Here is a 72089-nt window from a genome sequence, read left to right as displayed (position 1 = left end):
ATCTTCAGGAGGGAATTCTAGAGCGCTTACAGGAACCCAGCCAATGGTTGGATGAAGCAAGGAGGGAAACATAAAAATTGAAAGCACAGAGTTCTTTGTGAGCTTTGTAAGCATAGCAGATTACAATGACAGGGAGAGGTTGAAACAACGGGATTTAAACCCCAGGATGCTGTAAATTAGAGGCTTGGAGGGATCCGGAGCCAGTATAAATAAACAGAGGGCTGATGGCTGAGTGGGCCTTTCAGCTGTTTAGGATATAGTAAAAACGTTTTGGACAGGTTGAGGTTTATAGGAGACTGAAGCTTGTCCACAGAATATAGGCAGTTTGACAACATGATATCGTGAAGGATTAGAGAGAGCTGAAAGTAATCAGCATACATATGGAAACTGGCCCCATACTTCTGCATAAATTAATGAATAAATAACATGTAGATGATGAAGGAAGGTTCAGATGGGTGCTCTGTCTTCATATTCTTATAATTGTTTGAGTTTTGAGTTGACAAAAATAGAAATGAAGATTTCAGCAAAAAGACGGGCTGAGTTGGGTGGATTGTTATGAAGAAGCTGGTAGGTCATGTTTGTAATGAAAAGGATATTGGCATGTGTTTTGTCATAATATAGACTGTAATCCCAAGATGCCATATCTACATTGTCAGGAGTGAGTTTTAATAAGTCCAACACCTTGATAACTAACAAGCACTAAGTATTCAGTACACAGGCAGTATACTCACAATTAACATCTGAAGTTGAAGAAATACATCTGAAAGTCAGATTATCTCAACTTTCAATTCTCTTTCTCTTTTCACTCCATTGGCAAAGTCTCAACTCTATGTCTTCCTAAGTGCATTCTTTCACGTGACTTTGATGCACTTTATCAATTCTTCAGTGTTTATAAAGATGTTCCAGACTCTTCAAATATCCTATCACCCAGAATTTGTTTTGATGTCATTGGTCTCATGGCAAAGCACCACATGTTATATTTCGGACCGGTGCAGTAACATGGTCTCTAGGCATTGGCTAAAAGCGATAAATGCAATCCTCTGTAGCTTGACCTAGAAAGGCTGTTTCGGAGCTCTGTGCAGTCTGTGAAGTTCTACGGGTGTTTAACTTTTAAGTAATACTGATACTTATTAAAAGATTTTGGTTCTTTTATTAACATCTGGCTTTAATCTTTCACAGGGATGTGGTTTGGAAACTCAGCTCAGCTTCATATGGCACATTTCAGAAATGGAATTATTGGTGAGGGACAGAACGTTTGGCTTTAAACTTAATGGGAAAGGATTACAGCATGTCCCTACAAGATAGGCAGTTTGACAACACAGAGATAGAGAAGGATTAGAGCGAGCGGAGTGTAATCAGCATACATACTCTCTTTCTGAAAAGTCATGCACACTTGAATATTTAGGTCCCAGCCTTTACTTATGAACTGCACAATAGCCATCAAGTTCAACATACTTTTATTTAGCTGGCAAATCATCCATTTTGTTATAAATGCTGGAGGAATTTGAATAGAGTCTTTATTTTTATCTTTTTTTGCAAACCTCTAGCCTCACCTGCTCGCCAGAGGCTGAAATGAACCAGCATGTAAATACCATGGCTACAGGAGCTGATCAGGGGCTTGATGTTCTGTGTAACAAGTCTGGACTGTAATGAAATACCCTCCACTTGCTTGGATTGGTTCAGTTTAGAAAACATTCAAAATGCTTGACATGATCCAGGACAAAGCAGCGTGCTTGATTGGTATCCCTTCCACTATCTTCAACATCCACTCTATTCACCATCAGCACATGTGTACCATCTACAAGATGCATGGCAGAAACTCACCAAGGCTCTTCCAGTAGCACCTTCCAAACTAATAACGACTAACACATGGAAGGACAAGGTCAGCAAACTATTGATGAAACCACCTGTGATTTCCCTTCCAAGTCACACACTATCCCAATTTGGAACTATGTTACCTTTTCTTCATTATTGTTAGGTTAAAACCCTATAACTCCCTTCTGAACAGTACTTTGGGTGTCCTTCCACTACAAGGACTACAGCAATCCAAGAGGGCAGTTCACCACCATATTCTCCAGGCCAGTTCGGGATGGGCAGTAAATACTTGCTTAGCCAGTGATGTCCATGTCAAATGATTGATTCTTTTCTAAGAAAACTCAAGTTTGTATATTCTGCCCTGTCCTGCCATGTTTTGACTATCGCCATTCTTATTGCTATCCTCTTCTCCTGCCTTGTTCTCTCAGAGTAATTCATCACATTTTCCCTCATTTGATGCCTTGCCCTTAATATATAGTCCAAAACCCTTCCCGCAACTCTCGTTGTGCAACTCACGAAAGCATACAGCTCAGGGGACTTTTGTCCCAGTGATAAGCTCCCAATTTCCCATTACTCTTGCCCGTGCCCTATGAGTCTAAATCCATTTCTCCCACACCAGCCTTTGGATCATACATTGAATCTTACCTACCCTATGCTAATTTGCTTGAGGTTTAGATAATAATCCAGACTCTCTTATTACCTTTTTAATGCTGATTATGTCCCAAATGCTGCCATCAGGTTAGCATAGAGAGCCTTCCAAATTCTCGTTCTTGCCTGGAGGGAACCCGATACCCTTAACTGTATTTGTTTTTGAATGAGGGTGTTACCAACTAGGCAAGCATTTATTGCTCATCCCTAATTGCCCAGAGTTAAGAATCTGGAATCACATGTAGGCCACACCAGGTAAGAATAGCAGTTTCTCCTCCCTAAAGGACATTAGTGAACCAAGTGGTCTTTTACAACAATCGAAAATGGATTCATGGTCATCATTAGACTCTTAATTCTAGATCTTTATTGAATTCCAATTCCACCATCTGCCATGGGTCCCCAGAACGTTACCTGGGTCTCTGGATTAACAGTCCAGTGATAATACCATGAGGCCATCACCTCCCTGGTCCCTTATGTCCTATACACTCCTATTATATCCCCAAGGTTGAAGGCTGTCTGTACCACATTGCCATGATCAGTATGTTCAGCCAGTTTGCAGTCCCTGCTTTCGTCCATCAAGCTGCATAGAACAATTGCAAACATTGGAACTCCATTTCCACTCTTCAATCCTCATGCCCACCTAACGCAATCACACCCTCTTGTCCCTAACTATAGACAATGTATAATGACACGTACCTAAAGTCTGTGACTGCTTCCAGGAATAACTATTTTCCCCCTCCCTGGCGTGTTGTACTGTCTGCACCTTGAACCTCCAGATCAGAGACTATGAACCAATGTTTCTCAATGCAAAAACACTGCAGACATGTTTGCCTTGGACCACACTGGCACCCATCAGCTTCTATTTCTTGCAGCCACCATACATCACCTCCCTTGTCATCTTTTGATTGATTATTTTACTGATTGCATTTTAATTGATGTCCCTCATTCTGCTGGTGCTTGTGTTCTTATTTTAAAAATATTCCACTTAAGGATGCATGCTATGTTTTGTTGCTTTCCCTCTCAAAGTCACTAGGAATATAATTAATGCCTTAGGCCATTGACCTGCATTAGAGCTGACAAATCAAAAGGGCAGAAGTAGATTAGAAGGCTAACAGATTTTAAGTGAAAAATCACACAACACCAGGTTATAGTCCAACAAGTTTAATTGGAAGCACTAGCTTTCAGAGCGACGCTCCTTCATCAGGTGATTGTGGTGGGCTTGATCGTAACACAGAATTTAACACAGATCGAGCCCTCCACTATCACCTGATGAAGGAGCGTCGCTCCGAAAGCTAGTGTGCTTCTAATTAAACCTGTTGGACTATAACCTGGTGTTGTGTGATTTTTAACTTTGGCCATCCCAGCCCAACACCGGCATCTCCAGATTTTAAGTGAGGTCAGGAAAAATCAAAGGCAAGTGGCAGAAAATGTCCAATAGGGAATATTTTGGAATGAAAGTGAGGGTAAGTGTGAGAAAAGTATGATGAAGCAATGCAAAAGGAGATAACAATGTAACATGTAAAAAAGTTAAAGACGATGCTAAAGGAGATATAAATGGCTACATTTATATAAGCATTAACAGTACCCACTACCCGAAAAGTTGGGAATGCTGGTTAAGATCTGAAATTATTGAACTCATTGTTGAGTCCAAGGATTTCAATGTTACAATATTGTTATCCCCAGATCATCTTCAGATCTATTTTAAAATTCTTGTTAAGTGAATCTGTATTGAAATATGTCACTTTGTTACATATAGGTGGAGCATAGGTGTTAAAATATACATTATAAATCAGAATGGGGAAATCTTAGACTGAAATTTCAAGACAGTAAATTAAATAACTCCATAGAGGCCAGTACCCCTTTACCAAGTCACCCTTCATTTACATGTGGAGAGTCCTTGACACTGATCCAGCTCCCTGAGCGCAAGTTATCAGAGTGAACAGTATGTCTAACACTGCCATTTTTATCTATCAGCCCAGGCTCCCTAATTGGACCAGATTAATATTCCTATTCTATGAGGTCCATCTGGCTGACCGCATTACAATTGCTGGATCCCTCCCTCTCTGAGTCCGAGAGCATAGACCGGTTCTGTTTTTGTAGTCCTCCTGGGTGGTCTAGCACTGGGTCAGGTTCTTCCAACTCTCCTCTGATACAGGCAGCATGTAACTCATAGCAGCTCACCTCTTGTGCTTGGAGCATCTCAGAAGAAATTCATTCTCATCTTCAGGCAGCAAAGGCATTGGGGCAGTGACATCTGCAGTGTCCATCTCATATTCCGAGGTATCTTTAACGCTTGACAGAGAGGGAGTGCCCTCAGGTTCTGGAGCAGTTGGAATGGCTGTTAAGGAGCTGGGCACATTTTGCTCCCAAGTTTGCAGCTTTCCTATGATCTACGCGCTTGGTCAGGACCACTTCACCTACTTTATATGCCAAACCACCTGACATTATGTTGTCCATGGCTCTTACTCATTGCAGGGCTATTGTCTTGGTTGTTACACCAAACTTTGTCCCTTGAGGAAAACTGTCTCTCTCACTTTGCACAGCCTTGTGTCCAGCATCCTAATGCCTTTCCACCCTCCACCCCAGGTCCGGGAAGATCAAATTTATCCTGTGTGCAGAGTCTTCTCCCCAATAGCAACCCTGATGTAGCAATCCCTTTTGCATGAGGGTTGGTCCTATAATCAGTTAGGAACCAGGACAATTTGGTATTCCCATGTAGCTGTTGGCTGTTTCTTTAATTTGCTTTCAAAGTTTGTATTGCTGTTTCTGCCAGACCACTGGATGGTGGATGGTATGAACCTATCCTTATAAGTTGAATACCGTGCGAATTTAAGATATACTTGAATTCCCTGCTGGTAAACAATGGCCCGTTATCTGATTCCTGATGAAGGGCTTATGCCCGAAATGTCGAATTTCCTGTTCCTTGGATGCTGCCTGACCTGCTGCGCTTTTCCAGCAACACATTTTCAGCTCTGATCTCCAGCATCTGCAGACCTCACTCTCGGCCCGTTATCTATGACCAACACTTCCAGGAGTCCGTGAATTGCGAAAGATGTACGCAGCTTTTTCTATCATTGTCCCATGTTTGATTAATGTACTCTATACACATCCAGCTACTTTGAATGGGTGTTCACAATGACTAAGAATTTGAACCACTGAAAGGACCTGCATTGTTGACGTGTAACCGAGTCCAGGGTTGACCTGGCCATTCCCAGAGCTATGGCCGACACTGCCTTGTTCTCTTTACATTGGCCTAGCAGGGGTTTGCAGCCTGATATTACAAGTTTACATCTGTAAAGGTATTGTGGAAACTCCCTGACTCCAAATATGTCCGCCAATCCTTCATAGAGTCATAGAGATGTACAGCATGGAAACAGACCCTTCGGTCCAACCCGTCCATGCCGACAAGATATCCCAACCCAATCTAGTCCCACCTGTCAGTGCCCGGCCCATATCCCTCTAAACCTTTCCTATTCACATACCCATCCAAATGCCTCTTAAACATTGCAATTGTACCAGCCTCCACCACATCCTCTGGCAGTTTCTGGTCATATTTACACTCTGCATTAGCAAAAGTCCTCAATGCGTATGTTATTGGGTGTTCCTCTCCATTGAGTTATCTTTGAGCTAATACTACCCTGATTCTGTATAAGGAGGCATCTCATGTCAATACCAGACCTCACTTGGGGATCATAGTGTGCCAACAACTTATAGGATGGTAGCTGTTTCTTCACTTCCTAAAAAAGCTATGGCCGACCCTTTTGCAGGCGTTGATGCAAAGGTGGCAGGATGGAGGCCAAACTCTGAATGAACTTGCTGTAATAATTCCCCAGCCCAAGTAAAGACCTAAGCTCCAGTACAGACGTGGGAGCTGGGACACATTGGATCCCCTCACTTTATCTTCCAATGGTCTTGTCTACTCTGTAGCCCAAGTAGGTCACTCGAGGGTGCCTGGAACACACACTTTTCCCTTCTAAGACATACACCCACCTGGGAAAAACATCTAAGAACTATGTTGAAGAGCTCTGTATTGGGCTTGCCTGTTGTTAGCATGTCATCTAGATAAATGTGACCTTGTAAAATCTTCTCCAACATCTGCTGAAAATTTGCACAGGCTGACACTATGCCAAATGACAGACTCCTATATTGGTACAAACCTTTAAGGGTATTAATTACAGCATACTTGTGGGAATCCTCATCTAACTGCAATTCAAGTATCCATGGCTATTGTCCAGCTTTGTGAAGGACAGCTCTCCCTTGCCAGCTTTGCATATAAATCCTCTAAGTGAGGGATTGGCTATTTATCCAGATGCGAAAAGAGGTTTATCTGTTGGTTTAAAATCCCCACAATAGCAAAACCGACTCGTTGGTCGTCACATTCAGTGCAACTGTTTATGCCATTCTGTATGTTGGATCGGTTGAATGATTCCTTTGCTTTCCAGCCTTCTGATTTCTGCCTCTACTTTTGCCCACAAGGTTGACGGCACATGGTGGGCCTTGCAGAATCATTGAGTTGCTTCATGGTCAACATACAAGTTGGCTTTGGCTCCTTTTACCTTCCTGAAAAACATCTGGGTATTTATTCGGGCATCCACTTTCTAATCGATTAATGTTCAGGAATGAAGAAGGGCTCATGCCCGAAACGTCGATTCTCCTGCTCCTTGGATGCTGCCTGACCTTCTGCACTTTTCCAGCAACACATTTTCAGCTCTGATCTCCAGCATCTGCAGTCCTCACTTTCTCCAATCCAAGTGAGCCTTTCTCGACCAATTTCACCACATCAAGCCTGGGCCTGAACGATAACTAAACCAGCTCATAAGAGACCAGAACCGGAGTTGTAATCTTGATCTGTAGAGGTACCCTGGACATAGGTCCATTTGGCTGACCTTGTTACAATCACTACTGTAAGTGAGCTAAAAAGTGGGTGTTTTTGATTGTGATTAATGAAATCATGTAAGAGATCAAAAGGATAAAGGCTTTTAGGAAATTTTGCCATGCATCATTTAATCCTCTTAGGTCCACAGATTTTGCAGTTCTTGGTAGTTTTTTTCGAAATGTATTTGTGGGTTGTTCTTGATTGTTGCTCACCATGTGGTATAGTTTACAATACTGTTGGGAGATTGCCAAGATTTTGATGATATAACAATAAAGCAACTTCAAAATATCTCCATGATGAATAACCTTCGACCTGAAAAGGGAATTCTATTTCTCCCCAGAGATGCTGCTGATGTGCTAAGTTTCTCCAGCTTTTTTCTTTGGCTTAATTTCAGATTTCTGGTGCCTGCAGAATTTTGCTCTGACGTAATCGTGGTTCCAAGTCGGGATGGGTGTGGCTTGGGGGTGAATGTTCTGGCTGGTGGTAGCTCTTACACATCTGTGGGTTTTCACATTTTAGGTTGGTTTGAGCTTGGAAAGTGCTGTTGAAGGAGGTTTGGCAAGTTGCCACACTGCATCTTGTAAGGGACTCACTGCTGCCAGTGATTGAAGGAGTGACTTGCTTTTCATCTTAACTTTTGAGTGCAGGTCTTTTGTCTTTGTTTGGGCCAAAGTTGGTTTGATATATGGAGCCATTAGGATGGTCGAACTCAAACTGAGCATCAGTACGGAGGTTTTTGCTGAGTAAATGCTGCTTATTAGTACTGTCAATGGCACCTTCCATTACCTTGCTGATGTTTGAGTGTAGACTGGCTGAGATGATGGGCTGTTGGGCAGAGCTGCATTGAGCCTGAGACCTTCTGTGCGTCACTGAGCAGAAACTGTGCCCTCTGCTGGTCTAATTAATGATACAGTCTCGAAATGGAATAATCTTTTCAATTTATTATGCCCCCCCATTGATGGTAAAATAAAATCGTAAATCTTTCACAACACAGCAAAAGATTATTGTAGAAAGAAAACATAAGAAAACAAACTCTACTATGTGCAACTGCTAGAATTATTTTTTAAAAACCCACAAAATAAAGATTCAAACTGTTTTGCGATACTGTTGGAGATTCAAGAAATGAGAAATAACATACTCCATTACTCGCTGATGTTTGATGTGGACTGTGAGGATGGTAATTGACCAGACTGCATTTGTCCCATTTTTGGGGACAGGATATAGTTGGGCAGTCTTTCACATTAAGGATAAAAACCAGTGTTGTACCTTCACTAGTGAAGCTTGGCAAGAGATGCAACTAATTCCGAAGCACAAGTCATAGGTACTAGAGAGAAGATATTGTTGCCGTCTGTAACTTTTGCTTTATCCAATGTCTTTGACCATTTCTGAGTATCACATGGCATGAATTGATTGAAGATTGGCTCTGTAATGTTACAGACCTCAGGAGGAGGCTAAGATTGATAATTCATTTGACATTAAGGCATGATATGATTGCAAGTTCTTCAGCGTTGTCTTTTGTACTGATGGCCGATGCTCCCATCATCGAGCATGGGAGCATTTGTAGAGCCTTTTTCCTCCTGTTCATTGTTTATTGTCTCCAACATTGATGACTGGGTGTGGCAGGATTGCAGATCTTCGGTCTGATCAATTGGTCATTGGAACACTTAGCTCTGTCTTTACATTCTGCTTACATTGTATGGCATTGCAAGTAGTCCTGTGTTCTAGCCCCACCAGATTCTAAAAAAGTTCACGCCTCTGTCTCATAGCTACAGGTAGGTGACTGAACTGAGGGCAGATGGAATTGACCATCACCATGGAGGTAATGGCTGAGCAAAGCTTGGTGTGGAATACAGAGGACTAAAAATTTGGAGTATATGGATGTCAAGTCTTTTGACATATATTGACTTTCTCCATTAAAATGTAACAGAAACCAAATGTGCAGTAATGAGTTGAATATGCAGAGATATTGTGTATATTTTTTCCTTTATAAAACATTAATACATTTTTGTTGACCTGATATCTTCCAGGTGAGGAATGAAACATTTATAAATTGATGGTCTGGGGTGAAATAAGTAATAATTTAATCACATGAGAAAATGACAGGAATTTTGTTTTTAAAACTGTCAATACTGTTTATAGAAACATTACATAATCTTTGCTGCAAGTGATGGATTAATCTTTTCTGAATAATGAGATGGATGCTACTTAACTCTAGTATGCTGCAAGCTCTGCTGCAAAGGCTGTTGAATGTGTTCGGTGTGTGATGATTTACCTTTCTAGGCATTCGCTATCTTTTCCACATGAACCCACTGACTTTGCAGGCTCAGTCTGAAGATGTTATTGCCCTGTCCTCATCAGTGCTTCATCTTCCTACCATCCCCCTCACCTGCCATCCTCATCTATCTGGAAATAACCTCCTCCTTTAATCTCTAAGAGTGGCATTGCTAAACCTGGGAACCCTCTCCTTCTCTTGGCCACTCTGTCAATGCTGAAAAGTAATTATCAAGCTACTTGAAACGCATTCACTACAACTGCATCTTTCAAAACAAGAGGCTGTGTGGAGCCTATGGTTTCTGCAGATTGCCACTCAAGCCCCTGGAGTGTGCAGAGAGCCTCTGCACTGAAACAAAGTGTGACCAGTCTGTGTTACAATCTAGAACAGTGTAAACCAGGTACAGTCACACTATAAATCAAGCCCAAATGTCAGAGTGATTGAAATGATTTTGCTCCATTTTCCACAATGGTATTGGACATTATTTAAAATTGCCCCATGTTCAATAAAAGTCGCCAAAAATTTAAGCTTTGTGTGGTTTCTTATTGTGACTGTTTAAGTAAAATTCTTGTGTTTTTATTAAATACATTGAATTTTCAACTTTATTCACTTTAAGGTTGTTACCTGCAGAAATAATTTTAGGGTTTCTCTGCTGTTGTAGCACATTGCACTTCAAGAGTGTTGACCTGATCTTACTCAACTTGGCATGTGAACTCATTTGGATTACTAATAAGCTTCGTGGCTTCCTTTTGGTCAAACATCATTTGCTTCCAATTTGTGATTTCTGTCTGATGTTCTCCATTCCCATAATCACTTTGTGTTTATTTACTAAATTCCTAGTGAACAGTGCCAATTTGCCAATTTGCTTGTGGTTCAGGTATTAATCCATCGAGTATTATCTTTTTGCTTCTGCTTTTTAATTTAGCCCCTAGCCATTCACATTCCTTCAACAGAACCACTTTCCTCTTTCTATCAATGTCATTGGTAAATATGTGCATCACGCCAATTGGATCTTTCTCCTCCCACTCCAGGTTCCTCTGCAGCCCAGATGAGAGACCTTAAATCTGGGCACCAGGCAGGCAACACCCCCGATGTGATTCGTGATCTTGGCCATACTATCCTCGATTACGATTACATTTGTTTTTTTCTTCCCCATTTTGAAAGGCTCCCTGTGTCAGGGTGCTATGGTCAGTTTGCTCATCCTCCCTCCAGCCACCCGCTATCATCCACATAGTGAGCAAGAATCTCAAACCTGTTAGACAAGCTCAAGGGCTGAGGCTCCTTCCGCATTACCTCCTGGATCGTTCTACCTGCCTTGCTCATAGTCCTATCTCCCTGTCCCTAACCACTGCCAAAGTTGAGGTAGGTAATCTAAGGGGTATTTCTTACTGGTCTTTTAGTTCATAATTTGTAAATATTTCTCCTATTTATGTTCAATCTGAAAGTAACCTGTAATAGATAGTTAAATTAGCAACTATCACCAGCCACTGTTTACCTGTGATGTCACTTTTTTATGTTAGGCCCCTGATCCTGGCTTCAATTTATCCTGTTCAAAAAAAAACCTTCTCAGCAAAGGGCAATGCTGCGTGATCAAAGAAATGAAGGGGAGGGCAGGGATCAGATCTAAATCGAGTTAATCCCTATCCTTTCCTGTGTTTTTTTAATATTATCAAATATTTTAATCACATCTGCAATATAAAACATTTACCAAAATATAACTTATGGTTTCAAGTATGAAATAAGTAGAGACTAGAGGATGTTTCATTTACATTATGCACAATGGACCCAGACCCGATTATACACAATTTGATCAGGACCACCATGTTCCATTGTAGCCCAGATTTGTTGCAATGAATATCCTAATTCAACACCCCTCTCTAGCTGTCTAAGTATTTTCAAATTAGAAACTTGTTCGTTATTTCAGTGGAAATTAAAGCAAATGCATTGATGTGTAATCTGTAAAATTCTCTCCCTTTCCCGATCCATGTTACACAGGTTGTGTTAAGGCTCATTACTGGAAGGAAGGAAAAAAGGAAATGGTTTAATTTGACCTCTTTGTTCACCCAATAAGTTAATGAAGGATGAACAGGCTAAAAGTGGATAACTGATTCCATCAGTTCTATGGATCTTTCATCGAGGAATTTGCATGATTAATTTTAATTCAGCTAAAATGAGCTCCTCTCCTGGTATCATTTTTTTATTTTAATAAACTATACATACTTACAAAACAATTAACATTAACAGCTGTATATAGAGAAACAACAATTTTACAAGGGAGAGGAGTGGCAAAGTCAGACCCCAAACCCCACCGTTCAACCAGTTTTCAGGGAAATGAGGACAAACCTCAAATCCCAGTTTCACTCACAAAACAGTAACAATGACAAGTACATAAGACAATTCAATTACATAAAAAACAGTGCATAAAATAAAGACCCCCAGCAAGCCACCCGTCCCCCTCTCCTGGTTACTTTGGTCACCCAAGACTTTCTTGATAAGCCCAGATTAACAACCCCAATCAACGATCTCGTAGTCAATGAAGTCAATGAGGTCAACCTATTTCGAATCACTACAGTCTCATGCTGGATGTTATTTCTCTTTCCTGACTGTGCTGATCTATATGTCTTCTCATCTGTTTCTCTGTTTCTGCTGCATACGCACACACACAAGACACACACACACACACACACACACACACACACACACACACACACACACACTGTTGTATTGAGCCACCGTGAGCCTGAATCTTCCTGTATGTCACAGAGCAGAAACTGTGTTCTCGTTCTGTTCTAATTAATGACATTGTCTCAAAATTGAATAATCTTTTCAATTTATTATGATCCCATTTGATGCTGCTACTGGACAAGTCAGATTGCAAAACTCCCCGTGTCTGCGTGGATTTCCTCCAGGTGCTCCGGTTTCCTCCCACAATCCAAAGATGTGCAGTTCAGATGAATTGGCCGTGCTAAATTGCCCATAATGTTAGGTGCATTAGTCAGGGGTAAATATTGGGTTGGGGAATGGGTTTGGGTGGGTTTCTCTTTGGAGGATCGGTGTGTTGGGCCGAAGAGCCTGTTTCCATATTGCAGGGAATCTAATCTAACCTAATCTAAAATCCAGCCTGATAAATCTTTAACAACACAGCAAAAGATTATTATACCAAGGAGACATTAATAAACAAACTCAGCTATACATAACAGTTAGAATTATTTCAAAAGCTATCACAAAATAGATTCAGGTTGTTTCATGACGCTGTTAGAGATGCAAGGCGTGAGAAATAATACAAGGGTATCATGGTAGGTTAGTGATTAGCAATGCTGCCTCATAGCACCTGGGACGTGGGCTCGATTCCAGCCTCGGGTAACTGGCTGTGTGGCATTTGCACATTCTCCTGGGTCTGCGTGGGTTTCCTCCCACAATCCAAAGATGTGCAGGTTAGGTGAATTGGTCATGCTAAATTGCCCATAGTGTTCAGGGATGTGTAGGTTAGATGCATTCGTTAGGGGTAAATGTAGAGTAATAGGGTAGGGGAATGGGTCTGGGTGAGTTACTCTTCGGAGGGTTGGTGTGGACTGTTGTGCCAAATGGCTATTTCCACACTGTAGTGATTCAGATTAACAACACAGGGACCAACAGTCATTGTTGGGGTTCTATGACCTATGAATTGTTTAGGGTTCTGCTTGACTTACTCCTGACAGTTTCCTTGCTGTGGATTGTGGTGACCATTTGATGAATCCTTTCCAAGTCTTGAACTTCTCACAAATCAGAGAGCCAAAACTTTCTCAGTTCTATTAACCTGCATGTTTCTCACCAAACTCTTTCCTGCTTTGGAAGTTTCCAAGGCTAACCCTTTCTACTGAGAGGACCTCTTCCCTGAATTGCATTGCCTTCTCCTTCTGGGAAGAAGCTAAACTTGCTGCTAAACTTAACAATAGTGAGTTCTGCATTGAAGTTTTAATAACTTAATGCTAATTTATTCTTGAGTGTAAACCATGCCAATGCCTTACATGTGTAACGATCTGTCATAAACACAACATGATGTGGAGGTGTCGGTGTTGGACTGAGGCGGACAAAGTTAAAATCACACAACACCAGGTTATAGTCCAACAGGTTTCTTTGTTAGTATAAGTTTTTGGAGTGCTGCTGCTTTGTCAGGTAGCACAACACTGTAAGCAACATTAACAACACAGGGATCCACAGTCACATAAACACTGACAAAATATTGTACTTGATCACTGTTTTTGGAAGGATTGTAGACCTTATCATCTTTTTGAAGAAAGCCCTTCACAGAAGTAACCAACATCTATCTATGCTCTACTTTCAATTCCAAAAATTGTATTAGTATTTAAAAATGATACTTCTTTAATCACACCTCTTAATTGTAATGTGGTTTTGATAGTCTCTGCCAAAGATGACTTGTTGCAGTGTATTTTGTGGATAGTAGTGTTTCAGCAATAATTGGTGTGAATGTTTATCAAGCATAACTATCAAGTGAATTGTTCTGTCCTGGGTGGTATTGCAGTTCTTGAGAATTGTTGCAACTGTACCCATCTATGTATTCCATCTCGGGCCTGACCTGTGGCTAGTATGTGTGGGCAACGTTTTCTGGAATAAGGAGGTGAGTCCTTCCTAGCAGAAGACACAATGTCCGAACTCATTCTATTTGTATGTCATTTATGTTTTGTGTTGCTGGTCTGAGTTTCTAGATAGTGATTTTGTCTATGTCACAGAGATAACTATGATTAATTTGTAATGACCGGTGACATGATCAAAATTGCTTGTAGCCAGGATTTGTAGTCAAGAGTTAATCTTTATATGTGTTTCATATGCAGAAATCTGTGATTACATATGCCTTAGACCTGTAGTGCGTAAAGCCCTGACTAATGCAATTGCCCCTTCAAGAGCCTTATATTATTCACAAATAAAGCCTCCATCCTCAGACAGAACAAAATGCTTATTCTGTCCAGTTTGAACGTGATGACAATCATTTTTCATTTATTTGGCCACTTGCAATTCAGAATGGAGAATAACACAAGTTATATATCACGTATTGCACCCTTACACTCACTGTCATCTGGGTGACTGAGTGACCACCCCCAAATCTACATGTTCCTTTCTTTTTTGCACTCTGCAGTGATCCAGTCTGTTCCTTGCTTCCCACGTTTCCACTCAGTTGTTTCATTTAAGTCTCCATCTGCTCACATTATCCCCTGTGCCGCAGACTTAGTGATGTGATGTCTCTCTGTCAAAGTTAGAGTTTGATGGTTATCACCAATAACCGTACTCCCTCAGTAAACCTTGTCCTCCAAAACACCATCATTGCCCAACTACATGTTGAATTGTTTTCTCCGCCATCCCCCCTTGTGGGCCCTGTTGTAACTCCCCTTTGATTGTCATAGACCTGTTGGACTCACCAAGCCCCATTCCCTAACCAACTTGGTTGGGTAACCCTGACTGATAGCTGACTAGATCCCTGTCCATTATCTGTGCGGCTCCCTGATTAACTTACTACTGTTCCTTAGACTAGTTGAAATGGACCAGCAGGACTGACTGTGACCCTTTCTCTGAACTGTAATTATATTGAACACATGACCCTGAATGTCACATACAGTAACTGATCATGTCCTGTCCTCAGGACTGGCATCGGACAATGCACTTGACCAACAGTGGTGGAAGTCTTTGACTGATGACAGCACCCCACCCCACCCCCACCCCCCACCCCCCCCCCCCCCACCTTGATAACTGATGTCTGTGCCCCCTGGACTTTGAGATATGGCCATTTGGTTGAAACACATTCAGTGCACTTGCTATGTACACTATTGGCATGGTGCAGGTGTGACAACGTTGTAGCACAGTGCCATACAGCTACAGGTCCACCTCTTAACTGACCACTGCTAGCAGCCATGAAATGTTGCTTAGCTTTACAACTGTGCTAAAAGACATATGAAGGCAAAAGTACAGAGAGGATGTGTGTTCTGTAAAAGGCAGAAATGCTTAAATAGGCAAGGAAAGGCAGACACACAGTGAGCATCTGGATTAGGTGCAAAATGAACATTTTGAAAGCTATCTAAAGGCAGAGATATATTTTGTTCCAATGCATGAAATGGGTGCCTGAATTTAAATGCAAAGTGGCCCAGCAGCAATATTACCAAGCAACTTATTGGTGCACTCCAGGGTACAGTACTGAGGTGGTGAACTGTATTATGAGTGAGTCAGAAACATGCCATGATGATGCGACGAGAGTGATGTGTGTTCGATGCCAAACTCTGTGGATAAGGGATTGTAGGCAGTTGCTGCCCATGGAGTGTGCCCGGAGGTGATGGAGAATGCTAGCCAAGGTGGGGTCCCATAGGAGAAAGCAGTTTTTATCTCCTAAATCGTCACCTTGCAGTTTCTCTCCCGCACCACCTGGGAAAAATCACACACTGAATTGCAAAATGAGTGAGTTTCAGTAATACCGTATATACTCGAGTAGTAGTCGGATTTTTTGACTACTTTTTAAGGTTAAAGTTTGGAGTCGACTATTGCACAGATGCGACTTTTGAGGGGCTGAAATTCATGTCTGTCAAAATTCATACCGTATCATTAGCAGCAGCCCAACTGATCTCGATACGAATCAAGAGGAGAAAATGAATTATGATAATTCTGAAAGCCCAGAGCGAAACACAACAGCCAGTGGACTGGAAGACCAGGAGCAGAATGGAACGACTGGCAAACTGGAAAGCTGGAGCGGGATGTGATGGGCGGCACACTGACTCATAAATGATGATCTGTTATCTATGAAGAACTAGGGTCAACTTTTACACGAGATATATGGAAAATTCCAGGGTTTTTTGGCCAAAGATAAGGGGTCACTTTTACATGAGATCGACTATTACTCGAGTTTTTTTTTGTGCAGTTGTGAGACACCGTAAAAGACACAAGGTGCACAAATCTTTGTTCAATTTCCACCACCAGGAAGAAAGGAAACATCTGAGTGGCCAGTGACAAGCAGAGCCCTTTACAAGGGACAATGCTATATGATCAAAAAGGTGAAGGAGTGGGCAGGGATTAAATCACAATAGAGTTGGAGGGGGAAATAAAACATTCCACTCCCTGTGGTGTCCACCTCTCCCTGAACAGCTCAAGGGAGTTGGTAAATACTGCGTGCTCCTTCCCCAGGGACCCGGGCTCTGACGAAACCACAGAAGAGGAACTAGCAATCGGCCTTAACGACCCCCTCCAGGGCCTGCTGCCTGGACCTGTTTATGACCAGTTTGGCCAGGCCCAGGAGCAGACCCACGAGGAGATCCTCTGACCTATCCTCCCCCCTCTGCACCAGGTGAATTACTTGAGTATATACGGTAATGAGATGTAAATGCATGCAAAAGGTGTTTCGTCATTCACTAGTGGGTGTCTTGATGTCCTGTTAAAACCTTGGGTGAAAAAAATCATTTATTCTCAACTCAAGGAGTTTGTTTTTTAGCTGATTTGCTATGGCTGCACTATTCAAGGACAGGAGAAAATTACACCCTCTGTTTTAGTGATTGACCATGTCAACTAAAATTTAAAAAGTGATCTGTCAATCCAGATTCCATTCTGGGATCTGGCCTGTACATTCGTCCCTTGATACTATCAGCTCATGCCTGAGTGTTGTTCAGATTTTGTTTTGTACACAGACCCAGTTTGCTTTGTGACAGAGGAGAAAAACATGGAAATAGTTCCAAACAGTTGAACTTACGACACTGCCCTGAGGAACCGCTGCAGTAATGTCTTGTGTTTAAGATAATTGGATTCGAATGAAGAAAGCATAATAGACACCAGCTGAACACCCTGCTGTTCTGATAAAACACAAAGAAAATCCAATGACTCCCATGTATTTGCCGACAGAGCATGGAACCACATACATGTATGTTCTTAACTAACACTGTGCTTTGAAATTAATAACTTGTATTGGGTATTCTAAGACAAACTTTGCCAGTGGAAAATTCTACAATAAACAAAAATAGACATGTTTCTACTTAATGTGACTGGAAGTCTGTTAAACACATGATCTGATGAACTTAGATCCGGTTTAATGCTTCAGTTAGAGTCATAGAGTCATAGAGATGTACAGCATGGAAACAGACCCTTCAGTCCAACTCGTCCATGTCGATCAGATAACCTAATCTAGTCCCATTTGCCAGCATTTGGACCATATCCCCCTCAACCCTTCCTATTCATGTACCCATCCAGATGCCTTTTAAATGCTGTAATTGTACAAGCCTCCGCCACTTCCTCTGGCAGTTCATTCCATACATGCACCACCCTCTGGATGAAACAGTTAGCCCTTACGTTCCTTTTATATCTTTCCCCTCTCACCCTAAACCTGTGGGCTCAAATCCTGGACACCCCCACCCCAAGGAAAAAACATTGTCTATTTACCCTATCCATGCCTGTCATGATTTTGTAAACTTCCGTAAGGTCACCCTTCAGCCTCTGATGCTCCAGCAAAAATACCCTCAGTCTATGCAGTCTCTCCCTATAGCTCAAACCCTCCACACCTGGCAAAATTCTTATTAGTCTTTTCTGAACATTTTCAAGTTTTACAAAATCCTTCCTAAAGCAGGGAGACCAGAATTACCCACAGTACTCCAAAAGTGGCCTAACCAAAGTCCAGTCCAGCCATGATATGACCTCCCAACTCCTTTATGCAATGCACTGACCAATAAAGACAAGCATATCAAATGCCTTCTTCACTATCCTATCTACCTGCAACTTCACTTTCAAGGAGCTATGAACCTGCACTCCAAAACCTCTTTGTTCATCAGTGATCCCCAGGACCTTACCATTAAGCGTATAAATCCTGCCCTCCAAATTGCCTTTCGAAAATACAGCACCTCATATTTATCTACATTAAATTTCATCTGCCACTCCTTGACCCATTGATCCATCTGATCAAGATCCCATTGTACTCTGAGGTAACCTTCTTCGCTGTCCACTACACCTCCAGTTCTGGTATCATCTGCAAATGTACTGACCATGCCTCCTATGTTTACATTGAAATCATTTATATAAATTACAAAAAGCAGTGGATCAAGCACTGATCCTTGTGGTACACCGCTGGTCACAGGTCTCCAGTCTGAAAAGCAATCCTCCATCACTACCCTCTGTATTCTACCTTTGAGCCAGTTCTGTATCCAAATAGCCAGTTCTCCCTGTATTCCATGTGATGTAACCTTGCTAACCAGTATACCATGAGGAACCTTAGCAAACACCTTACTGACCTCCATATAGATTACGTCCACCACTCTGCCCTTATCAATCCTCTTCATTACTTCTTCAAAAAACTCAATCGAGTTAGTGAGACATGATTTCCCACACGCAAAGCTATGTTGATTATCCCTAATCAGCCCTTGCCTTTCCAAATACATGTAAATCCTGTCCATCAGGATTCCCTCTAACAACTTGCCCACCACCGATGTCCGGCTCACCTGTGTACAGTTCTCTGGCTTTTCCTTACTATGGCACCACGTTAGCCATCCTCCAGTCTTTTGGTACCTCACCTGTGACTATTGATGATACAAAAATCTCAACAAGACAATCACTTCCCTAGCTTCCCAAAGAGTTCTAGGGTACACCTGATCAGGTCCTGGGGATATACCACCTTTAAGTGTTTTAAGTCATCCAGTACTTCCTCCTCTATAATATGGACATTTCTCAAGATGTACTGTACCTTCCATCTCCTTCTCCATAATAAGCACTGATGCAAAATGTTTAGTATCTCCCCCATCTCCTGCAGTTCCACACATAGGCAGCCTTGCTGATCTTTGAGGGGCCCTATCACTCCCTAGTTACCCTTTTGTCCTTAATGTATTTAGAAAATCTCATTTCATGTTGTTTGTAACAACACTGAAATTTAGATGTAATATTGGAAAATAAGTTCAATGTTTTGAGTTCTGTTTCCAAATGGCAAGATATGACCTGAATTCAGTAATATTGCTGAACTGTTTGCTGATTCAGTACAACTAACTAGCAATGAAGTAATCAAAGGCTTCTGCAGAACAGAAAGAACTGAAGAAATGAGAAAGGAGCTTCAAGTTAATATTTTTTCTATTGTTTCTCAGGAGTTAAGAAAGTGGCAGTGTATTAAAGTGAAGAATGGGGTTGGTTTTCAAAGTGTGGCAATCTTTCATGTTGTATTGTTGTGAGATAGAGGAAGATACATCCCAAAAGATCTCAAGCCATCAGACCAACTACATGCCCAACTCACTTTCTTGATGAATAAATGAATGATGAGTTGTTGTCATGTGTACTCTACAATGAACAACACAGTAAAATTCAGTGAAAAGCTTCAACTTGACAATCCCAACAAAAGAAAACCAATTCATCAAAGGCCTGGTCACTAATGTCAGGTGCAATTTCTGATATTTGGGGTGACATGGTGGCTCAGTGGTTAACACTGCTGACTCACAGTGCCAGGGACCCAGGTTCGATTCCAACCTTGGGTGACTGTCTGTGTGGAGTTTGCACATTCTCCCTGTGTCTGTGTGCGTTTCCTCCTCAAGTCCAAAGAGGTGGATTGGTCATGCTAAGTTGCCCATAGCACGCAGAATAGGCAGATTAGCCATGGGAAATGAAGGGGAATGGGAATGGGATGGTGGATCTGGGTGAGATGCTCTTTGCAGATTCAATATGCCAACTGGCCTGCTTGCAACTGTTGGGATTCTATAATTCTAATGATCTGCATTAGGAAAGACACTATACTCATCTTGTACCCTGGGAATGTCACTTATAGTGGCACGACGTCTCTTATTTGCCTCTCTTCTAGGCCACCAAAGGAGTCATTAATATAAACCAAAGTGAGAAACATGTAGGTCTTATAAAATCCCACATAATAGACTTGTCAGCAAAGGTGAAACTCCTAGAACAAAAGGTAAAGTGACAGCATGGATATGAAGTTGGCTGAGCGATTGGTGCAGGGGATAATGGTGAATGTTATTTATTGGTTTGGAAGGAATGGAGGGTCCCAGAACTTTGTAATATAGCCACTGCTTTTCCTTGTGTATTCATGACCTTGGGTGCTTGGGTATGCAAGGGCACTATTTCAAAACTTGTGAATGGCACAAAAACTGGAAATATTATAATTTGTGTGCACTTTTCAATGATAGGTATAGAGTATAAAGGAAATTATGGTGAGCTTTTATAAAATACTGATTCCTCAATGGGATTTATTGGGCTGGATTTTACCCGAAATCGGCTCAGTATTGATTTTAACAAGCTTCGTGGAGAGCTCCTCCACATGATCCCTCGTGAGATTGCTCACACTATTCTTTGAAACTTGCCTCATTACCTCTGCACCATCCATCTATAGCATCTAATGCATCTTACTTTCCCTCTCGCCAGAGGTGGGCGGTACTCACCACTGGGATCCTGGGATTCTCGACAGCTTATTTAAAACAAAGTTGTACAGCAGGTCAAACACTGTCAGTCTGGAGCTGCCCTTCACGGTTCCTTCATCTGAAGAATTGTCCCAAAGGTGGCATCCCAATTGGCAGAGAGGGATCCAGAGGTTCTGGTGGATTGGGTGATGCAGAGGTTGGCCGTCCTCTTTCCTCAAGACTGACAAAGGGCTCCATGCCTCAGATCTTTCCATCCCAATCCCAGATTTCCAATTGGGGCCACAGTCTGTATGAATGCCAGCAATGCCACTTGAAGATCAGTGAGCTTCTACACTGTGTCACAATAAATGCAACCCACTTCTCTCTACTACCTCACTCACTCTATCTCTGCAACTGCACCCATCTCCCCCCAAGGTTAATGTTACACCACTCTCACTACTGCATGCAGCATTTTCCCTCACTCGCTCTGACCCCTGAACTCACAGAGTATTAGCCTGCATGGCCTGTATGCTGCATGCTCACTGGTTTTGTGACACTTTAACACCCTTGGTCCACTTGCACCAGTGCTAACGGCCGTGCCGTCACTTACGTATCAATCAGTTTCACTCTCCCTTAGTCTCTTTCAAGCGGGAGCTGGTTGCCAAGAGAGCAGTAAGCATCAAGATGGTGAGGTGGATGTCAGACATTTTGTCTCCTCATCCCTTACAAGGGTGCAATGTTTTCACAGCACTGGGATTTGGAGACCTACTGGCTGCCAGGCATCTGCTGAACCGCAGTTAGGAGAAGACCCCCTCTGTCAGCAATTAACAACTTCAGACAAATGCATGACACAGAAGCAAGTAGGCAGGTTTGTTGAAGGCACTAGACAGACTGACATGACATTTGGTAGTGTCCACCAATGTAGTTTGTAAAAAGCTGCCTCTGAAGGATTTGGATAGAATGAAAAGAAACTGTTTCCAATGGCTGAATAATCAGAAAGTCAATGATTCCAGTTTGAATCAATTTAACCTGATCGACCAAAGAACCAACACAAGGTAAAACCTTTACTCAAAGACTGGCTCAGATTTGGAATAAAATGCCTCTCCACCCGAATCATCAACACTGGCCCCTAATATTGTCATGGACACAAATTTGTTTTTGAAAGGAAATTGAGTAGATAATTATAGAGAAATAAAAGACTAAAAAAAAACAGCTGGACATTAAATGGTAGTAATACTGACTGGACTTCTCTTCAAATTAATGGGTGTCCACTCATTGGGCTGAATCATCCCCTTTGGTGTTCCACTATTCCATTGGACCCAAAATCATCAGAAAGGTGAAGCTGTCAAGGGTTAAAATGGCACAGGGAGATCAGAAAATATGTTTAGAAATGGAGAAGCACTAAGGCACTGGTGTCTCTCCCTGGCCCTGGTACAGAGTAGGAGAAAGTGAGGACTGCAGATGCTGGAGATCAGAGCTGAAAAATGTGTTGCTGGAAAAGCGCAGCAGGTCAGGCAGCATCAAATGAGCAGGAGAATCGACGTTTCGGGCATAAGCCCCTCTTCAGGAATTCCTGAAGAAGGGATTATGCCCGAACCATCGATTCTCCTGCTTCTTTGATGCTGCTTGACTTGGTACAGAGTATAACTGTCATCTCCAGAGTGTCTCAAATTGTGCCCATAATCCTTTCTACAGCAAAATGGAAAGGTTTTCTCAGTCTTTTGCAAGGCATTTCTCTAAGGGTACTACAGTGCGCAATTTTGATTAATCCCGTGATCTATGTTCCAATGATATGCAAAGGCATAAACTATTACTCAGGGGACATAGCTGGAAAAAAAACAGATCTCGATACCCATTTGTTTCTTATGGATTTAGCAGCCTCCATTCAACACTTACAACAACCCCCATAGCAAGAAAGTTAGATCCTTCCTTCTAGCATCTGTTATAGTCAGTCTCATCAGCACTACGGTTAGAAATGGCAGGTTCCCAGTCTTCCAAACTTTATAAACCGGGCATTTTTACTGAAATTGTATGAGAATAATGGATCAAACCTCATTTACTTGACATGATTCACTTCACAAACTGTAAAATTAAACTTTTAAGGAGTGCAAATCATGTTGAGCAAACATTTTTATTCATGTGAAAGAAATCAGATAAATTATTTTAGGAAGTTATATTCATTAAAATATTGAATTAACCTTTGAATTCTAAAATATTTCATATTGACTTTGTGACAAGATTAATCTGATTTGTCTGAGAGATGCGCATTATGATGGTAATTCTGATAAACCTTGTTTAAAAAGCAATTTGCCTTATAGTAATGAAGGTCTGATAAACCTGGTTTATTAGGAGGAAAACAATGAAAATATTTATTAAATCTTTTAAAATATTTTTCAGGACTGTACTAACTAGTAATTGTGATTCTAATACCATTGCCTATTAATAATGACATTTTATTATGAGCAGTTATCATTACATCCTGAAATGTGTGTATCTCTCTCAGTTTACTCCTGTAATCACTTTCCCTTTCACCAGAAAATAAACAGAAATGGATCCAATACATGAATAGCTGGCTTCTTAACATAGCTGGAATTTGTCTTAAGTTTCCTTTACTATTTGATGTGCTTTAGGTTTTAATAAGATTAGCTGTAAGGTAAATTAATTAACTGGCATTAAATACTACTGAAGTGCTGAGCCAGAATTTTTTGTACTCTAATAGTAAGCAAATAATAATATACCCAAGCTAAAGTTCATAAATCTGAATGCAAGATCTTGCAATGGCTCAGACATCAGATATTAACTTCAATTTTTTTGGTCTGTGGCTGTTAGGTGAGGATAATAGTTGAGAAGATTTCTTCATGAACTGGTCCCATAGACAAGGTACCACAGGAAAATGTACTGAAGGAATACTACACTGTTGAATGACCCTTGGAAAAGACATGAACCAAAGGTCCTACCTGCCCATCTTCCTTCCCATCTATCCGCTCCACCCTCCCCTGCGACCTATCACCGTTACCCTCTACCTGTATCTAAATATTGCCTTCCCAGCTACCTCACCTTCAACCCTACCATCCCATTGATCTCTCAGATCCCTTCCCCTCCCACTCCACATTCCTGATGAAGGGCTTATGCCTGAAACATCGATTCTCTTGCTCCTTGGATTCTGCCTGACCTGCTGTACTTTTCCACCTCCAGACTTTTCAATAAAAGCCCTGTGTGTCAATGAAATGTCAGTGACTATTGGAGGGGGAATGGAATACAAGGATGTGTCCTCTGGTTGGACAAAGTAGAACGAGGGAACATAGTTTTAGAATAAGAGGTCTTCCTTTTAAGATGGAAAAGAGGAGAATTGATTTTCCTCTGAGGGTCATTAGTAGTGGAAGCAGCATCATTGAATTCATTCAAAGCTGAGTTGGATAGAATTTTGATAGGCCATTCTTACCTGGTCTGGCTTACATGTGACTCCAGACCCACAGCAATGTGGTTGCCAGTTAACTGCCCTCTGGCCAATTAGTGATGGGCAATAAGTGCTGGCCTAGCAAGTGACACTCTCATCCCATGAATGAATAAAAAAATCTCTAAAACATTGTCTCTCATGTTAGCCTTGTCCATCTTATTTGTCTTCACCTTCCACTTTGTCCTACAGTGAGGCAACTTCTGTGGAGATCTATACACAACTTCCACCCATGACCTCTTTCCCATGCTATTCCTTATTTTTGTTGTGGTTCTGTTTGCCGAGTTGAGAATTTGTGTTGCAGACGTTTTGTCCCTGTCTAGGTGACATCCACAGTGCTTGGGAGCCTCCTGTGAAGCGCTTCGGTGATGTTTCCTCCGGCATTTATAGTTGTTTGTCTTTACGGATCCGCAAACACTACATAGGACAAACAGGAAGACAGCTAACAATCCGTATCCATGACCACCAACTAGCCACGAAACGACATGACCAGCTATCCTTAGTAGTCACACACGTGGATGACAAGCAACATGCGTTTGACTGGGGGGGGGGGAACAACACTACTATTATAGGGCAAGCCAAACAGAGAACAGCCAGGGAATTCCTAGAGGCATGGCACTCATCCACAGATTCTATCAACAAACACATCCACCTGGACCCAATATACCGGCCACTGCAGCTGACAGCTGGAACTGACAACCGGAAGTGGCAGAAACAAACCACTATAAATGCCAGAGGAAACATCACAGAAGTGCTTCACAGGAGGCTCCCAAGCACTGAGGATGTCACCTAGACAGGGGACGAAACGCCTGCAACACAAATTCCCAACTCGGCGAACAGAACCACAACAATGAGCACCCGAGCTACAAATCCTCTCTCAAACTTTGAACACCTATGGGCGAGACGCTAAGACAAGCCAGGAAATGGGAATCCTGTGCCAACCGCCTAAGCACCACATACAAACAACTCCAGTTCCTGCACGATTGCTGAAAGAATCGAATCCTTCCACCATGTGTCAGATACAGACCACCAGTCAACAACCCACAAGCCAGAGACACAGCCAGACAGAACGGATTCAGGATGATTCAGGTAATGATTACAGACACACACAATAGACTACACAAATACAGACAAGAAATTGCGCACCAAAAATGGTTAATTTCAAAAACCACCAATCAGGACTGGACCCAGACCATAGAACGGGCCGTCACCATAGGACAGAACAGGACCACACACCACAAAAAAAAACACCACGAAAAGAAAAAATGGCCAAACTAACACACAACAGAGAGGACACCACAACACATACCTGGGCTAGAAACCTCTCCCACAGACAGCTCACAGACATGGAAGGAACAATACTGGCCAAGGGACTCAACTATAACCACAGGGACGCCAAGACAGCAGACTTCCTAGCAGCACTAGAATGCACACTCAGAAATAATGGACTGACAGAAGAGACACACAAACAGTGAGACAAAGTATCGTACCCCTGATAACAAGGAAAAGACAAACAGACAACCTCAACACCAAGGACAGGAGAGCACTAAAAACACTAAGAAATGATAAGAACATAATCATACTACCAGCAGACAAAGGCAGAATGACGGTCATCTTGGACATCTAGAAAGCGCAACAACTACGTGAAGATACCAACACCTACCAAAAGACAAAGATGGACCCCACCCCACAGCTCACCAATAGGATAAACAACACACTGAGGAACCTGTAAAAAAAGCAGACACATAACCAGGTTTGACCTACAAAGAATGAAACCTGAAAGCAACACCACCCCAAGATTCTATGGACTACCTAAAGTGCACAAACCAGACATCCCACTCAGACCCATTGTATCGCTACCATCACACCATCACACAAACTTGCTAAAGAACTATAACAGAAACTGAAACACCTGATCAGTGGATCCAGACACTCTATACAGTCAACATAGGAATCCTTGGACATCATCAGAAATATACACATAGACAAGGAAGAAACTATGGTCTCATTCGATGTAACGGCACTGTTCACCTCTATCAACAAAACCCTAGCCAGAGAAACAATAGCCAACCTGCTGGACATACAGAACAGACAACAAGACAGGGAACCTATCAACAAAGACTGCATACTCAAACTACTGGACCTGTGCCTTACAACACACTTCACATTCAACAACCAAATATATGAACAAATCGATGGCACACCCATGGGCTCATCCATCTCTGGACTCATAGCAGAAGCGGTAATGCAAAGATTAGAACAAACAGTCTTACTGCAAATTCAACCCAAACTCTGGGTCAGATATGTGGATGACATCTTTGTAATCATTAAAAACACAGAAATAGAGAACACACACCGGATCATCAAAGCCACAGTCACTAGAATCTGATTCACTAGAGAGGGAGAAAAGGCCAACCAACTCCCAAGGTATACAGGAAAGCCACACACATAGACCAAGTCCTGAACTACGAAAGCACCCACCCCAACACACACAAAAGAAGTTGCATCAAGACACTGTTCAAAATGGCCACAACACACTGCAGCACACAGAACTGCAAAAAGAGGAAGAAGAACATCTCTACAATGTATTCGCCAAAAACTCTCAGACAACAACTCACCAGGCCAAAGGACCCGATACCCAGCATGAGCAAAACCAGCGTAGCATACAAAATCCCATGCAAGGACTGCACAAAACACTACATTGGACAAACAGGAAGACAGCTAACGATCCATATCCATGAACACCAACTAGCCACGAAACAACATGACCAGCTATCCTTAGTAGCCACACACACAGATGACAAGCAACATGAGTTCGGCTGGGACAATCCTACTATTATAGGACAAGTCAAACAGAGAACAACCAGGGAATTACTAGAGGCATTGCACTCACCCACAGATTCTATCAACAAACACATCAACCTGGACCCAATATACCAGCCACTGCAACGGACTGACAACTGGAAATGGCAGAGACAAACCACTATAAATGCCGGAGGAAGCATCACAGAAGCGCTTCACAGGAAGCTCCCAAGCACTGAGGATGTCACCTAGACAGGGGACGAAACATCTGCAACACAAATTCCCAGCTCGGCGAACAGACGAGCTCCCGAGCTACAAATGTTCTCTCAACCTTTGAATTCCTTATTTTTCTTCAAACTGATTCCACATCACAGTCTACCGGAGTTATATCATGACTCATCACTGCACCGATAACTTCCTTCGTTTATAAAGCTACCACATTTCCTCCTTTTTGCATGTTATTCTGGAACATCAAATACTTTTGAACACTAGTTTCCAGTTTTGATCATGCTGCAAACACATCTCCATTATAGCTGTCAAGTCATATCAATTTATTTTTATTTGTGCCACCAATTCATCTCCCTTGCATGTGTGCATTCAAATAACAGCCTTAAACTTCGACCTTTTACTATATTACTATGATATTTTTGAGGCTCTCTTTTTGATTTTTTAAAAACTTGAACCCTCTCGCCACTAATTAGTTCCAAAACATACGTTCAACCAAAGTTATATAATTTACCAGGTCATTGGTTCCAGCACGGTTTCAAATGAAACTTGTCCCAGTGGAACAGTTCTCTCTTGCTGAGTTACTAGTATGCCTTGAATCAGAATCCATATTTGACCAATCATTGAGCCATAAACTTAGCTCCTCATTATGTTTGTGGTTTTCAATTTAGCCCTGAGCTGCAAATAATCTCTCAGCAGATTCTTTTTCCTAGTCCTATTTATGTTGTTTGTATCTGTGTGGACCATGACAACTGAATCCTTCCACACCCTCTCCAAGAGACAAAAAAATTGTTTCCTTTTAATTAGTAAAAAGACATGACTAGAAAGTCAGCTTCACCTGCACAATATAAGCATGTGCCAAAATCCTACATTTGGGAGCAAAGTGTTTAATAGAACAGGATTTGAACTTCTAATAAACCTTATGATAATCTTTCATGTATGATATTAAATCAACACCTCTGGTAATGTAAGGTATTCAGTTGAAACCCCCTTAATCAGGGGGTTTTAATGAGTGAAGTACTACATTCACCTCCTTTAGCTTAGTGAAATATCCTGCTCCCTTTTAACTACAGATGGTTCTCGAGTGTTTATTTAGATTAGATTCCCTACATGTGGAAACAGGCCCTTTGGCCCAACCAGTCCATGCCGACCCCCCAAAGAGTAACCCATCTAGACCCATTTCCCTCTGACTAATGCACCTAATCTTATGGGCAATTTAGCACGGCCAATTCACCTGACCTGCACATCTTTGGACTGTGGAGGAAACCAGAGTACCTGGAGGAAACCCACGCAGACACAGGGAGAATCTGCCAACTCCACACAGACACTTGGCTGAGGCTGGGACCCTGGTGCTGTAAGGCAGCAGTGCTAACCACTGAGCCACCATGCCACCCCAAATTGTTTTATACAAGTGGAATAAAAATATTACGAACATTTTTGTAGCTCAGGCTGAGGATATGGATATAGGTTCACTGAGCTGGAAGGTTTGTTTTTGGATGTTTTGTCACCATGACTAGGTAACATCATCCGTGAGAGCACTGGTGATCTGACCCATCTCTCTATTTATAGGTCTTAGTTTCTTAAGGTGGGTGATGTCATTTCCAGATCTTTTTTCAAAGGAAGGTAAATGGTGTCTAAATCAATGGAGTTGATGGAGTTCCGGTCAGAATGCCAGGCCTCTAGGAATTCTCTGTTTCGCTTGTCCTAGGATGTATGTGTTGTCCCAGTCAAAGTGATGTCCTTCTTTGTCTGTATGTATGGACCGACTAGAGATAGTCGGTCGTGTCTTTTGGTGGCCAGTTGATGTTCATGTATCCTGGTGGGAAATTTCCTGCTTGTTTGTCCAATGTAGTATTCTTTACAGTTTTTACACGTGTTGAATAAATACCAGCATGGACACATTACATCAAATAATCTATTTTTGTGCCATAAGATACTTTGTAATGCATGTAGTGAAGTTATCGGAAAATATTGTTTGCCTCTTGCTTAGTATCTAGTCTGTTGCTGAAAGGTACAGATTTTCCTGATAACTTAACTGTTCAGACCTCAATAGTTTTTTTGCACCAATGGGAATGCTAATGAGCAGATTCAGAAAACATACATCTTCCTCATCTGATAGATGCATTAATTTTTGTTTTAAAGTTGTAACATCAGTATAAGTTTCTTGAGTGTGTTTACTTGTCCAAAATGACTACCTGTAGAAACAAATTACTTTTTAGGTCAGATTAGATTACTTACAGTGTGGAAACAGGCCCTTCGACCCAACAAGTCCACACCGACCCTCCGAAGCGCGACCCACCCAGACCCATTCCCCTACATTTACCCCTTCACCTAACCCTACGGGCAATTTAACATGGCCAATTCACCTAATCTGCACATGTTTTGGACTGTGGGAAGAAACCGGAGCACTTGGAGGAAACCCACGCAGACACAGGGAGAATGTGCAAACTCCACGCAAACTTGTGTCATGGTTTCTCTATAGACCATAACTGTTGCAGAAGACCAATAGAAATGGCTACAAATATAAAGTAGATTGTGGTAAGCCAGCAAATGACTCAAGTTACTAGGAAATGTGAGATTCTGATTCCAAAGAATGTTCTTGGCTCCTGTTCTTGTTGCTTAGACGTTGAAAAGCTGTGGTTAAACTGCAATTACTAAAGACTTTCACGGTCACTTTAATCTAATCTGCTCAAACTCTGAACAACATGGAAATTGTACTGTTTCAATTAAATTTGAAAGCAAGTTTTCTGGACCTTTTATATTGGAAATATGTTATTCGTAATGTTTCACACAGCATTTGTGTATTATTGGGCAAGTATGTTACAATTCTTGCTGTTATTTTAGGTTTATGAGAATAATAAACATGGCTGTCAGTGTATGCTTCACAAAACTGGAGATCTGGTTCCTGCTTGTCCCCTTCATTTGTGCAGGTAAGACCCAGAGTTTATGGATATTTAGCAATTGTATTAAATTTAGGAACTTGAATGAGAAATAATCTGTTAGTTGGCTGTTCATTTATGTTAAGTTAGAAATGACTGTTGCAGCAATAGACAATGCTTTTAATTTTTCTTTTTGAGCAATTTTTAAGTAGTTGAAATATTGTCAAAACACCCATTAAAAAAGCCGTTTGTTTGCTTGCCTTTACTGGTCAGTGCATTGAGTATAAGAGTTGGAAGGTCATGTTGTAGTGAGACAGCACATTGGTCTGGCCACCTTTTCAGTGTTGCGTGCAGATCTGGTCTCCCTCCTATAGGAAGGATGCTATGAAATATGAAGGGTTCAGAAGAAATTTACATAGGTGCTGGCAGGTTTGGAGGGTTTGAGCTATTAGGAGAGGCTGAATTGCTGGGGCTGTTTTCCCTGGAGCGTCGGAGGCTGAGGGGTGACCTTATAGTACTTTATAAAATCATGAGAGGCATGGATAGGGTGAATAGTCAAGGTCTTTTCCCCAGGGTTATGGAGTCAAAAACTAGAGGGGATAGACTTAAGGTGAGAGGGGAAAGATATAAAAGAGACCTAAGGGGTAACTTTTTCACTCAGAGGTTGGCACATGTATGGAATGAGCTGCCAGAGGAAGTGATGGAGGCTGATAAAATACAACATTTAAAAGGCATCTGGGTGGGTATATGAATAGGAAGGGTTTAGAGGGATGTGAGCAAATGCTGGCAAAGGGGACTGAATTTATACAGGATATCTGGTCAGCAGGGACAAGCTGGACTGAAGGGTCTGTTTCTGTGCTGTCTATCTCTATGACTCCATGACTAAAATAGATGCCAGGCCAAAGGAAGAGTATGAGTAGCCAAATTTTTATGAAGTCTTACAAACGGAGGATGGGATCTGGATAGAGAAGTCCTCTTCTCATTTTCAACATTTCCCATTTATGCTGGTTCAGGAAAGGGGTCAGGGTGTGATTCACTTAGCAGGGAGACCCTTATCCCACTGAGTAGGTGCCACAAGTTTGTGCAATTGAAGTAAACATTCTTAAAGGTGCATAAGTTCTGTTTAACTGTCATGATCAGGAATTTTTTAATCTTTTAAAAAGCAGATTGCAGCTATCAATGTTTTTTTAAAAAGGATCTTTTGCTAAACTGCTTTGATTTACAGGCTGTCTGGTGTAGCATCTCCTTTCACAGAGTTTGTCATTGATACTTCCCTAACAATAATTCCTTATGAATGCTTGGCTGGGTGTCAAGGCTATAGTTATCTCAGCAGGGGTCTGCATTCACAGTTTAATTTGAGGCTATTAAAGGGTAAAGTATTTTTATAAGATATAAGCCACTTAGAGGGACTTAAGACCTTTGATGTTTTCAAGAGTTGGAGTCTATATAGTGAGAGGTATGCCAGATTTTTAGAAGTTTATTTATTTCATCTTCACAAAACTTCTGTGTGGTGGATACCATGGAAGATATTGAGTGAGTGAGTATGGGCTGGCATGAAGGGTGTGAGGAATCCAGGAAAGCAGGTGGGCAGGATGAGTTGGCATGGAGGGTTTGAGGAACCATGGAGGTAGGTTGAGAGGTATATGTGGGATGAGGACTACAGGGACTAAAACATTTGAACTGGGTCCTAGTCACAGAGAGCCAAAACAGGCCTTTTAAATATGAATGGATGTAAACACAGATGGCAGCATTTCCAAAAAAGCACCACCGTCAAGGTAACAGGAATGGGCAATACTTGTCTTGCCATTGGCATCCACATTCCATGAATGCAAAAGTGAAAGCTGGCACTCAAGGAAAAGCAAACAGATGCTGTGAGATCTAATACAAGGTTACTTAAAACCTATACATGCACTTCAAACGTTTTTGACTTCTGACAAAAGGTCTTAAACCTGAGATGTTAATGTTGCATCTCTCCACATAGATGTTGCCTGATGCACTGAGCACTCCTTCTATTTTCTGTATTATTTGTGAATTGTATATGTTTGGTGCTGTTGGCTTATGAAGCGATGAGTTGAGATTGAATTAAGTTTGTTGTTGAAAATTGCAGTGGTGTCATTGCTGCATATGCTCGCTATGGTCTAAACCATTCTGGGACCACATGTGTATTTATGTTTCATCTTCTGCTTGCTTGTTATTACTGTTTGGTTTAGAAGAATGTATAAATGAGTTGTCTGCATATGTGAGGGGGAAGTTGACAATGTACATATTCAGTGAAACAGAAAGTTTTAGTATGTTGCAAACTCAATCAGCATGGTTTCTATTGAAAAGACATTTTTTGAGACAAATATTCTTGTAAGCTACATGAAGCAGGTTGGAGAAGTATTTCTTAACAAGTACAAAGTTCACAAAGGTACATTGATATCTAAAGGTTTTCACTGGACTCACAAATTGGAACTGATTGTGGGTGATGTTTGGCACTGTTCACGTTTATATTTCTTACAGTGATTAATTTGTGATGAACTGTATTGCTTTTAAGGGGGTGGTGGGGGCTGGTGTGGTTATAGCATTTGAAGGGCATATGGATGGGTATATTAATAAGAAGGGTTAGAGGGATATGGGCCAGGTGCTGGCAAGTAGGACTAGATTGGGTTGAGATATCTGGTCAGCATGGATGAGTCGGACCAAAGGGTTTGTTTCCATATTGTACTTCTCTATGACTCCATACAATTCAGTGCAATAGAGTACGAAGATGAATAATTCTCTCCCTTCCTTCCCCCCTTTTAAGCAGCATAAAACCAATTATGTCTCCATCTCAGTTCTGTTTCTCTCTTAACAGATGCTGCCAGATATGTTGAGTTTCTCCAGCTCTTTCTATTTTCATTTCTCATCTCCATCACCCACAATATTTTGCTTTTTTGAGCAGAATAAATATAGTCCAGTTATCTAATTGAAACCAAATTTCTTTGAAATTTCTGAGTAAATGTTTAGTTGTGCCAGCTACAAAAAGTAATTACATTTAAATGCTTGCTAGTACAGGTCAGCAAGGGAAATATGTCTGTACCAAAATGGAGATTGGATAATGACTGCCGCATAGTTAGGAAGGCTCCAAAGTTCCTGCCAGCTGCACATCAAGCACCAACATCTTGTAAACATTTAGGGTGAGGGTGGAGGCTTTTGACATGAACTAAGCTTTATTTCCCTAAAGAATCTCCAGAGTTCTTTCACACTCGCAAGAATAAAGGAAATAAGACCCACATCCCTTAGGCCCACCTCGCTTGCTCCACCTCAGACATGACCCCTAAGGAGATAGATCACCCTCAGAGGATACACCTTCCTCCCCACCCTCCAGCAGCATAGAGACATTCACCACAGTGGATGATCTATCTATCAAGAGTAGGCTTGGAGACCCATTTGGAATAGGTTGGCAATTAGGGGAAGGAGAAATGGCCGATGTCTCCAATGTTCCTGTGGAGGAACAAGCTCCTGCTAAGCCCAGTGTGGATGATGAGCCTCTAGACTTGGCCATTATTGGGCTGATGGAGATGTGAAGATAAGTAGGGAATGTCTGGCAGTGGTGTCAAAGATCAAGTGTAAACTGAGAGGTCAAACTTCGGGTTTGACAAACAAGTCTAACCAAGTTCTTTTTGATGTCATGGATTTGGCACACAAGTGCATGGTTGCCTCCATCATAGAGACAAGAATGTGGTGCTGGAAAAGCACAGCCACTCAGGCAGCATCCGAGGAGTAGGAAAAGTCATTCCTGATGAAGGGCTTTTGCTCGAAACTTTGATTTTCCTGCTCCTCGGATGCTGCCTGAATGGCTGTGCTTTTCTAGCACCACACCCCTGGCTCTAATCTCCAGCATCTGCAGTACTCACTTTCGCCTCCACCATAGAGCCAGGTCTGGAAAAAAATACTACCTGCCAGGAGCGGCATGGTGGCACACTGGTTAGCACTGCTGCCTCACAGCACCAGGGACTGGGTTCGATTCCAGCCTCAGATGACTGTCTGTGTGGAGTTTGCACATTCTCCCTGTATCTGCGTGGGTTTCCTTTGGGTGGTGTGGTTTCCTCCCACAATCCAATGATGTGCAGGTTAGATGAATCGGCCATGCTGAATTGTCCATAGTGTCCAGGAATGTGTAGATTAGGTGCATTAGTCAAGGGAAATGTAGAGTAATAGGGTAGGGGAATGGATCTGGGTGAGATAATCTTGAGAGGGTTGGTGTGGCCTGCTTCCACACTGTAGGGATTGTACATGTGTGGGGACTTTTAGTCCATTGATCAAGCAATGGATGCATCCATTCACTGGCTAGGAAAGAGGAGGCCAAAGAACCATAACCTGCCTCCAAGGTCCCCATCTCCTCTGACAGGGAAGGTGGTTCCACATTGCTCACTGACAGAGGAGGGACAGTCATCCAGGGATTGTCATCTCAGGACACTCTGGAGATACCCAGTCTCTCTGCCTCCCCTCTGCCAGGGAGCCAACAATGCCCTTCAGGTGCGGCTAAGGAGGTGACACTTGTGTCAGAGACCACCCCCCCACACCCCCCCAACACCATCCCCTTACCTTAGGCAGACAGGAGCCCTCAAGGTCCTGGATTGCCCATGGACACCTACCAAACTCATGTGTGGCAAGTCGATGATGCAGAAAGCAGACTTGGTCAAGCTCAGTTGTAGCTGTCAAAATAGCACCCAGACGTGGTGGTTGGAAAAGAAAGAATGAATAACCGTGAAATCAATTTGGGAAAGGGGAGCTTAACTAGATCCGGGGTCCTGCTGTCCACTTCAGTGCCAAACTGTTACCAAAGATGGTGGACCTTCCCCAAAGCAGGTGATTCCAGGTTCTTAGCAGATTGCAGCTGATGGAAAAGACCCTCATCACCCGGATTAAATGTCCAAAGTTTTGCAATTGTCTTGAAGCGAATAACCAATTACTCCATCTCTAATTCGCCAATGAACAGTTAAGAATTAACCCATTGCTGTGGGTCTGGAGTCACATATAATCCAGACTAGGCGTGGTTCCTCCAGCCTGAATTGAGCCTCACTGGTGCAGTGCAGGGGGTCTTCTCTGAAAAGCATAAGGTACATCAGGAAAGTTCATCATGTGTTAATTCCATTCTAGGTTTGCAGAAGTGTGTCAACGGTTCTGAAAGGATCACTTACAACATGTTGTCTCAATCTTCAGGTACCGTCAGCGTGTCCTGGGAAAACTGCAGTTACATGACGTTGAATTCAGCAGTTCTTCACCTGGGTGATCCTTTGTCAGCCACTTGCCAATTGAAAAGTGAAGGCTGCACTTTTGATTACAGAATTAATGCAACCAGCATCGTCTGGCGAATGAATGGGGAAGAGGTTCCCAGAAATCAGTACCGTGCGTTGAATGACAGAATGTCGACAGTATTCATACCTTGGTTCAATCGATCGAAAGGGAACCTGACTTGTCACCTCTGGTACAACAACTCATGGCAGCTACTTCGATGGGCTGAGGTCAGAGCTGGATGTAAGTTCAGAAAAGAAGTGAATGGTGCCGTAGTTCATGAAAATCAAAGTATATTTCCAGGCCAAACACTGTATAGCTGACTTCCAGTTTCATTATTAAGCAGCAATTCTTAGTCTTCAGTTACTACATCATCAACATTGTTCATAATTTCACAGAATGTTTATTTTCACTCAGTTTTAAATAAATTATCTAAGTAAACAGTTAATGATTAAATTTTAGTGTTGTTGAGGAGCCAGTTGGCTAGTTTATTTTAAAAGTTATTCATTTACGAGCTGTGGGCATTGCGGGCTAAGCCAGTATTGATTGTCATAGCATCATAGAATGCCCAACAGAGTGGAGAGAGGTCGTTCAGCCCATCACATCTGTACTGATCCTCCAAAGAGCAGCCCACCCATACCCAGACCCTACCTTATCCTCATCCCCCGGCATTTACCATGGCCAATCTAACTAACCCGCACATCTTTGGGCGTCCATCTCAAATTCTCCAATAGACAGTTGAGAGTTAGCCACATTGCTACAGGTTTGGAGTCACGTGTAATCCAGACTAGATGTGGTTCCTCCAGCGTGAATTGAGCCGCACTGGTGCAGTGCAGCAGGTCTGTCTCAAACTGTATCTTGTTGTTATGGGGCAACCGGAGGTTGTGAAAGGTGTGACATAAATGCAAGTCATTATTCACTTCCAAGTTCCTGACACCTTTGCACCAGCCCTGAGTTGTAGATACCACTCTGAAGTAACTGTACACAGGTTGGTATCCCATCAACAAGACACTCTTTATTTACTAGTGCACAGTACACTGGTCATGGCCGGCCTGTTCAGAGTCAGTTGCCTGAACTGGGGAGATTCTAAGTTGCCTGGTTATATATATTTTTTCTTTTTTTACATAAAAAAGAGTAACACACAGGTTGCAACCAGCGAGTGAAACAACAGTTCCCTATTGAGAACTGAAATACACCTGTAACACACTGACTGTGTAGATCAGCCAGTTCAGGAATCAGGCCCCCAAAAACAAAAACCAGCAGCAGTACCCTAACTGTGGCCAGCCAACTCAGAGTTAGTCCCTGAACTCAGGAGATTCTAAATTCCTGGTTATATTTTTTTCAGAGATGCTAATCCACTGTTTTGTTTAAATCCCCACACACAACCACCTAACAGTGGTAGTGCTTATTTTCCCCGCACCCATGTCTTGTGTGTTCAGTTGTAGGAGAGAACAGCGAGTGCAGAAATCTTTATTCAGATTGCACCTGTATATCTTTTGTTTTAAATGTGAAAAAAAAATAAAGAAAACCAAAAAACAACTGTCTTCTCTGGACAAGGGGGAAAGAAAAAGAAAACTCTCCTTTTTAGCAGAGACCAACAACAGCAGTACACACTGGATGTGGGCAGCAAGCTCAGAGTCAATCCCATAATATTAATGGAGAGACCTTGACACTGATCCAGCTCCCTCAGAGCCAGATCTCAAACTGAACAGAACTTCTAACCCTCCTGTTTTATTTTTTTTGTTCCCCATGTTGTGTGTGTAGGTGCAGGACACAGTGAAGAACAATGAGTGCAGAAATCTTTATTCACATTGTCTCTTGGTTATATCTATCAGCCAGGACTTTCTGATTGGCCCAGGTTAACAATCTTAATCAAGGATCGCATAGTCAGTGAAGTCCACCTGGTTCAAATCACTACATCCTCCCTTCCAAGTCCAAGGATTTTGGCTTGGCCTTTCTGTCTCTAGTAGCATTCCTTGCAATGTTTTCCCCAGGTCTGGTTCCTCTGACATGTGTGACATGTGCCAGACCGTAGCCCAGCTCTTGCATCCAGAGCACCTTGGGAGAGTTTCCTCCTCTTCATCTGGCTGTAAAGGCATTGAGGCTGTATCCATCTCAGACTCTGAGGTTTGCTCGACACTAGACGGAGTGGGAGAACCTATGATTTCTGACAGGACTTCTCTCTGTCCTGAGGGGCCACGTATGTTTTGCCCCTGTCCCGTTCGCAAGATAACAGCTTTCAGGTGATCCATATGTTCATTCAGGACTGTATCACTGCCCCAAACTCTGTAACTCACAAGACCTGACTTTGTGTCCACCTCGCCTTATACCCATACAGGGCCATTCCCATAGTTCTGGCACCGTGGGCGGCACGGTGGCACAGTGGTTAGCACTGCTGCCTCACAATTCAATTCCCAACTCAGGCAACAGACTGTGTGGAGTTTGCACGTTCTCCCCGTGTCTGCGTGGGTTTCCTCCAGGTGCTCCGGTTTCCTCCCACAGTCCAAAGATGTGCGGGTCAGGTGAATTGGCCATGCTAAATTGCCCGTAGTGTTAGGTAAGGGGTAAATGTAGGGGTATGGGTGGGTTGCGCTTCGGCGGGTTGGTGTGGACTTGTTGGGCCGAAGGGCCTGTTTCCACACTGTAAGTCTAATCTAAGTCTAATCTAATCTAATCAAACTTCATCCCCTGAACTAACTTATCTATCTCGCTTAAAGGAGGCATGTGTCTGGCATTAGTGTCCCTGCTGCTGTTTCACTCTCGCCCCTCCCCAGGTCTGGAAATATCAGGTTTAACCTGGTGCGGAGTCTTCTCCCCCTCAGTAACTCTGCTGGTGCTATCAATGTTGTTGAATGAGGGGTGACCCTATAATCAAACAGGAACCGGGACAGTTTGATATCGAGTGATGCTGTAGGCTACTTCTTTAAGCCTGACTTCAATGTGTGCACCATTCTTTCCCCCAGACCACTGGACAATGGATGGTATGGAGTTGTCCTTATGTGCCAAATGCTATTCGACTTCAAGAAATACTTAAATTCCCAGCTGGTAAATGACGTTCCATTGGCCGTGACCAAAACGTCCTGGAGTCCCTGTATCATGAATGATGCTCTCAGCTTCTCAATTGTCATACCTGAGTTTGCTGAGGTTGGTTATTTATGTCCAACCATTTTGAATGGGATTCCACATTGACCAGGAACATTGAGCCCATGAAAGGACCGGCATAGTTGACATGTAACCAAGTCCAGGATTTACCAGGCCATTCCCATAATGTAGGCTGCCACTGGTGGCACTCTGGGCACTACCTTACCAATGTAGCTACGTCAGTGTCAAACTCTGACCACCAGACATAGTGTCTTGCTAGAATCTTCGTCTTGGAAACCCCTGGATGACCCGGGTGGAGTTCAGCTAGTTTCTGGTAGTGATCTTTATCCGGGATAATCGCCCTTGCTCCCTACATCCTCTATGGTGATCTGGTTACGCCGAATACAGAAAAATTTCGACCCTGGTTGTGATGGCTCTTCTGCTTCCCCCAGGACCACCAGCTATTTCAGTTCTGCTTGGACAGGATCTTCTTGTGTCCATAGTTGGATGTGACCAGGAGGGTGTCCAGGAAGTTTAAAACCAAAATGGACTCTTCCAAGGGAGACAGGACCGATGGAATATCTGCTAGTGGGAGGCAGCTCAGGGCATCCACATTATCACTTGGCTTCCTGGACGGTGTTCTAATTTGTACTCATCAAGCACTGAATTCAACTGGAAGCCATGGGTGACATTGCCTGCTCTTCCTTCATTAGCCCCAGCTGGGGTTTGTGATCTGTTACTATGACAAATTCCCACCTGTAAAGGTACTGGTGGAGATTCCTTACACCAAAGATGATCGCCAAACTTGCTTCTCTGTCTGGAAATATTGTATTCAGGCATCATCATAGTCCAGGAAGCATATGCTATCAAGTGTTCCTCTCCATTGGGCCATCAGTGAGCCAACACTACCCCAGTACCATATCGGGAGGCATCGCATGTTCAGCATTGCCTCTCCCTTCGGATCATGGTGGGCCAACACCTTAGATGACGATAGCTACTTTCTCACTTGCCTAAAGGCTGACCCTTTTTCAGTAGCTGGTGTAAGGGTGGCAAGATGGAGGCTGGGTTATGTATTAATTTTCCATTTGAATTTACTAACTCAAGGAAAGGTGTACGCTCTAGTACAGACTGGGCTCCTTTGATTCCCCCTCACTTTATCGTCCAATGGGTATAACCTAGTTTTGTCAGCTCTGTACTCTAAGTAGGTCACGGGATGCCTGGAACACACATTTTTCCCTTCTAAGGTGTATGCCCATTTGGGAGAAATGTTTCAGCACTATGTCCAAGTTCTCTTCATTGGTCTTCCCTGTTAGTAGTACGTCATCCAGATAAATGGCAACCTGGGGTAGCCCTTGTAAAATGTTCTCCATGGTCCACTGGAAAAGGGTGCTAGCAGTATTATGTACTGCTATAAACCCTTAGATGTGTTAATTGTGGTGTACTTCTGGGACTGCTTATCCAATCGCTATTGCAGGTAGGCATGGCTAATGTCCAGCTTTGTAAAGGACAGCCCTCCTGCCAATTTTGCAACAAGTGCTGTATGCGAGGGATTGGGTATTTATCCCGCTGCAAGAAGCCATTTACCATTTGCTTGAAATTCCCACACAGGTGAACTGAGCCATCGAGCTTCACAATTGGTATGACTGGTGCTGCCCATTCCACAAACTGCACGGATTTGCTGATTCCTTCACTCTCCAGCCTCCTGATTTCCACCTTTACTTTTACCTGCAAGGCAAAAGGCACTCGGTGGAGGGCCTTGTAAAATTGCGGAATTGTTCCTGAGCAACTTGCAGAGTGGCTTTGGTCCCTTTCATCATCCCAAGCCTTCGCTCAACATCTCCTGGGTATTCCACTAGGACTTCACTGAGGCAGCCATCTTCGAATCAAAAAGTGTTGAACCAATCGAGATGAATCTTTCTCAACCAATTCTGCCCCAATAAGCTTGGGCCCAAGCTTTTTACTATCTTCAGTGGTAACTGCACAAACTGCTCATAGGAAACCAGAACTGAAGTTGTACGCTTAATCTGTAACAGTTCCCCAGTGTAAGTTCACAGTCTGGCTGAGGTCCTGCGCAATAAGCTTTGAGACCCGAGTGAATCTCATTAAAGACAGATTCTGTAACCATAGATACAGCTGTGCTGGGATCAATCTCCGTGGGAATTGGGTGACCATTTAACCAAACATTAATTTTAAGCAGCTCCGATTTGGATGATATTAAAGAATTTAGCTGTTCCAACCCACGTGTAGGGGAACTTTCCAGGGTGTGGCATTCCTGATGAAGAGCTTATGCTTGAAATCTGGACTCTCCTGCTCCTCAGCTGCAGCTTGACCTGCTCTGTTTTTCCAGCACCACACTCTTGACTTTGATCTCCAGCATCTGCAGACCTCACTTTTCTCTCAGTCTCCCAGGGACCAGCTTATGAGTTTTCTTACTCAGGTCTGGCCTTGTAGGACTCCTTTGCTGTCTCTAGTCCACATCCTGACAGCAACTACAATGACTTCAGAGATTGATAGATTCTTGTTGTCTCGAGGAATTAAGGGCTACGGGGAGAATGCGGCTAAGTGGAGTTGAAATGCCCATCAGCCATGATTGAATGGCAGAGTGGACTCGATGGGCCGAATGGCCCTACTTCCACTCCTATGTCTTATGGTCTTATGCTCTTATGGACTTGCCAGCCCAGATGCTGTAGAAGGTTTTAGCGATTTGATCCAGCATTGGCTTTGATGTGGGGCTGTGCTTTGGGCTGTCTTAGGGTCTCTTCTGCTGAGGATATGCCCTGTGTGAGGGTCTGCAGGTGTCTGCACGTGATTAGTGTTCCCCAAGCTCAGCCGGACAGGTGAGGATGTCTACTTCCATCGGGATGCCTGTAGTTCCCATGCCCAACATGGATTTAGTAAGGGGAGGTCGTACCTGACAAATCTGTTGGAATTCTTTGAAGAGGTGACCAGTAGGTCAGACCAGGGAAACCCAGTGGATGTGATCTATCTGGACTTCCAAAAGGCCTTTGATAAGGTGCCACACGGGAGGCTGCTGAGTAAGGTGAGGGCCCATGGTGTTCGAGGTGAGCTACTGGTATGGATTGAGGATTGGCTGTCTGACAGAAGGCAGAGAGTTGGGATAAAAGGTTCTTTTTTGGAATGGCAGCCGGTGACAAGCGGTGTCCCGCGGGGTTCAGTTTTGGGGCTGCAGCTGTTTACATTATATATTAATGATCTGGATGAAGGGACTGGAGGCATTCTAGCGAAGTTTGCCGATGATACGAAGTTAGGTGGACAGGCAGGTAGTACTGAGGAAGTGGGGAGGCTGCAGAAGGATCTAGACAGTTTGGGAGAGTGGTCCAGGAAATGGCTGATGGAATTCAATGTGAGCAAGTGCGAGATCTTGCACTTTGGAAAAAAGAATATAAGCATGGACTACTTTCTAAACGGTGAGAAAATTCATAAAGCTAAAGTACAAAGGGATCTGGGAGTGCTAGTCGAGGATTCTCTAAAGGTAAACATGCAGGTTGAGTCCGTGATTAAGAAAGCGAATGCAGTGTTGTCATTTATCTCAAGAGGGTTGGAATATAAAAGCACCGTTGTGCTACTGAGACTTTATAAAGCTCTGGTTAGGCCCCATTTGGAGTACTGTGTCCAGTTTTGGTCCCCACACCTCAGGAAGGACATACTGGCACTGGAGAAATAAGACAGGGCAGGTGACTGAGGTGTCAGTGGGGGAGCACTTTGGGGCCAGCGACCATAATTCTATTAGTTTTAAAATAGCGATGGAAAAGGATAGACCAGATCTAAAAGTTGAAGTTCTAAATTGGAGAAAGGCTAATTTTGACGGTATTAGGCAAGAACTTTCAAAAGCTGATTGGGGGCAGATGTTCGCGGGTAAAGGAATGGCTGGAAAATGGGAAGCCTTCAGAAATAAGATAACGAGAGTCCAGAGAAAGTATATTCCTGCCAGGGTGAAAGGAAAGGCTGGTAGGTATATGGAATGCTGGATGACTAAAGAAATTGAGGGTTTGATTAAGAAAAAGAAGGAACCATGTGTCAGGTATAGACATTATCGATCTAGTGAATACTTAGAAGAGTAGGAATATACTTAAGAGGGAAATCAGGAGGGCAAAAAGGGGACATGAGATAGCTTTGGCAAAGAGAGTTAAGGAGAATCCAAAGAGCTTTTACAAATACATTAAGGACAAAAGGGTAACTAGGCAGAGAATATAGCCTCTCAGTGATCAGCAAGGTGGCCTTTATGTGGAGCCACAGAAGATGGGGGAGATAGTAAACGAATATTTTGCATCCATGTTTACTGTGGAAAAGGACATGCAAGGTATAGAATGTAGGGAAATAGATGGTGACATTTTGAAAAATGTCCATATTACAGAGGAGGAAGTGCTGGATGTTTTGAAACACATAAAAGTGGATAAATCCCCAGTTCCTGATCAGGTGTACCCGAGAACTCTGTGGAAAGCTAGGGAAGTGATTGCTGGGCCTCTTACTGAGATATTTGTATCATCAATAGTCACAGGTGAGGTGCCGGGAGACTGGAGGTTGGCTAACGTGGTGCCAGTGTTTAGGAAAGGTGGTAAGGACAAACCAGGGAACTATAGGCCAGTGAGCCTGACATCGGTGGTGGGCATGTTGTTGGAGGGAATTCTGAGGGACAGGATGTACATGTAATTGGAAAGGCAAGGACTGATTAGGGATAGTCAAGATGGTTTTGTGCATGGGAAATCATGTCTGTCAAACTTGATTGAGTTTTTTGAAGTCACAAAGAGGATTGATGAGGGCAGAGCAGTGGATGTGATCTATATGGATTTCAGTAAGGCGTTCGACAAGGTTCCCCATGGGCGATTGGTTAGCCAAGTTAGACCTCATGAAATACAGGGAGAACTAGCCATTTGGATACAGAACAGGCTCAAAGGTAGAAGACAGAGGGTGGTGGTGGAGGGTTTTTCAGACTGAAGGCCTGTGACCAGTGGAGTGCCACAAGGATTGGTGCAGGGTCCACTACTGCTCATCATGTATATAACTGATTTGGATGTGAGCAAAAGAGGTATAGTTAGTAAGTTTGCAGATGACACCAAAATTGGAGGTGTAGTGGACAGTGAAGAAGGTTACCTCAGATTACAACGGACCTTGATCAGGTGGGCCAATGGGCTGAGATGTGGCAGATGGAGTTTAACGTAGATAAATGTGAGGTGCTGCATTTTGGGAAAGTAAATCTTAACAAGACTTACACACTTAATGGTAAGGTCCTGGGGAGTGTTACTGATCAAAGAGACCTTGTAGTGCAGATTCATAGCTCCTTGAAAGTTGAATCACAGGTAGATAGGATACTGAAGAAGGTGTTCGGTATGCTTTCCTTTATTGGTCAGAATATTGAGTACAGGAGTCGGGAAGTCGTGTTGCGGCTGTACAGGGCATTGGTTTTGGAACATTGCGTTCTGGTCTCCTTCCTACAGAAAATACGTTGTGAAACCTGAAAGGGTTCAGAAAAGATTTTCAAGGATGTTGCCAAGGTTGGACGATTTGAGCTATAGGGAGAGGTTGAATAGGCAGGAGCATCAGAGGCTGAGGGGTGACCTTTATAGACCTTTATAAAGTCATAAGGAGCATGGATGGGACACATAGACAAAGCCTCTTCCCTGGGGGAAATAAAATATTCCACACCCCACGGTGCCCACCTCTCATCCCGTGTTTATATTTGTTTTTACTCCTGCTTTTTATTTATACCCCCACACTACCACAGTTGCTTTTTTTTTATTCCATTTTTAAAAATTTTTAAAATTTTTTTCTTCTTTTTCCCCACACTACCGTCTAACTGCAGTAGTGCTTTTTTTTTTCCCCAGCCCCCATGTTGTGTGTGTGTGCAGGTGTGAGACACAGTGAGAGACACAAAGTGCACGGATCTTTATTCAATTTCCACCACCAGGAAGATAGGAAAACACCCGAGTGGCCAGTGGCAAGCAGTGCCCTTCACAAAAGGCAATGCTGTGTGATCAATCAGTGAAGGGGAGGGCAGGGACTAAATCAAAATAGAGTTGGAGGGGGAAATAATGCACTCCACTCCCTGCGGCATCCCGTGTTTGTTTTCGTTTCTTTTTTTTTCACAAGCAGTGCCCTTCACATCAAAGGGCAATGCTGTGTGAGACACTCTTGTTTATTTTCTTTTTTCTTTTCTTTTTTTTCCTTGGAAAACATCCGAGTGGCCAGTGACAAGCAGTACCCTTGATCCCCTGTTTATTTTTTTTCTTTTTTTATTAACCCCCACACTACCGCCTAACTGCAGTAGTGCTTATTTTTTTCCCCAGCACCCTTGGTGTGTGTGTGCAGGTGTGAGACACAGTGAGAGACACAAAGTGCACGAATCTTTATTCAATTTCCACCACCAGGAAGATAGGAAAACACCCGAGTGGCTAGTGACAAACAGTGCCCTTCACGTCAAAGGGCAATGCTGTGTGATCAATCAGTGAAGGGGAGGGCAGGGACTAAATCAAAATATAGTTGGAGGGGGAAATAATGCACTCCACTCCCTGCGGTATCCCGTGTTTATTTTTTTTCAAAGGGCAATGCACACTTCTGTTTCTTTTTTTGTTTTTCTTTTTTTTTTCTTTTTTATCCCCCACACTACCGCCTAACTGCAGTAGTGCTTATTTTTTTCCCCAGCACCCTTGGTGTGTGCGTGCAGGTGTGAGACACAGTGAGAGACACAAAGTGCACGAATCTTTATTCAATTTCCACCACCAGGAAGATAGGAAAACACTTGGGTGGCCAGTGACAAGTAGTGCCCTTCATATCAAAGGGCAATGCTGTGTGATCAATCAGTGAAGGGGAGGGCAGGGACTAAATCAAAATATGGTTGGAGGGGGAAATGATGCACTCCACTCCCTGCGGCATCCCGTGTTTATTTTGGTCAGACAGAGCTTCCTGATTGGCCCAGATTAACAACTTCAATCACAGACCTCATATTCAACAAGTTCCACCTGGTTCAAATCACTGCACCCTCCATGCTCCCAGCAGTCCATATGATTCCTATAATGGCTGCTTCTGATTTGAAAATATCTGCTCAAGATAGTAAGTGTGAGACTGTGGCCTCATTTTAATTCTGTGGAAGTGAATGCATTTTGCAAAAATTAAAATCAATATGTTCAACACTTTTCCTAATATTGTCCCTATCATTATTGAAGCTGAAACACTGAAATAATTAGGGGAAAAGAAAACACGAAGATCGAAAAGGAAAGGGAACAACATATTTCAAAGGTTTGAGTGGACTGGTTTATCAATCAAATTGTGGCTAAATACCTGCCCATAATTAAAGGCAAAATGATTTGTGTCAATATTTTGCAGCTGTTTAAATAACAAAACTTGATATCTGTGAAATAATTCCACAGAGGCTGGTATCCCATCACTGAGTCACCCTTTATTTACACACAGAGAGTCCTTGACACTGATCCAACTCTCAAAATGAATAGAATGTCTGACATTCCTGTTCTTATCTGTCAGCCAGAGCTCCCGGTATGGACCAGATTAATAGCCCAAATCAGGGAACTCATATTCTATGAGGTCCACCTGGCTGACCTCATTACAATCATAATAGTATGAATTAACAATATAAATCTCATTGAGCAGTCCATTAATGCAGCAAAGTTATCTTGAGAATGAAAATCTCAATTTCTTGGAACAATATCAAATCAAAAACATAGAATGAAATTTAGGCAATTATTGCCACCTACTGGAATATGAAGTGTACTACACTAGAGTATTACCAAATAAATTTTATATGTGAGAACAGTGAGATTTTCTGATGTCAATGTAACCATTTATTAATCCACTTCAAGACTTAGGTTAACCAGTCATTTCACTAAATTATGTTTGTGAGATCTTACATTATCCAATTTTACTGAAAGGTGTGCTGGTTAGCACAATTCTCAGCAGGTCTTGCAGATATTGATGATTGTAGATTGTAGATTACTTATAGTGTGGAAACAGGTCCTTCGGCCCAACAAGTCCACACCGACAGTCCGAAGAGTAACCCCTTCACCTAACACTATGGGCAATTTAGCATGGCCAATTCACCTAACCTGCACATTTTTGACTGTGGGAGGAAACTGGAGCACCCGGAGAAAACCCACGCAGACATGGGGAGAATGTGCAAACTCCACACAGACTGTTGCCTGAGGCGGGAATTGAACCCGGGTCTCTGGCGCTGTGAGGCATGGGAGATACAATGCCAGCTTTGTGAAAACTTTCTGAGAAAAAGACACCTGATAAGAAATCATCAGGAAATTGCACAGTTGTGCATTCTGACAAAATGTAGAGGAAAAAATGATTCTTAATCAGAAACGGCTATCAGTTTAAGAAGCCTTTAAATCCTGAAGTATCATGATTTCTTCAATACCCCCTCTCTCACATCAGAGCTTCAAACTTCTTGTCCACATCAATACCACTCGATAGGGAGATGAAATACCTTGAAACTTCCAATACTTTGATAGCAAGTGGAAGCCCTGACCCCTTCAGCGTGATTGGCCACAAGAAACCTCTAGAACACTAAGAGCCTATAGCTGATAAATTTAACAGAGAGCCACGATGGGGAGGCTTCACCCTCCCTTCAGTAACACATCAGTGGCCGCAAGTTAGGGGCTGACAAACATCTGGAGGTATTGCAGATGGTCAGCTTCCTCATGAGGTGGCCAGGCTTCTATTCAGCCCCATCATTGTGGAAGGTCAGCCAGGTCAAGTCTGAGATCAATCGATTCCTGTTAGGAAAGGTTTTCAAGAGACACAGAGCACTTGTCCAGAAATGGAGTTGAGCTACAAGTGATCTGATTAATTGGTGTCGCTGACTCAAGGGGCTCATTGAACTTCTTTTCTAATGTTCTCAGTCTTTCAAGGCTTGTTTTTGATTCCCTGCTCACTGTGCATTCTAGTACAGAGGCACCTGTGGAAGGTAGCAGCATTATCTGAGTGAGTGGGCAAATGCATAGCAGATGCAGTATAATGTAGATAAATGCGAGGTTATCCACTTAAGTAGCAAAACTAGGAAGGTTGATTATTGTCATAATGACTGCAAACTAAGAGATGTTCAATGAGAAATGGGTGTTCTCATGTGCCAGCCACTGCAGGTAACTATACAGATACAGCAGACAGTAAAGAAGGCAAACAATATGTTGGCCTTCATAGTGAGAGGAATGAGGATGCCTTCAGGGTATTGGTGAGGTGACACCTGGAATAATGTGTACAGTTTTGGCCTCCTTATCTGTGGAAGGATATCCTTGCTGCAGAGGTAGTACAGCGAATACTTACCAAATTGATTCCTGGGATGGCAGAACTGACATATGAGGAGAGATTAATTTGGATGGGATTGTATTTATTGGAATTTAGAAGAATGAGAAGAGATCTTATAGAAATGTATAATATTCTAACAAATAATAAGACCAGATGCAGAAAGGATGTTCTCAATAGTGAGGAAGTCCAGAATGAGGAGTCATAGTTTAAAGATAAGAATAAACCTTTTAGAACTGAGGATTAGGAGACATTTCTTCACCAAAAGAGTGATGAGCTTGTGGAATTCACCGCCACAGAAAGAGGCTGAGCCCAAACCCTTATGGGTTTTCAAGAAAGAAGTAGATGAATCTCTTGTGGCTTAAGGGATCAAGGGATATGGGGAGGGGGGGGGGGCATTAGAGTATTGAGCTGAAAACGTGTTGCTGGAAAAGCGCAGCAGGTCAGGCAGCATCCAAGGAACAGGAAATTCGACGTTTCAGGCATAAGCCCTTCATCAGGAAGGGCTTATGCCCGAAACGTCGAATTTCCTGTTCCTTGGATGCTGCCTGACCTGCTGCGCTTTTCCAGCAACACATTTTCAGCTCTGATCTCCAGCATCTGCAGACCTCACTTTCTCCTCCATTAGAGTATTGACCTTGGTGATCAGCCATGATTATATTGAATGGCTGGGCAGATTCAAGAGGTCAAAAGGCCACTCCTGCTCCTGTCTTCCACAGTCTCCTAAGTCCAAGGAACAGCTGTTCCTGCAATGCAAAGATAGAGCTAAAGCAGCTCCAATAGACCTACAATTTCCTAGTGACTGACACCGGCTCTGAAACTGCACCACAGTTGGGAGAAGGGAGATGGATTTGTTTCTGCCACCCATTCTCTGCTCCTCCACAGGTGCTTTCTGCCTGGATCTTCAGCAAGTTTCCCCCTCTGCGCAGCCAGCCCTCCCATTCTCACACATTTGCATGGGCAGGATTGTTTTCAGTGTGCTCCAGGTCCAGATCATTCATCTCAAATGGGGTCAGAAGCCCAGACTCTGTGTAACAGTGATCTTCACTGGAACAGCCAATCAGGTTAGACACGTAAGCTCCCAAAGCTTGAGGGCCAGTTTGAAAGCAGCCACCCTGGTAGGTACGTGAGAGGGAAGGCACCTCAAATTGACAACATTCCCACTCCAACATTTTCAAATTTAGAGGAAAAAGTTGTTTTCATGTGAGTGGCCTTGGAGTCCCTTTCCCTCCTACCCAGAGATCCCAAGTGACTTTGACTGTGGTTTCATTGATTTGCATGGCGGTTCGCATTGTTTAAGTGCCTGGTTGACTCTCTTGTAACAAGCTTGGGATTTTCTTTTTGTTTGAGCTCTCCTGGCTCCAGGAGTCATGCCAGGAACCCTCCATGCATTTGCGATTATCCAAATCCGGGAAAGTGGACCAGGATTGCTGCATTATGGGAGGTGTGGTCAGAAATCTTGACCCAGCAAAATCTAGCCAATGAAGGGAAAATCCTCATCCAATGTCCACACTATACTATATTAAAAGGCTTCTGGATAGGTATGTGAATAGGAAAGGTTTAGAGGGATATGGGCAAGTCCAGGCAAATGGGACTAGATTAGTTTGGGGTATCTGGTTGGTATGAATGAGTTGGACCGAAGGATCTGTCTCAGTTCTGTACATCGCTATGATTCTTTTAGATTTAGATTACTTACAGTATGGAAACAGGCCCTTCGGCCCAACAAGTCCACACCAACCCGCCAAAGCATAACCCACCCAGACCCATTTCCCTACATTTACCATTTCACCTAACACTACGGGTAATTTAGCATGGCCAATTCACCTAACCTGCGCATTTTTGGATTGTGTGAGGAAACCGGAGCACCCGGAGGAAACCCACGCAGACACGGGGAGAATGTGCAAACTCCATACAGAGATTCGCCTGAGATGGGAATTGAACCCGGATCGCTGGCGCTGTGAGGCAGCAGTGCTAACCATCGTGCCACCATGCCGCCCACGATTCTATAAGTGTTCTTCAGCGGAAGAAAAAGTCACATCATTGCCTGGACAATATAAAAGTTTGCAGAAAGAGATCAGTACAATGGACTAAACAAGTTAATAGTTAATGAGTTAATTATACATGGACACAAATTATAACATGTGCACAAATCTTTGAATGTGTGAAGATCGGTTAAGAAGGAGATTAAAAAAGCATAAATGACCTTGGGCTTTAATAATAGGTGGACATGTGTACAAAGCAAGGAAATTATGACGAATTTTTATCAAGCATTGCTTCATCCGCAACTGGAGTATGGTGAACAGTCTGGGTATCACATTTTATGAAGGATGTGATGGTTTCAAAGAGGATGCAAAAACAGTTGGAAGAATGATTGCAGGGATCAGAGCCTTCAGTTACATGGATAGTTTGGAAAAAATGAAATAGAAGTCGAGAAAATAGAGGTTTTCAAAACCATGAGAGCTCTACACAGAGTAGATAGGGAGCAATGGACATTGATTGCAGGGTTGAGAGCTTGGGAGACAATCATTTAATGTGAATGGCAAAATAACCAATAATGACATATGGACAAACCTTTTTGCCTGGTGAGTGGCTAGGCTTGAGAATGCACTGCCTAGGCGTGTGATGGAGGCAGATTCATTAGTGGCCTTCAGATAGGAATTGGGTAAAGTCCTGAAGAGAGAAAGTTTGCAAATCTATGGGTGGGGGCAGGGGAGTGGGACTGGCTGGATTGTTTCTGCAGAGACTAGCACAGATGTGATGGGTTAAATAGCATGCAACAATTCTATGCTGCTAGACCAGTGAAGGCCTTTCTGCAGCGTGGTGTATGCATTAATGCAATGCTAACAGCATATATCTCCATCTTTTCCTTCCAGTTCCTCCGGTGAGGCCACGCCTTTTATCCTGCATCTCTCACTGGACTTCATTTTTGACACAAAGCATGATTTGTAATTGGGATACAGGACCTGAAACATATCTAGAAACAAACTTCACACTATATATATCAGAGTGAGTAATCAGATTCAGATTTTACCATCGTTCTTTCAAAATTGGATGGTGATAGCGAAACCTCTCAAACCCAAAGCAAAATCAACCATTCTCCATTCATGTTTATTTAACCTGAGGGTCAGAACGCCTCAGGTGAGGGGAGAGGTTGAGAAGGACAATCCTTCTGGTGTGGAAATTGGACCTACACAGTTAGAATCACACTATCACTAACTGGCTGTCCTGCCAACTGAGCTAACCATTCCCAGCTGGTTTGTGATGCAGAGTGATGCCAACAGCGTGGATTCAGATCCAGCACTGGCTGACGTTAGGTATAATGAAGGGCTCCTCCTCAACCTCTCCCCTTGGCTTCAGATGTGGCGACCCTCAGATTAAGCCACCACCAGTCATCTTTCTCTAATGAGAGAGCAGCCCTATGGTCTGGTTAAAAATATAGTCACTTCTAATACAAATTTAATTAATGATATGATGAAATTAATTGTCCAAGACTCTGCTTTTAAATCATATTTTTGGATGTTTAGGTTTTTTTTAACAGATGAACCATACTTTTTCCATCATGGCAACTGTCACATTATCCTCAAACACTCACAGGTTAAGATTTAGATTAAATTCCCTACAGTGTGGAAACAGGCCCTTCAGCCGAACAACTGCACACCGACCCTCTGAGGAGTAACCTACCCAGACCCATTTCCCTTTGACTAATGCACCTCACACTATGGGCACTTTAACATTGCCAATTTACCTGAACTGCCCATCTTTGGACTGTGGGAGGAAACCAGAGCACCCAGAGGAAACCCACGCAGACACGGGGAGAATGTGCAAACTCCACAGAGGCAGTCATCTGAGGATGGAATTGAACCTGGGACCCTGGTGCTGTGGGGCAGCAGTGCTAACCACTGGGCCACCGTGCTGCCCATAAAAATATGGAACGCTTCCAGAATTTGTGTGTTATCTTTGCGCAGGGACCATGCTAATTTTCTCTGTATCGTTCCAATTTTAGTATATGTGCTGCCGAAGCTATAGCATAAATGCAGATTATAGAGAGACAGTGGTGTAATGGTAAAGTCAGTGGATTAGTAATGCAGAATTCCAAACTGATGTTCTTAGAACACACATTGAAACCCGCCCCCCACCCCCCAACCCCAACCCCCAGACAACCACTCCAAAAGCTAGTGCTTCCAAATCAACCTGTTGGACTATAACCTGGTGTTGTGTGATCTTTAACTTTGTACACCCAAGTCCAACACCGGCATCTCCAAATCATTATTATTTTAGACTCCAAAGGTGGCATTGCTTCTTCAGCAGATGTGAAGGAGAAAACAATCCGGGCAGCAGATGGTTTTCTAATTCTCTTGCTAGTAGTTGTTATCATAATTCCACCTGATACTTGACAAATCCTTGCGGTCACACAGCAACCAAAAGAACACATAATTATAAGTTTAAATGCAAACTTCACAGTAATCTTTACCTGAATAAAACCAGTGTTATAATCCTTCATACTGCTTTTAGCCATCGTCTAAGACTTCTGCAAGTATTCCTTTCAATAACAGTTTAGTTTCTAAATTGACAAAACTTTACTCTTCTGTTGTAATAAGTACACAAAGTTACCAGTTCATCTTGGAAACAGATTATTCTAAAAGGAGTGGATCCAGTCTGATGTTAATTTGTACCATAAATGTACATCATTAAGAGTGTAACACCTTGTAAATGGAGAGAGATCAGGAAACATTAGAAAAATATTTTTAAGCACTTTGCCTCCATGTGTAATCAGGGCCTGAATGCTATGTGCCTTAGCCAGGGAATCACAACTAACAGGTGGGTTTGAGCCTTAAGCTAAACTCAATTATATGAGAATTGATTGGTGCCCAGATAAGAATCCTGCCTGTGATATTTTAATAATTAAGGGTTAGTTGAATTCTTCCAAAGCTAAGTTGCTCTCATAGATTACCCTGTCTGCACCTTCATACAAGTGGAGTGAGAAACTGATTTTTTAAAGAAAGATTTTTTAGAAGGATTGCAAGAAAGAGGGGGTAGTATCTTCAGGGGGTACACTTTGCACATCAGCAACATTTCCACAGAGGATGTCATGTGGGCTTTAACCCAGCTTCCCCCTCCACCCACCTTTCATCTCCACCCCCACCCACTCGCTGACACCTGCTCACACAATATCCCTGTCTTGCCTGGGTGAAGGGATCCATGTAGCCTCCATCCACCAATGCTTGTAGTGCTGGCAGTACCCATCGATGCCCCCAGGGTGTTAGGATTGTGTGGCAGTGATCTGACAGCTAGCTGTCAAGTTTCCTTCCTGGGCGGGGGAGCAGTCTCCTTTCCCCTTCTTAAATTCTTCCCCAGATGTCAATGTTAACTCAGCACAGAACTACAGACTCATTATAATTCAATTAAATATTGTGCCATTTACAATTTCTTAGTATCTAATGAATGTAACAAATGGTTAGCTACTCTTTTTGGTCAGTATTTTCTCTTAGAAGTGCACCTATCACTGCTACAATTTTATGAATGTGTATCTGCCATCTGGAGTGTCTTGGCTTTGTTAGCTGCCCCAGTCCTTCCTACTGGTACTAGTTGAGCTGCTGATACCAGCTGGGGAAGGATGCCCACACACAAAGTCTTCAGCAGTAGAGAGGTCAATCTTTATGAACAGTTAACAGGATCATTGCATATTCCCTAATAAATAGGTAGGTTACACCTGAGATGGATGAGTGTCTCCTGTGATACAGGCAGAGTCAATTTCAAACTAAATACCCATTACTCCTTGACAACATGCTATTAACATTAAGAACAATCGCTGTAGTGAAGAGATGGAGGAAACCTTAGCTCCACCCTCCCAAACAACAGCTCATCACAACCCACGTTGGTACTTGCAAGTTGCCAAGTCATCAAGTCTCTGAAAGCAGGTGGTGGAAGAGAGACCTGGATGTATGGGCCTATGTATAGGAGTGTCAATGGAGTGGAGGGGGAAACTGTTTAATTAAATTGTAAAGTAACTAACCATTTCACTAGGTTTTACAAGACAGAATCCACACCTGCAAGATTGGCCCATTAAGGCATGCCCACGTTTAAACCAATCTCCAATGATTTAAAGGGGCCATGCAGCCGTTAGCACTCAGAGCTCCACAGTAGCCATCGCTACCTCAGAGCTTGTGACATCAAAATGACCCCATTTGGCATTGCCCCTCATAGTTTAGGAAGCCTGGCCTTAGCTCCTCCCAGGAATAATCCTACATATCATGATAGGCAGAGCTTATCTTGTAATGTCAATTTTTAAAGCTACCTCCACAATAACTTCTTTCATCTTTTGTAGCAAACATTTTCATTGTTTCAATTACCCTTTAGTTCCTTATCACTCCATTTTGTTCATCTACAAACTTTCTTCATTTGCTCAAGTTGCAAAATCCCTTGTTATTGATGAGGGCAGAGCAGTAGATGTGATCTATATGGACTTCAGTAAGATGTTTGACAAGGTTCCCCATGGGAGACTGATTAGAAAGGTTAGATCTCATGGAATACAGGGAGAACTAGCCATTTGGATACAGAACTGGCTCAAAGGTAGAAGTCAGAGGGTGGTGGTGGAGGGTTGTTTTTCAGACTGGAGGCCTGTGACCAGTGGAGTGCCACAAGGATTGGTGCTGGGTCCTCGACTGTTTGTCATTTACATAAATGATTTGGATGCGAGCATAAGAGGTACAGTTAGTAAGTTTGCAGATGACACCAAAATTGGAGGTGTAGTGGACAGTGAAGAGGGTTACCTCAGATTACAACAGGACCTTTACCAGATGGGCCAATGGGCTGAGAAGTGGCATATGGAGTTTAATTCAGATAAATGCGAGGTGCTGCATTTTTGGGAAAGCAATTCTTAGCAGGATCTATATGCTTAATAGTAAGGTCCTAGGGAGTGTTGCTGAAGAAAGAGACCTTAGAGTGCAGGTTCATAGCTCCTTGAAAGTGGAGTCGCAGGTAGATAGGATAGTGAAGAAGGCGTTTGGTATGCTTTCCTTTATTGGTCAGAGTATTGAGTACAGGAGTTGTGAGGTCATGTTGCGGTTGTACAGGACATTGGTTAGGCCACTGTTGGAATACTGTGTGCAATTCTGGTCTCCTTCCTACCAGAAAGATGTGAAACTTGAAAGGGTTCAGAAAAGATTTACAAGGATGTTGCCAGGGTTGGAGGATTTGAGCTATGGGGAGAGGCTGAACAGGCTGGGGCTGTTTTCCTTGGAGCTTCGGAGGCTGAGGGGTGACCTTATAGAGATTTACAAAGTTATGAGGGGCATGGATAGGATAAATAGACAACGTCTTTTCCCTGGGCTGGGGGAGTCCAGAACTAGAGGGCATGGGTTTATGGTGAGAGGGGAAAGATATAAAAGAAACCTAAGAGACAACTTTTTCACACAGAGGATGGTATGGAATGAGCTGCTAGAGGAAGTGGTGGAGGCTAGTACAATTGCAACATTTAAGCGGCATCTGGATGGGTATATGAATAGGAAGGGTTTGGAGGGATATGGGCGGGTGCAGGCAGATGGGAGAAGATTGGGTTGGAATATCTGGTCAGCATGGATGGGTTGGACCAAAGGGTCTGTTTCCATGCTGTACATCTCTATGACTCTAAATTATTAAAGATTGAAGGAATAAAGAAACACTGAAGGAGCTGAGGACTTCCACAATTTTGGGATCCTGGGAAAGAATGAGTTTGATGAGGTGACGGGACAAGAAATCTTGATTTCAACATGGTGATGATGTAGATGAGAGAAGCTACAGACAGCACAGTTTTTGGAGCTTAAGAGAAAAAGCAGTAAGGAATATCAGGAATATAGATGTTAGTAATTTCTAGAAGATAAAGATAAGAAAGATTGCAATTGAAGAAAAAGATTTAAGTTGAACAATGTCAGGAGGGTCACCTACGAGGCAATTATATTTTACTTGTATTTTTTTAAGGAGTACAATGAAGGTGTGAGACAATTAACAACAAATTTACAATGATTCACTCCAACTGGAGCTAAACAACATAAAATAAGCTTGCTTACTAATTTTTTGCACTAGACAGTACACATCACTTAAGGAGTAGGTTTTCATAGCATCTCCCACCTGTCTGCCATTTATCTTTGGTGGAATGTTTTGGCCACGTTTTCCATTGGAATAAAACACCACAAAAGCTTTGAAAAAAATATTACGACTTTATTCTATGGAAGTTATATCTTTTAATCCTGTGAATTTAGTGCAGCAGATTTCAGTGACACTGAAGGTCACGTCCAAGTCACAATTTAACAGCCTTGGAATAGAACTTGGAGGTGAGTAGTGTCCTCATATATCTGCTGGCCTTGTTCTGCCAAGTCGTGGGTGTTATGGGCTTTGGTGGTGATGCCAAAGAAGCCTTAGTGACTTGCTGCAGTATATCCTGTACATTGCATTAGAACGCAGCCATCAATTATGGATGTCAAAGCCCTTGAGTTAGATGGCAAACAGACAACTTTGTTTTAACCTGAACAGTGCACAGTCTCTTGAGTATTGATGGAGCTGCACCCAGTTAGACACATGAAGGTTTGTGACTTGGGGAGTTAGGCAGTGAACTGCTTTCCACAGATTCCATACCCTTTAAACTGCTTTAATGGCTGTTGCTTTTAATGTAACTTGTTCAGTTTTGTGTGCATACTTAGTGCATATGTCTGGACTTTAATCTAAAGTGTTTGATTTCTTTTCTGTTTCAGAATGATTGGGAACTGCAGTGTAAGATATTTAGACCCAAGGAATTGTACTACAAACAAGACCAAAAATTCATGTATGGTTCTTGTTTCAAATTTGGCTTCTTACCATGACATCTGGGTGACAGCTACAAATGAGCTTGGCTCAGAGACATCCAGCCACATGTGTCTTGATGGCATGCTAATAGGTAATAACAGAGATGGTTCATCAGGCATTAACTGGTGTTAAATGATAATTATTTTTATTAACTTTTGATAAGAACAGATACTTTGATTAGATTACTTACAGTGTGGAAACAGGCCCTTCGGCCCTACACGTCCACACCGACCCGTCGAAGCGCAACCCACCCATACCCCTACATTTACCCCTTACCTAACACTACGGACAATTTAGCGTGGCCAATTCACCTGACCCGCACATCTTTGGACTGTGGGAGGAAACCGGAGGAAACCCACGCAGACACAGGGAGAATGTACAAACTCCACACAGACAGTCGCCCAAGGCTGGAATCGAACCTGGGACCCTGGTGCTGTGAGGCAGCAGTGCTAACCACTGAGCCACCATGCCGCCCTTTGGTTTATATCAGATTCAATAGAATGCATTACATTAAAAAACAGCTAATTCACTCTTTGGAATTGTGAGTGCATTATAGTTTAGTTCTGTACGTTTTCTGAAAATAAATTAATGTTGGAAAGTAAATTAATCTTGAGCTATATTGGATTTTCAACTAATAAAGACTAAATTGCAAAATTTTATTGAAGACTAAATTGCAAAATTGAAGACTAAATTGTAAAACAGTAACCTAGTGGTATTATCGCTAGACTATTAATCCAGAAAGGTGAAAGTGAGGACTGTAGATGCTGGAGATTAGAGTCAGAGTGTGGTGCTGGAAATGCACAGCAGGTCAGGCAACATCCGAGGAGCAGGACAATCGACATTTCGGGTTAAAGCCCTTCATCGGGAATGAGGCTGGGAACCTCGGGAGTGGAGAGATAAATGGGAGGGGGTGGGCCTGGAGAGGGGGGGGAGGGGGGTGGTGGAGGTAGCTGAGAGTGCAATAGGTGGATAGAGGTGGGGGTAAAGGTGATAGGTCGGAGGGCAGGGTGGAGTGGATAGGTGGGAAGGGAGATGGACAGGTAGGACAAGTCATGAAGGTGGTGCTGAACTGGAAGATTGGAACTGGAATAAGGTGGGGGGAGGGGAAATGAGGAATCTGGTGAAATCCACATTGATGCCATGTGGTTAGAAGGTCCCAAAACAGAAGATGAGGTGTTCTTCCTCCAGGCGTCGGGTGGTTAAGGAGTGGCGATGGAGGAGGCCCAGGACCTGCATGTCCTCGGCAGAGTGGGAGGGGAAGTTAAAGTGTTCGGCCACGGGGCATTGGGGTTGGTTGGTGAAGGTGTCCCGGAGATGGTCTCTGAAGCACTCTGCAAGTGAACATCCTGTCTTCCCAGTGTAGAGGAGACCACATCGGGAGCAACGGATACAGTAAATGAGATGTGTGGAAGTGCTGGTAAACTGATGGATGTGGAAGGCTCCTTTGGGACCTTGGGCGGAGGGGAGGGGGGAGGTGTGGGCGCAGGTTTTGCAATTCCTGCAGTGGCAGGGGAGGGTGCTGGGAGGGGAGGGTGGGATGTTGGGGGTTGTGTACCTGACGAGGCAGTCGCAGAGGGAACAGTCTTTACCAGCTAATATTCTCCGGACTTGAATTCAAATCCCACCACAGCAGATGGTAGAATTTGAATTCAATAAAGAATCTGGAATGAAGGGTCCACTGATGACTGTGAAACCATTGCTGATAGTTGGAAAAACCCATCTGGGTCCCTAATGTCCTTTAGGGAAGGAAACTGCCATCCTTAACAGGTCTGGCCTCCATGTGACTCCAGACCCACAGCAATGTGGTTGACTCTTAACTGTTCTCTGAGAAATTAGGAATGGGCAATAAATGCTGGTCTAACCAGAGATGCCCATGTTCCATGAGTGAATTTTTAAAAAATGTTTATCCTACAATCAGAAATCAGTAGCTTCATTACAGTACTGCTTTTATTAGAAGTGATTCTTTAATATGCTACATTTGTTGGTTTTAATGTGTTAGGAAACATGAAATAAGCTTGGGAGTGAGCCACATGTCTCTTCAGCGAGATGACTTTCCTAAATGTTTGCGATGGGTAAATCTGGGATTATGTTGGCCTCATATGAAAGCCCATCAAATGAACTGAAAGCTAGTTGCACTGATCTGCTGACCAGAACAAAAGCAAAGCAAACAGGCTGGTCGCTTGGTGGAAAAATACAGCTCACTTCCAGTTCGTGTTTAATTTAATGAGCGGTGCTAACATCAACTTCATGTGACACCTGTTGTTGGTTTTACAATCTACTGTTGTATGCTGTTGTACTGTTATAGCAGTGCACCACAGCAACTTTATTATTATAATATGTTTTCAACAGCTAAATAAATTATAATAACCAATACTTTCTAACTAGTTATCCCATATTAAGTGTCAACAAGTTTCTAATAAGGGTAGGCTTTGAATCCATAATGTCAGGAGAGTGAATGATCTATGTTAGTCCATTATAGACAGATCTTATCATTCCCTAGAAAAAGGAAATTTTCTTATTGAAGTTGATCTTAAGTCACATTTGCTGTACTAAAATAAATTGAACAATATCTGGTCTGATAAAAGCAAAATAATGTGGAAGCTGGAAACCTGAAGCAAAAAACAGGAAGTGCTGGAGAAATTCAGTCGATCTGGCAGCATCTGTGGATAGAGATTCTGAGTCTGGTATGACTTTTCGACTGAATATCTGATCTGAGCCAGTGTTTGGAGCATTCATGTTCCGTTCTTATTGATTACTGTGTTAAAGCATTTATGACACAGAATAGAAACAGCATGAATTGAAGTCAATTGGAGAAAGTCAGTTAAAGTTAGTTATTGGATTCATAATAGAATATCATGAAGAAAGATAATGAGCAACATTAATGCGTTATGGCACCATTTGTAATTAGTGTTATGGGAAATGGGGATAAGGTAGAAGGATTGTGTTGAGATACAAAATAAACAATCAGTTTACTGCATGGTAGAGCAGACTTGTAAGGCCCCATTGACCTATAGCTGTCCCTCTTTCATATGTTCTTCTCTCTCTCTTTCTGTGTCTCACACTTCAAGTGTCATGGCTTGAAAGGGAATTCTAACAATGGACTTTTGTGTTGGTCCTTAGTTCTGTTTGGCAATTACTGCAGTGTGGCATCTGCGTAACAGAAGAGTCAATGTTTCAGGCGTCAACTCTCCTGCTCCTTTGATGCTGCCTGACCTGCTGTGTTTTTCTAGCATCACACTTTAATGACTCTGACTCTCCAGCATCTGCAGTCTTCACTTTCTCCAAATTATTTCAGAGGGGTTTACCATTGCCTTCTGCGCACAGCTGACCAGTGGTCTCTTCTGTTCTTTCTACCTAATGTTGTTTAGTGTTGGGAAGATCTACAAGTTGATCTGCTTAGCCTCATTATGAACACACTTTCCACGGCCATCAAGACCTGGAGTGGAATTTGAACACAGAGGCAACAGCACTACTACAATGCAAGACCTCACATGTTCTTAGAACCATTACATCATAGGCCGAAAGAACAACACTCAAAGTCATAAACTGGACAAACTTTTAATGGATACTGTTTCTCATTCTTCTTGCACATGCTATCTGTCTTTTTGACATATTTTCAAGATGGATGCTTGAATCTCTTTGCTCTTTTGCGCTGTTTCTATGCATGACATCACCGTCACTGTCTGAATCTCCAAAACTGCTGGCTTCAGCATCACCAACAAACACTGGCATTTTCTCATTGTTGTTTCCATTTGTGGAAACTATTGGTTTTTATTTGTATCCTCATCGTCTGCATCTCCTGCAACTCAACTCACAGTTGCACTGCTTTCACTTCCTTTTTCCTTTATATGTTTGCTAGGCTTCCCTCTCCACCCAGCTTTACTTCTGCAATATGGATTTCTCCCCTCAATTTGTCTATACCTCTCCCTTGACAGAGCAGCAGGCTTTGTCTATAGTTCACCAAGTTGCCTCATCTGAAAGACTGCCTCTGAGACTCCTGCTGTTTACAGTTATATAGACCTAGATTCTGACATACAACTTAGTTAACCTCAGCTTCTGTTGTACTGAGAGCAAATGTGGGGCTGTGCAATTGTCCATGCATAGTCCGTAGTGCAGCTGGTATTTTCAAAGGGTCATCCAACATTAAGTGATCTCCACTATTCAGTAATTTTCCTCTCAACATATGTAACCTGCAAGATTGGATCATCTGATCCATTTCTTGATTATTCAATTATTTTTCTGTGTTTTAAGATGGCGCCAGAGAGTGGTCGACACTATAGTACAACACTTGTCACCGTATTTTTTTGTAACAAGATACACGTGACAATAAATAAAACAAATCAAGTGTATATTCATCCATCTGATTCCTGCCTCCATCAAATCACAGATTAACTTCTGTTAGCCTCCTCTTTCTATTTCACTTCATGGAAAATTATGCCTTTTGAGTAAGGCAACACCATGTAATGGTCTTCTAAATCTTTCACTACACATTCACAATCCACCTTTGTCTAGTGTTAGGCAACTCCACACTGAATCTTCCTCACTGAAGCACTGCATTAAGCAGCAATAAATCCCATCACTGTGCTTTGAGCTACTGTCAGCATATCTAAAAACAAACCACAGATGTTTCAAACTCCACCTGACAGTACTGGGATCACACAAACGATCAAATGGCTCAGTTCCACAGATGACAAATATATTAAAACCCGTGACACAATCCTATTGTTTCCCTGTGTTCTCTTCTTTAATTTTGCCCTCATCACCAACGTCACATCTCAGGTTGAAAGAACCCCACTCAAATTCACAAGTTTACTAACCTTTTTAGTGGGGATGCTTTTCAACCTTCTTGCATGTGCAGAGCGCTCCTTATTGCACCGTATCCGAGTATGATAAGATTCCTAATACTCAGGTAATCATCACGACAGGCACTAATTCAGAATAACACACAAAATAACCAAAAGAACTGCAGATGCTGAAAATGACACACAAAAGCAGAAATTGATGGAGAAACTCAGCAGTTTCAACAGTACCCTTGGAGAGAGAATGTTTCAGGTCCAGTGACCCTTCTTCAGAAAGTGGCTGACATTGTTGAAAGGCCATCAGATTGGATACCTGGCAGTGCTGTTTTGAAATTAACAATCATGTATGCTGAGCTAAGGGTTTGCTCTATCATGAAGTGGAGCAAGACTATAAACACTTCCATTATGAATATATGTTCAGCTGTGCTGCATTTACGTAGAGAGGAAAATTCACCTAATGTCAGAGATCAACTCCATAGGGCTGTTTATCTGAAATGTACTTCCCTGCAGTGAACTAATACTATAAAATGGTAAGTGCAAAATTACTCACATATTGGAAAACTGTAAACATGAGCCCGAGTGATTGGCCATTAAATGTACTGGCCCAAAGTAAAGCTGGAATTTTCCAATGTGATCTCTGAAATAGCAACATCCCACTACAAGAGCAAACATTCCGAAAATTGTTCCTTCCATTGGGTAATATATTATTTGAATGGCAATGAAGTTAAAATTGACAATGGAGATGTAACATTGAGAGTAAATTTACCAGAACTGATACTCAAATAACAATCAGTATAGTTCACCTAAACAATTAATACATAAATTTAATATTAATTACTTATGTAATCCGGTATAGACTGAGTACATGCCTTGTACATAAATGTCATTCTAGAGTTTGAGAGTGATATAAGCGTTAAATAGAAATGTTTAACCTCAGGTTCCTTGCCATGTTTACCCTGGATGCCGAACATCAGCATTTAATCCTACTACAAGTTGTGAAAATGAAAATATTTAACTTTACCCACAATGATGCTTCCCTTGTATTGAGTACAACAGGGGTAGAAGTGACTTTGGTGGCCATACAGAAAAGGCTGTTAGGAGCAACAACTCATTTCACCTGCCCAATATTCTTTTAATTACTATCAGAATGAATTAAAATTGGCCTATTTTCAAACAGACTGCCAGTTAATGTTGCCACCCAAGAAAAATTTCACCTCCAACATTGCAAAGGCAAGTGGTGGAACAGCGGCTTTGACAATTTGATTAACCTTCTCCATCATACTATAAAAATAATTTTCAACATGTGTTGATGTGTAAGGATGCAAAGTAACAAAATCTGTGTTTATTTCACAGTAAAGTTCAAAGCTCCTCGAATAATTGCAGTGAAGCCAGACACAGAGCAAAATGATTGTTTATTTGGACAATGGGAGATGCCATTTGAAATGGTTACTCACAGTAAAGCTGCTTTTGAAATCCAATACAAACCACTGGATGAAGACAAATGGACCCAGGTGACTATCTGTATTAAATGGCAATGTTTTCATTATTCTGATTGAAACTACAATTAACAAATCAATTAAATGTTACAATGCAGATCAGTATTAGTCATTCATAAGAATACCCCTGTGAGACCTAAAAAAAAGAAATCTGAGATGTCTATTATGTAAGCTATGTGTTTATCAAGATTTCAGTTTGTTTCAAAATATTTGTTTCTGTTAAAACTGGCATTTGGATATAAACTTAAACACCTCACTTCAATAAGAGCATTCAAACCAAAACAGATTTAGTTGTTTCACAATATTTATCAATTAGAACCAATCACCTTTTTTTCTGGCTACAGCAAAGGAGGTTGAACGTGAAAATTATCTCAAAACACCTCAATAGCAGGTTTCCATAAGGTGAAAAAATGTTCTTTTACATTGCCTTACATATTATATTGGATGATATCCATTTTATAATGACAAAGCATTATTGTAAATAGAGCACAAGGAAATATGGAAACAGGAAAAGCCCTGTTAACCAGTTCTTCTGACAAGAATAATTAGATTTTATAAGTAGCATTTAGTGGCTGGTAGTACAGAACTTGAGCTTTTGGTCTCATACTGTTCAGGACTGACGCAAGAATATGAAGTTTGAAAAGGAACAGCAGTTTATGCAGGATAAGAGAAAGGATTATTTGCAGAGTGGACTCTGATCAATCAGGTGCACCATGGAATTGATATCCCTTGAGCTCTGTTGGTATATTTGGCCAGGTGGCTAGTGTGGATTAAACACAAGATTTGATCCCCATTCCAGCTGGAGTGAATTAGGGACATGACTGCTTGTAATGGTAGAATTGACACTGTCAGATATGCTTTCAGGGGAGAATTCAAGAGTCAATAAGAAACAAGACTAATTGTCACTGATTTTGAATTGGGCTGTTGGGGCTGGTCATTCCACAGATGCATTCTGCTGTATATCATGACAGTAGACACGTGACTTTGCAAGAAGACCATATTCTTCTAGTTGACATATATCTGGCAGTTGTTGAGTTGTCTGTGGATCTCTTAACCGAGTCATGATCTAACGCTGGCACCAAGTGTTCCAGCAGTCTGCCAACACATCAAAGTTGATGTGAAAACAGTAATTCCAGCCAAGACTCTCACCATTATTCAATCATGGAAAATTTAGGAGAAGGAGCCGCCAAAATAGCTCTGAAACACTGAGAAAATAGCTTTGAATTTAATAAATCATTGTAATTAAGATGTAATTACTTAATGGCAGATCGTTAGCTATTTCATCCTGCTTGTGTTGTGGATACACAATGTTAGGAAGAGGAAACAAAAGCAAAAATTGCTGGAGAAATTCAGCAGGTCTGGCTGCATCTGTGGAGAAAAAGCAGGGTCAATGTTTCAGTTCTGAAGAAGGGTCACTCGACCCAAAATGTTAACTCTGCTTTCTCTCCACAGATGCTGCCAGACCTGCTGAATATCTCCAGCAGTTTCTGTTTTTGTTTAGATTTGCAGGATCTACAGTTCTTTGCTTCTTGTCGGGAAGAGTAGAATTCCACTTGTAAACGTGAATTATAAGGAGTCCATATTCAATTCTGCAGTTACAACAGGTATCTACAATCCATCATCATGATTCTAAAGGAGTATTTGATAAAAATGTGACATTCATCCCATGATAAATGGCAGTATTGACAAGATCATGGGTAGTCACATGATGCACAAAGCTTCTAGGGACATTATTGCCATGTTAGATACCTCTTGGAAGATCTTATGGAGCATTCCACTTATATGTTGAATTCTTTTCAGTTTCTCACACCACTAAAAATGAATCAGAATCCCTCCAGTGAAGAAAGAAGCCACTGACCCATCAAGTCCTTGCTGACCTTTCATAGGACATCCCACCCAAACCTAACCTCTACCTAATCCCTGTATCCCTTCATAGCTAATCCAAATAGCCAGCACATCCTGGATACTACAGATAATTTAGCATGAAATTACCCACCTAACCTGAACATCTTAGGACGGTTGGAGGAAATCAGAGCACCTAGTGAAAAACCACACAGACCCAGGGAGAATGTTCAAACTCCACACAGTCACCCAAGGCTGGAACCAAAGCCAGATCCCTGGTGCCATGAGGCAGCGGTGCTAACCACTGAGCCACTGTGCTACCCTTATTACTTCTGTTCAAATACTTTGATTCAAATCAAAAGCAATGCTTATGAGAGTTTTTTTTTAAATCACAAACACAACACAAAATCTAGTCAGAAAAGTTATTTTCTTGAATAAAATGGGGCAGTTTGAGTAGTTCTTTTAATCAGTGTGTCCCACGGTAATTTTATGCTTTAAACTGGATGTTGTTGCAGATCTCTCAGTGCTGAAATGTTTAACCAATTTATAATGAGAAAAGATATTAATGTTTATTACTTTCACTTCCCTGGTATCTCTGGCCCATTTAAATGCTATGGCCAAGAGAGTTGGCATCCATTTGTTTACCAGGCTTTGGTCTGTGTTGACCATAATCAGTTTTTGTTTACAACTGAATTCAAGGAAAGAAAGGTAATTAATTTGTACTCAATCTCTCCACACAAATGCATGTCCCAAATGATGCATTTACTTTACTGCCAATACAATAGGATATTAATGTCCTACTTTGTCTGGTTGAAATGGACGATAATAGGGTAGGGGAATGGGTCTGGTGGGTTACTCTTTGGTGTGGACTTGTTGGGTCAAAGGACCTGTTTCCACGCTGTAGGGATTCCATCTGATTCTTTGATTCTATAAATGTTCATGCTTTCATATGCTTCTAAGAATATGGCAATACGTGATTATTGCCTTTCAGAATCTAATTTTAACTTCCCCGAAACACGTGTGATATCTGATTTGGACAAAAAAAGTACTGGTTACATAATTCATAAAAGGTTGTTAACCAATAAAGATTTTCACTGAGAACAGTCACAACTATGGGTTGTCTCTCTAATTCACATATTATGTTGGTTTAGTCAATAAGCCAGATCACTACAGCACAATCAACTCCTGGCTATTGTAAATTTAGCAGGACTTAGTAGTTAATCTAAAGCCCTATCCTTTCTCCCACAGGTTCCTTTAACAGTAATAAATAGTACATTCTTCAAACTGTGCAATCTCCTACCTTATACGGAGTACCAGCTGAAGATTCGTTGTAAGCAGAAAACTGAGATTAGTCCATGGAGTGAATGGAGTAATGAAAATACAGGCATTACATCAGAATGCGGTCAGTACAAAAATGCTTCCAGCTGCTACAATTGCTTTGAGTTATATTCTTTAACCTCAGATTACAAGACTTGAAGGAATTGTACACTGTGTGGAGGTCAATACAGAACTTCATAAGACATTGACAAGTTGGGGGTGTGAGCAGGTAGTTGACAGATAAACTTCAATGTGGAGAAGTGTGAGATGTTGCACTTTGGTACAAAAGACAGTATAAAATAAACGGTAATGTTCTTAGGGGTGTGCAGAAATAGAGAGACCTGGGTGATATTTACGTAAATCACTAAAGGTGAAGGGGCAACTATAGAGAACCATCAATGTATAGTATTCTAGGCTTCATAAATTGGGACATAGAGTACAAGAGGTTAAGCTGAACCTACATGATACACAGATGAGAGCTCAGCTGGAATATTGTTTACAGTTCTGGATGCCACATTTTATGAATTATTTAGTGAATGCCTTGGAGAGAGCACTGAAGATGTTTACAAGAGTGGTTTCAGGGAAGAGAGACTTTAATTATGAGGATGGATTGGAGAAGTTGAGACGGTTTTCCTTGAAGAGGAGTAGGCTGACAGGAGATTTGATGGAAGTCTTCAAAATCACGAGGTGTCTGGAGAGACTAGATAGGAAGAAAGGGTTCCTGCTCGTAAGAGGATCAAGACAGCATGTGTTTAAATAGATTTGCTGATGTGAGGAATGCATTGTCCAGAAGAGTAGTGAAGGCAGATTCAATTGAAGCATTCAGGAGGGCATTGGATGATCATTTAATAAGAAGAATGTTCAGGTTTGTGGAGAAAAGGCAAAAGTTGGAGCCAAGTAAAAATGCTCTCGAGAGCTGGTGCAGACATGATGAGCTAAATGGCTTCCTTCTGCACCACAACGATTCTGTGATCACAACTGCTGAAAATCTAAGAGGTTTAGAGGATTGCTATAGGGAGTCCTGGCATTTACATTATTTTTCTGTGTAACTTTGGATTTATGCAGCAATATTTTCTTCTGTGCAAGTTATTTTTAAACATAAGTAATTACATTTATTTAAAACAGAAAAGCTCATCGAGGATGAATTGTACTTCATTGGCACAACTTTAAATTATTTTCCAATAAACCCAAACTGCAAAAAACTGTAATGTTTTGGTGAACTACAAATGCACTGCTGGTGTGCTTCTCATTTGCTGTGCTTCAACTAATTTGTACTGGCTTCTTTCTTGCTATTAGCCCCAGCTCAAAAATTACAGATTTGGAGAAGCATTGAGGCCTTCGATGGAAATGGAACTCGTAGGGTGCATCTAATGTGGAAGGTATTGCTTAATATTACTGCCTAATATTATTGTTTAATATTAACCAACAAATCAGAAATACCTCCTTACCAACAGCACCGTTACTCTGCTGTGTGTGTACTGATGCTTTGCATTAATTTTAAACTAATTAAAAGGCAATTTTACCTTTCAGCAGCAAAACTATTTGTAATGAAAAATTCACCTTTCAAGCCAAAAAAAGTCTGGATAGGTTAAAAAAAAAGTTTGGATTTAAAATAGTTGACACAAACACTAAGAATACAACAAACCCAGTTAGTTTTGCAAGCAAGCATGTTCTGAATTGAATAGTTAGCCCTGTTCCTGTGCAAAACTTCCAGTTCAGGGTCATGTCTAAGGCAGTAAGCTGGAGGAATGGATTGCCTGCCATGGACTTTTTACCTATTTATTTCAGGTGATCTGCCTCATTAAGTTTCCACTTGGGTGGCAACATTAAAAATTATGCCTAGTTTTTTTGACACTGATGTGAAATGCCTGATTTCACAACATAGCATTAACTGAATGTGATAATTCTTTTTTCTCCATGCATTTTGGCTGCATTTTGACTTAGTGCTTTCTCCAATTAAGATTACGCGTAATCTTCAATTATTATACTGAACTCTGAAACTCTTTTATCATGACATCACTTGGGCTGCATTGGTCCAAGAATGTAGCTAGCCACCAACTTCTCGTGGGCAGTTGGAGATGGGCAAAACGTACTGGCCATACCATCCCGGTGACATTTTTATTAAAAAGCACTTTCACTGTGTGCACCAGGAGCCTGATAAATTGAAAGCTTCCACTTCTGTGTTATATAATTACGCGATATTAAGAATGAGTTAAAAATCTCCCACCACAAGTGAGCCAACAACTATCATCTGGCTTCAGCAGAGGTAAAGTTTTCAAGCAAGCAGTATTGCCGTCATTTTGTAATCCCCGTCAACTAGAAAAAAAACACTCAACTCAGGGTGCTGTAACTATGTTGCTTAAACTTTTGTACCCACCGGAGAAACATTACTAACTCACCAATAGCCCTTGACCAATTTTTCCACAGCCACTGGAAAAGAGTGCAGCAAATGGGAAGATTTTGGGTTACAGGATCCAACTGCATGAGCCTGGGATTCAAGTGTACAACACCTCAGACCTAGAGTACAGCTTCCACCTACCCGATGGAAACTACAAAATCGAAGTGGCTGCTTACAACTCTGTGGGAGCGTCTCCAGAGGCTCAGGTTATTATTCCCGCATCAAATGAATTAGGTAATCCAGGTTTACATAGCTTTAGCAGAGTAATGGCAAAACATTGTCCATTCGTTATGAATTAGGTTTTCGCAGCTAAAGAATTCTCGAACAGATTGAGCAGAAGCAATAGCATTAAAATTGAACTCTCCAGCTAAACGTGGCATAGCTCTGCTAGTTTGTATTGGATCAATGTATGTAAGCAGTAGATAGGGTCCACTTACACCATGTGAAAGGCAGCAGTACAAAATGGCCGCTCATCACTACTTTCAAAAGGGCAACTAGGGATTAGTAATTAATGCAGACACCTGCATCCTGCTAAAGAAAATTTTAAAGTTGGTACTATTGCTCTAGCAACCAAATCATAGGTTTATTCTGATATTTCATTTTTGTGGAAACATAATAATGTTCAAAGAGACTGTTCATTTTTCCTGAGAGGAACCCAGGGTAACCTGGAGTTGGAGGCATGAGGAGGATAGGGGCAGGATTCTAGTTACCCCAGTCTAATACTAATTGGGGAAAGGGATGAGGGGGCAAGAGGATTGATGCTGAAAACCACCCTTGCCTCCGACCCTTCTACCCTGTTCTCCTATGACCCCCACTGCATGTGATTGAAAAAAAAAACTCTTCGTCTCACTACTACATCTTTTAAAGACTAGGCCTCTGGAATAGATCTTTACAGCCCAAACACTCCCTGACCTCTTTTTGGATGGCGACGAGATCTTCAGCTTTCAAGGTCTGTGATTCACCAAGATGCTCACCATTTAGCTCTTAACCACCTGACTGGAGCTTGATTCAATGAGCTTTCCTATTGGTGGGTGCAGAAGGTCAAGTGCCACTGTTCACATCCACATTCATATAGCTCTTCAGTGCTTCTTAGTTAATATATTTGACTGTAAGGCATAGGAGCAGAAGTAGGCGATTTGGCCCATTTGGTCCACTCCACCATTCAATAAGATTGTGAATGATCTGATAATCCTCAACACTATTTTCTGCCTTGTCCCCAAAACTCTTGATTCCCTTAGTTATTAGAAACTAGTGAAGTTGATAGAGTCATAGAGATGTACAGCATGGAAACTGACTCTTCGGTCCACCTTGTCCATGCCGACCAAGTGTTGGAACATTTCTCCTAATCTTTCATATCCACCTGACAGGGCAGACAGGACCTGTGCTTAACATGACTTCTGAAAAACAGCATCTCTAGCTGTGCAGAACTCCTTCTGTACTGCAGTGGAGTACTTTATACATTTAGACAATAGAAAAACAAAGTTCAAAAGCATTCCAGTGGAAAACTCATATGTTGCAGAGTACTACTCCTTGTAATTAAGATGCATTTGCCTTAAACACCTCAAAGCAAATAACGAAATTATTTGTTACCATTACAGTAAATATTCTGATTGCATGTTCCTTGTATAAAGCATTGCTACTGTAGATGAAATTGACCAATTGTGCAAAAATCAACTTTTCAATCCAATCAAATGACCTTCTTAGAACAAGAGGTGGCACTTCCTTTACATAAAATAATCATTGCAACTTTCTTTAAATGACATGGACAGAGTTTCCGCCACTGTCCCATCTTGTTGCTTCTTCAATTGGGAACACCAGCCTGCTGATTCAGTGGAGACCTCCCAACATGTCAACAACTGGTTATGTGCTGGAATGGTGTGTGCTGTCTGAGAAAACCGCCTGTAATATCAACTGGCAAAATGTACCCACCAATAATACGGAAGCAATTGTACAAGGTAGGTGAGTAATGTTAAATTCTTGGGAGAATTTAACTTTGTAAACCATTCTTTTACTTGGATATTTTGGTGTGTTAGAAACAGTTTGGAGAGAGTGCACTTGACTCATTTTTGGGATTAAGGGCTTATTTTATGACGAAAGTTTGAATAAGTTAGGGGTGGCACAGTGGCTCAGTGATTAGCACTGCTGCCTCACAGCACCAGGGGCCCAGGTTCAATTCCAGCCTTGGGCGATTGTCTGTGTGGAGTTTGCACATTCTCCCCGAGTCTGCGTGGGTTTCCTTCAGGTACTCTGGTTTCCTCCCACAGTCCAAAGATGTGCAGGGCAGGTGAATTGGCCGTGCTAAATTGCCCATAGCGTTAGGTGCATTAGAGGGAAATGGGTCTGGGTGGGTTACTCTTCGTAGGGTTGGTGTGGACTTGTTGGGCCAAAGAGTCTGTTTGTACACTGTAGGGAACCTAATGTAATCTAAAGTTTGTGCTTTACTCATTGGAGTTTAGAAAAATGAGAGGTGATCTTACTGAAACATGCAAGATACTCAGGGAACTTGGCATGTTGAGAGACTGGAACTAGGGAAACAATAAGGAATCTCACTTTTAGACTAAGTTGAGGGAAATTTTCTTTTTTGAAGTTTATCTGTGGAATTCTCTTCCCCTGAGAGCAGTGGAGGCTGGTTTATTGTATTTATTCAAAGCTGAGTTCATTAGATGTTTTGATAGACAAGGGAATCAAGTGTCATGAAGACAGATAGATTACTAGAGTCGAAACCACAAACATGATCTTACTGAATGACAGAGCAAGCTTTAAGGACAAGATGGCCAAGTCCTGCTCTCATGTTCTATAGCCAACTCCATGATCCATAATGCAGGTCACCACCAAGGTTACAGATTAGAAAAAGACCAGAAATAATGGTTAAAAATGAGAATCGAGAGAGTGAATCATTCCAATGGTTTTCAAGTCCTAGAATGAAAGCGTTTTAATGCAGAGCCATGCTGTAGTTAGGTTAGACAAGAATCTTGTTACAATGTGGACTCAATTCCAAAGTCACGTTAAAACAAATCATAGCAAATTTATTGTAAGCAACATAATTTCTAAGTAAAAGTAAGCCTGAAGAAGGGCTCATGCCCGAAATGTCGATTCTCCTGCTCCTTGGATGCTGCCTGACCTGCTGCGCTTTTCCAGCAACACATTTTCAGCTCTTGCTTGTAAGCAATTTGTTTTACATAAAACCCCAGTTTTTCAGTTGTGTTGTTCATTTCTCAGTCAGCCTTACTCACAGAGATCAAACTCGCACTCTGCTGATTTCTGGAGAAAATAATTGTGAGAAACGAAGCTCACTCACTTCAATAATTTCAGTCCGAGACAAGATCTAAGTCAGTAGTGTCATTTATTTTACTCTTGCAAGAAGGTGTGGTGTCCACTGTCTACAAGGCAGGGACACACACACACTGAATTCAACTAGTACACAACATTTATGTAATTTGGTTCCTATTCTTTCATCCCATTGCTGCTCCTCTGTTTACACCTCCCACCTCTCT

At 42.1% G+C, this 72089-nt stretch overlaps 1 protein-coding gene and 1 non-coding gene across 2 annotated transcripts; one reads left to right on the top strand and one right to left on the bottom strand.

Annotated features, from left to right (window-relative positions):
• Positions 1-17366: 17366 nt before the first annotated feature.
• On the top strand, positions 17367-56657 carry LOC132829209 (granulocyte colony-stimulating factor receptor-like). The gene is made up of 6 exons (XM_060846578.1): positions 17367-17499; positions 30276-30361; positions 35498-35812; positions 50800-50871; positions 56164-56235; positions 56653-56657. Exons 1-6 carry the CDS (start codon positions 17456-17458, stop codon positions 56655-56657), a joined length of 594 nt encoding a protein of 197 aa, XP_060702561.1. The 5' UTR covers positions 17367-17455.
• On the bottom strand, positions 51847-51955 carry LOC132829256 (U6 spliceosomal RNA). Its single transcript, XR_009646229.1, has one exon. It is a non-coding gene; the product is annotated as a U6 spliceosomal RNA (small nuclear RNA).
• Positions 56658-72089: the final 15432 nt, after the last annotated feature.

The sequence above is a fragment of the Hemiscyllium ocellatum genome, chromosome 28 (genome assembly GCF_020745735.1).
Source record: "Hemiscyllium ocellatum isolate sHemOce1 chromosome 28, sHemOce1.pat.X.cur, whole genome shotgun sequence".
In the NCBI taxonomy this organism is placed as follows: domain Eukaryota; kingdom Metazoa; phylum Chordata; class Chondrichthyes; order Orectolobiformes; family Hemiscylliidae; genus Hemiscyllium; species Hemiscyllium ocellatum.
Note: the sequence above shows the minus strand (reverse complement) of the source record. Positions and strands in the feature narration are given on the sequence as shown.

Coding starts and splice junctions, on each gene's coding strand:
- LOC132829209 (XM_060846578.1), top strand. CDS start 17,456: ATGACTCCCATGTATTTGCCGACAGAGCATGGAACCACATACAT. Junction 17,500..30,275: donor GAGCATGGAACCACATACAT/GTATGTTCTTAA, acceptor CTGTTATTTTAG/GTTTATGAGAATAATAAACA. Junction 30,362..35,497: donor TGTCCCCTTCATTTGTGCAG/GTAAGACCCAGA, acceptor CTCAATCTTCAG/GTACCGTCAGCGTGTCCTGG.